Source organism: Eleutherodactylus coqui, chromosome 12 (genome assembly GCF_035609145.1).
Source record: "Eleutherodactylus coqui strain aEleCoq1 chromosome 12, aEleCoq1.hap1, whole genome shotgun sequence".
Taxonomy (NCBI): Eukaryota; Metazoa; Chordata; class Amphibia; order Anura; family Eleutherodactylidae; genus Eleutherodactylus; species Eleutherodactylus coqui.
The window spans coordinates 87966231-88028350 of NC_089848.1; the positions used below are offsets into that span (position 1 = coordinate 87966231).

General features: G+C 45.2%; 1 protein-coding gene across 1 annotated transcript; it reads left to right on the forward strand.

Moving 5' to 3' along the window:
- Positions 1-24098: 24098 nt before the first annotated feature.
- LOC136586974 (serum paraoxonase/arylesterase 2-like) lies at positions 24099-60745 on the forward strand. The gene is made up of 9 exons (XM_066585345.1): positions 24099-24254; positions 35678-35748; positions 37609-37664; positions 40249-40417; positions 48576-48702; positions 54489-54689; positions 56186-56267; positions 56707-56835; positions 57899-60745. The coding sequence occupies exons 1-9, from the start codon at positions 24181-24183 to the stop codon at positions 58055-58057; spliced, it is 1068 nt and encodes a 355-aa protein (XP_066441442.1). The 5' UTR covers positions 24099-24180; the 3' UTR covers positions 58058-60745.
- Positions 60746-62120: the final 1375 nt, after the last annotated feature.

A 62120-nucleotide genomic window follows, 5' to 3' on the forward strand; every position in this document is an offset into this window, starting at 1 on the left:
CCGGATGTGAAAACAAATGGGTGTACCTCTACGCGGTGATCCACTAGATCCGGACGGTCGCGTAGGAAAAGATGAATAAAGAGTACCTCTGCACTAGGCCTTGAAAGTGGCACCTGCTTCTTGCTCACCCTCTCTTTTCTTCAATTGGAGCTCACTCCTTTCTCATCACTGGAACATACACTCTCAGGGAACCTCTCTTCTTCCTCCATTCTTTACCACATGAGGTTTGAAGGTACCCCCATGTGGCTGGCACTCTCACAGGAACCCAGAAGAACAGAACTCCTTTCCTGCTCTCACACACTCCTATTTATATTCTCACACCACGTGATGAGACAAATCTATGCATTGCAAGCATCTCCCAGGCTCATGTAAACACTTAACTCCTCATTTGCTGCAGTTGTGCAATCCACATAACAGAATAACTAGACACTTTTGCACAGCGCACCTACAAAAGACATGACATGTATGATATTTATGGAGGGGGTCAGGAATAGATGTACTAGGCCACTACAGTTCCCCCCCCTACTTAAAAATAAGCCGACCCTGGTGCCTCCAAAACAGAGTGCAAGATCCGGAGTCAGACTATCTTTAGTGTGTAACTTCCATTTCACACCTTCACGGTGTGTGCAAGGCGAAACCTATAAACACAACTCCTACTCACCGGTTACCTATATATAGGATAAACCCATTCCCGGTATACGGAGACTAACGGTGAATGTTGCTTTCTGAGTCTAGCTTTTTGATTATGACAGAGTGTAAGAAATATGACTTGCAAGCACATTTAAAGTTTTCTACTGGGCTGAACAGAATTCAGGAACACTAGTATAGCCACTTTCTTGAGGGTCTGTAGCTGTCACTGTTATGAAGGGAATCACATATAAATGTGGCAGTTACATTGCAGCCATGTTTGTGCAGCATAAATCTCTCTCCTGTCCTGGCAGGTTGTTGCAATGTATCAGTGCAGTTAACATACAATTGTAGCAAACCCACTGTACAGGTTTTGGATAGACAAACCATGAACAATTAATTTGCAAAGTCAAATGAAAGGTTAAAGCATTCAGTATGATGCAACGGTTATGTTTCTTATATGTGTATTTGCAGATTGCAAAGTTGAAGAATGGCACGTGAGAAGCAGAAATCCCCTTTCTACGTCTCTCTAAATCCTGTTGGAATGCTGCTAGGACTGAAGTAAGGAAAGTATACTCGAAGTCGCCTCCTTCTGCTACGATAGGGACAGATCATCCAGGAAATCATCTACCATCGTTTGCCAATTGTGCACACAAAAACACGCTCCTATTAGAAACATTGGTTCCCTATGGTGTGTTCAAATGTTCGTGATTTACAGGCGTGCAAACGCACGTACCTGCAAAACATAGGACATGCGTGCACCATAGGTCCGTGGTGCCCATCAATATTTCTCAGAGGGGAGACCCCTTATCACTGAACACTGTGAAAGCACTGTCACAGTGATCAGTGTCCTGAGGACTTCCCGCGGGGAGTAAAGAATCCCCTGCTACAGCTGTCACAGGTGTGGTAGCTGTAGCAAAGGATTTCTTCATCTCTGCGGGGAGTAAAGAATCCCCTGCAACAGCTGTCACAGCTGTGACAGCTGTGGCAGAGGATCGCGAATTCGCGATGTTCTCCAATTGCTTTCAATAGGACCGGCACTTCTGCAGGGCTGTATCTGTTTGTCTACGCACTCAGCCAATCACAGGCAGCTCTCAGCCATTCATTAAATGACAGCTAAGTGCTGCCTGTGATTGGTCACAGCACTCAGCCAATCACAGGCAGTGCTTTGGTTGTCAGGTTCTTCTGCTAGGATCTGTTTTACTACAGGGTTCCAGGAGCACAGACGAGGGATAATTAAGCTGGCTGGGTGTAGAGTTCCTCCTGCCAGCCAATCCCTATTGGTCTGTTGTATATATACATACACCAGCCCCTCTGAAGGAGGAAGCTGGTATCCCTTCACTCTAGGGTCTGTTGGTCCTGCATGCCTGTATATGTGTTGTGTGTGAACAGTGTCTCGTCCAGTGTCTGTGTAGGTGGCCAGACATCAGGTGTGGACAGTCCTGTTCTGTATGGCATGCTAGCCCTAGTGTGTTGGTGTGTGAACTGTGTCCTGTGCTGCTGGCTCATGTATCATCTCTAGGCTAGTGTGGCTGCCTTTATTGACGGGATCGCTCTGCTTGCAGGTGGGGCTCTGGTTCATATTGTCTTGTAAGAGTAGGGGCCGCGAGACACAAGGAACCTTGGAGCTGGGCTCACGGCTTAGGTTCATTGGCCAATGCACAAACTAATTCCTCATATGTATTACAGCAATTCCATCTACGTAGGCATGTGGGGATGTTCGGTGAGTGTGTTGGCCGTTTCTCTGTTCCATAGTTGAGTACTTGGAATTTGGAGCTCTTCTGTGCTGGGTGTATTGCTACTTGCAGATAAGTTGCTGCTGGTGCCTTTTCAGTTATACAGTATATCTGTTTTCATTTCTGTATTTATTTGCTGTTCGGTTCATCTCTCTGGGGGCCTCTATAGGGACATTCAGGACCCAGGATGAAGACCGTGGGGCCGCCTCTATTGAGGCGATTACTCCGCTTCTAGGCAGGGACCCTTCACCCTCCTGCTAGGTTAGGGCCAGGCTTCCTTCTCCCTGGAGTGGTGCTACTATTCAGCATAGCATGGTGTGTGTCTATTTCCAGCATTGTGTACATTCTCTGACGCCTCGCTGAGCATAGTACTTTTTGTGTCTCATGGTCTTTTCTTACTGGTTTACATACTCCTGTTGTGGTGCACACTGTTCTACAGTGCATAGTAGTATCAACTGCAGTAGTTGTGAACGTCACCCTGCATCCATGTTGAGCATGGTGCTTGTGTGCCGCATGGACGTGACATTGGTGATGCCATTTGGTTTAACAAACGCTCCTACAGTTTTTCAGTCCTTGATTAATGAGGTCCTCTATGAATTTATTGGCCGCTTTGTTGTGGTATATCTCTAAGATATAATTATCTTTTCATCAGATTTTGATTCACCTGTTTTTCATGTTCGTCAGGTCCTTCAAGCTTTGCACGATAATAATTTGTTCGGGAAAAAGGAAAAATGTGTTTTTTCCATACAGGAGATTACATTTCTGGGACACATTATTACCCCGAGAGGTTTCAAGATGGATCCGGAGACGGTCCGGGCGGTGCGGGACTGGGTATTACCAGAGAATGTGAAGGCACTTCAGAGGTTTCTGGGGTTCGCAAACTATTATCGAAAGGTTATCAAAGGATTTTTGGGGGTGGTCAATCCTTTGACGGATATGACAAGGAAGGTTTGTTTTCCTTCTAAATGGTCACCAAGGGCATTACAATCTTTTCATGCCTTGAAGAGATGTTTTGCGATGGCTCTGATTCTAGTGAATCAGACTCATCCAGACCGTTCGTGGTGGAAGTTGATGCCTTAGAAGTTGGCGTTGGGGCGGTGCTATCCCAGAGAACAAGTACGTTGCAAGAGCTTCGTCCTTGTGCTTTTTTTCATGTAAATTTTGTACTACTGAGAAAAATTATGACATTGGTAACAGAGAGCTGTGGCGATTAAGTGGGCATTTAAGGAGTAGCACCACCTCTTAGAAGGGGCTCAGCATAAGGTGAAGGTTTTGTATGGATCACAAAAACCTGATTTACCTTGAGTCAGCCAAGAAAATTAACCCGAAACAGCCATGGTAGTCACTATTTTTTTCGCGTTTCGACTTTCTTGTTACATATCGCCCTGGCAGTAGAAATTTTAAGGCCGATGCTCTTTCCAGGAGTTTTGTTCCAGTGATTTTGGACGAACCTCCTCCACCCATTTTTCAGAGGGGGTTGTGGTGTCCACGGTTTCACTAGATTTGGAGGAGCAGGTCTGTAAAGGACAGGATTTAGCTCTGTCGAGCCTTCCAGGGGGAAAACTTTTTGTCCCAGTTCATTTGAGGTTGCAAGTGCTGTCTGAAGTACATAGTTCCTTGTTGGCTGGTCATCCGGGGATTAATAACACCTATAAGTTACTCACAAGACTTTTTTGGTGGCTGTCTTTGCGATGAGATGTACTCAGCTTTGTCTCGTCCTGTGAGGTTTGTGCTAGGACTAAGTTGACACGTAATTTCCCTGCCGGGAGGTTGAAGCATTGGCCAATACCTGTAAAACCTTGGACTCATTTGTCTATGGACTTCATAACGGATTTGCTGCTTTCAGAGGGCAATACTGTTATCTGGGTTGTAGTTGATCATTTTAGCAAGATGTGTCATTTTGTGCCTCTTCCCGGTCTTCCAAATGCTAAAACTCTGTTCAGATTGTTCATTCCTAGAGATGAGCGGGCATACTCGCTAAGGACAATTGTTCGAGCGAGCATTGTCCTTAGCGAGTATCTCCCCACTCCGAAGAAAAGGTTCGGCTGCCGGTGTGGGTGACAGGTGAGTTGCGGCGGTGAGCAGGGGGGAGTGGGGGGGAGAGAGGGAGAGAGAGATCTCCCCTCCGTTCCTCCCCGCTCTCCTCCGTAGCTCCCAGCCCGCCGCCGGCAGCCGAATCTTTTCTTCCGAGCGGGCAGGTACTCGCTAAGGGCAATGCTCGATCGAGTAATTGCCCTTAGCGAGTATGCTCGCTCATCTCTATTCATTACTCTTATCGTGAGATTGCACAGTTTACCAGCAAATATCGTCTCCAATCATGGGATCCAGTTTGCTTCCAGGTTCCAGCATTTTGTTTGCTCTTGGTTGTGTATTAAGCTCTTGTTTTCCTCTGCCTATTATCCAAAGGCTAATGGGCAAACTGAGAGATGTAACCAGAGTGTGGAACAATATTTGCGGTGTCATGCCTCAGAGAATCAGGAGGATTGGTCGGGGTTTTGCCTTAAGCTGAATTTGCACTTAACAATAGATCGTTGGAATCTACAGGGCCGTCACCTTTCTTTTGTAGTTATGGGTTCCATCTATGTTTTGGTCCCTTTTCTAAGGAGTTGTCGCAGGTACTACAGGAGAATGAGTTCTCCTCTAACATCGAGGCGGTGAGGAAGGATATTCAGAAGAATCTTCAAAGGACGGTTACAAATTTCAAGTGGATGGTGGATAATAGACATCCTGAGGGGATTAATTTCTTGGTGGGGTACTTGGTGTGGTTGTCAACTGAGAACATAAAAATCAAACAACAGTCTTTTAAGTTAGGTTCATGTTTTATTGGCCTTTTCAAAAGCATTGAAAAAATTAACCCTGTGTTTTTTCGTTTGGAGATTCCTAGTTCGATGAGAATAAATAATGTGTTTCATAAATCTCTGGTAAAGAAGTTGTTGATTCAGGAAGTGGTTCATCTCTGCCAGCCTCGGTTGTGGTTGATGGGGATATTCATTTTGAGATAAGTCGCATTGTGGATTCTTGTCTGGTTAGAAGAGCACTACAGTATTTAGTGCGTTGGCGTGGTTATGGTCCTAAGGAAAGGACATAGGTACCGGCGGCATATGTACGTGCGGACTGGCTTGTGAAAACACAGATTAAATCTAAATCGACCTGGTCCTAATGGTCCTGGGGCCCCTTCTGAAAAGGGAGGTACTGTGGTGGCGGTTCTAAGAATTGCTGCCTTGCTGATAAGTCTGGTACCGGTTTTGGATATGTTTCTACATTTTCTGGCTCAGTGGGTGTGGTATTAGGTGTGACATGCTTTATCGCACCTGTGGGTGATTACTAGGGCTATTTAGGCTGGCCTGATACTGGCTTGAACTGCGGTTGATTTTCAGTCTCCTGGATTGTTCAGTTACTTGCTGCATCTCAAGCTAAGTACTGCATTCGTTTTTATTTCTAGTTTTGGTTTTCTTGTGTTGTTTCTTTTCCCCACATAGGGTCAACTAGGGGCCAAGGCACGTGGTCAGGGCCGTCCTTATCAGTGCGATTGCCCTGCTTTCAGGTAGAGCCCTTCCCAGTGTTTGGATGTATAGGGAGAGTGTTAAGAAAAGAAAGATATAAAGGAAGGGATATATATAATATATATATTAAAAGTTAGTGAATGAAGATTCCAGGAAGAAGTATACAGAACAATGGAAGGTATTAAGAGAAGAAAGATATAAATAAAGGGTTATATATATTGAAGGTTAATGTATGAAGATTACAGGAAGAAGGATAGGGAAGGATGAACTTTTATACAAAAAAAGAAAGTAAAGTAAATAGTTTGACAACAGATGATTCCTCTCCTTGTCTGTCATACATGTGTATCTGTATTAGGCCTGTATGGATAAGCCCTAAACATCATTCTGTCGGTCTGGCTTATGTCTGTTTTCCGTCCTATGTCAAGTCCACCCGTCCACTGGTTGTTGGACGCCCAGTTCTTGTTTGTTTGTTCTACCAGTCCATTGGTGGGTCGATGTCTGAGTTTGTTCCTGATCCCTTCGTCCCTTGGTAGGACCCTAGGGCCTTGATTGTTTTTTTGCCAGTAATTTGTTTATGCTTGCTCCTGTGACTTGTTCTCTTTCTCTTGGTGTTTTGTGTATGCATTTGCACAGTATTTCTGTGCATCAGACCCCTGTGTTTTAGGTGCCCGTATCTCCAGAGGGCCCTCTTTAAGGGGCAGGTACTGTTAGGGCTTGCTGCGGGGATCTGTTATTCTACATGGTTTTCCAGCAGCACAACTCCACAGGTGGTGGTTTATTGAGATGACTGGGTATGGCTTGTTCCAGCTAGCCAATCCCCAAGATCTGTTGCTTATATATACACCAGCTCTTCTACTAGAGGCTGCTGGCCTTTTCTCTGCTTGCTCAGTGTATTCAGTATTGGCAGTGTCATACTCCTGCATGTCTGAGCATGTGGCTGGACATGAGGTGTCTGAGCATGTGGCTGGACATGAGGTGTCTGAGCATGTGGCTGGACATGAGGTGTCTGAGCATGTGGCTGGACATGAGGTGTCTGAGCATGTGGCTGGACATGAGGTGTCTGAGCATGTGGCTCTGGACATGAGGTGTCTGAGCATGTGGCTCTGGACATGAGGTGTCTGTGCATGTGGCTGGACATGGTGTATATGCAGCGTTCAGGATGTTTAGTGTGAACAGTGTCATGCTCCTGCGTGTCTGTGTGGCTCTCGGTACGTGTAGTGTGAACTGTGTCTTGCTGTGGATCCTTTATCATCTAGAACGAGGTAGCTCCCTAGGTTCCAGCACTGCATTGTCCCTATCAGGACGATCACTCAGCATTGCAGGCAGGTTTCCTGGGGTTAGTTGTCTCATTAGCATAGAGATCTGCAAGACAACTAGAACCCATGAAGTGGGCTCGCGGGCTTAAGTATCTTGGCCAAAATATGAACTAACACCTCATATTGTATCTATTCCATCTGTTTATACATGCAGGAATGCTTGATGTGTGTTTTGAGCGTTAATCAGCTGTATTTCTATCTTTCCGTAAGTATGAAATCAGTTCTTCTGTTCGATCTGGTTTTGCCAGTTTGTGAGGGTGAATCGCGTAACATTTATGTCTGTTTTTCAGTCATGTCTGTGAGTTTTGAGTCCAGTTTCACAATTTTGCAGTTCACGGTAAGACTCTGCAGAGTGTTCATGTCCCAGTTTGATGTTACAATAACCTTTTGCCTCCATTCAGTAATAATTCCTCTTATATACACTAATATAAAAATATTTACCTCTGTTGCTCTTCCTGCCCTCTACAATAAGCGCTGCTTTGGTCCCCTACTGACTTTTAGGTAGCACAATCACATGCAATAACTGTGGTCAGTAAGGCGCAGACTGCAGAGGCCACGAGAAGCAACAGAGGTTAGTATATTTTTTATGTTAGTGTATATAAGAGGCATTGTTACAGAATGGGACCATAAGTGGCATTATTACTGAATTGGGACAAAAGGGTATATTATTACTGAGCGGGGGGAATAAAGAAAGCATTATTACAGAGTGAGGGTGACGTTTACTGTGTGGAAATCACAAAAAGTGGCTAGAAAATTGAGGAGCCAAAAATTTATTTGTGTCAAATTCTGCATAGACAGGTTGTGGCTGGAAGAAGTAATCATGGCAGTTTGGGATGGATGGAATAGATAAGGGAAAGTGAACAACTTTAATCACAGACAATATCACTTGTGATCACTGGATATTATGGTACTGTAATCACTTACGCAGTCTGCAGAGTGCCTGTGTAGAGCTGTTACATACCCCTATATGGTAACTATATGAGAGTGATATTGGTCTTTCTATGTTTTTTTTTTTTCAGAAACAGTACAGTGGTATTAGCTGGTAAGGGTCTAGGCCCTAGACTCTAGGGGTATTATTTAGTTGTTAGTGTTATTATTGGTAATGTTCTCTGCAGTGGTTTTTATTAATTAACAGTATGTCAGTATTAGGCTATCACTGTGTGGTAGTAATATGTTATTATGGTGTAGCAGCATTATTTGGCCTTTATGTTGGTCTTGGCATAGTGGGATTTGTTCAGTAACATACAGTATAGAATAGTGACACCGTGGTTTTTTTTTACACGTCCCCCTCCTTCTGTACAACCACCTAGATGCTGTGGTCATTCTTGACTGCGGCATCTAGGGAGTTAAATGACCAAAGTTTTAGTTTTCTCTGACCCTGGCAATTACAGTCAGAACTTGGCTGTCAGCCAACACGGGGCTCCTGTAGTGATCATGCAGACACAGGACCCATGATGTAAATGTCTGTCATAGAGACTTAAAGCAAGTTAGTCTATGATGTTCATTTACGTCATGGAGGTTTATTGGGTTAAAAATAAGTGGCACCTTAATGTATATTAGTACCTCCAGTCCTAATTTGTTATGTACTTTGTAGAAAATTTGCTGTATCGAACTATGCATGCTGCATGGGCTTCTCCTCGCCTACTGCCAACATGGCTGCACTTTGGACCCAGCTCCAATGTAGGGCCACATTAATTTTCTTTTCCATGACCACTTTGGGTTCCCAATCTGCCCCTAAATGCAGTTTTACAAGAGTTATGTATTTCAAGCTTAATGTGAGTAGAGATGAGCGAGCACTCTCGGATAATGCAATTACTCGAGTGAGCATTGCTCTTCTTGAGTAACTGCATTCTCGTCCAAGCAGGCTCGGGGGGGCAGCGGGGGGAGAGTGAGAGAGATCTCTCTCCCCTCCGCTACCCCCTGCTCACCCCCGACGCCCCCTTGAGCCTGCTCGGATGAGAATGCGGTTACTCGAGAAGAGCGATGCTTGCTCGAGTAACTGCATTGTCCGAGCGTGCTCGCTCATCTTTAAATGTGAGGAAAAGGATGTTTCTGCATCAGAAATCCAAACACAGATTTTAGCTCATTGACCCGGCAAATTCCACATGTGGATCCACGCCAAAAGTTGCAGAAAATTCGGCGGCAAATTATGCTGTGCGAACATACCCACATGAGTTCCACCTAAAAAGTGTATCAAAAGCCATGTCTTTCTGAGTGTTTTCTTGCCCGGATCCACATCAATGGGTGAAATTTGCGTGCAGAATTCCAACACAGAAAATCAAGTTTCCACAAATTTCCATGTAAAGAAGGAATATGTTGCTTCTTGATGCAGAATTGTGATTTCCCACAGCAGAATTCCACATGCAGATTTCTCCCATTGACAGGGCCAATTCTGCACACGGATCTGTGGCTAAACCGGTGTCAGAGGGTGTGAAATTTGACCCTTTTCTATAGGTGAAATTCTCCATGGAAAATTCCACCACGATTCCGCCTTGTGAACATACCCTAAGTCAAAGGGTCACTATAGCCTGAAGCGCTTTGAGGTTGGTACTATTTTTTTGACTGTGTGTGCCTGAAATGTTCGCTGCATCATTGGTGAGTGTTAATTGATACTGTATGTACTGCTTCTATAGGGTTGTCCCATGAAATGAAGTTACCCTCTATCTCTCGTGTCGATGTGGGTCCGACCGCTGGGATCCCCACTGATCACATGTACAAGGATCTTGGTGGTCTCCGAATGAATGGAGCTGTGGTCACATATGCACACTACCGCTCCATTCATTTTAGTGGAACTGTTTAACGTAGCTCAGTGCTTGAACTGTTGTAAAACTACGACTCTCAACAGACCTTGCGCTTGTAGTTTCACAACACAGGCTTCAGACCAATGTTATAGTAAGGGTGGTTTCACAACTCCGCTCGGGGTTCAGCTTTCCTGCTCCATTCAGGGAGGAAGAAAAGAGAATTCCCGCAGCCAAATGGCTCTGCCGCTGGATGGAACCCTATTGACTATAATGGAGTGCGTCCGCTGTCCGCCTGCCCTTGGGACGGAATTAAAAGCGCTGTAGGCAGCGCTTTTTCTTCCAGTATTGTGAGCCAGATCTGCGACGGAACCTCCAACCGGATGTTCCAACACAGATGTGAGACCGGCCTAAGATCATTTTATAATACAGCTCATGATTGCATGACTGATATGTCTGCACATAGTACCGTACGTCACTCCTATTAAACAAGCAGCGCTGTTAGCTGAGCTACATCCTGGTTTCATGTCCTATGTTTATATTGTGTGAGTTATAGGTTTGTCTTGTAAAAGAAGGCTTTAAAGACCAAATATAGAGCTAACACCTGAAAGCCTTGCACTGTATATTTGCACTACATTCTACATCATACTAGGTGTTCCGGTGTCTCAGCCACACCCATTGTAAGCAGGTCCATAGAAGCCAGTAAGACCAATCACCATGCACAAGTATTGGTTGCAGTATGGGTCGTACCGAAGAGCTCAGTGTCTTGAGGATTTATCATTTGAACGAGTGAACGATGTCAGAGTTTATACAGACCGATACATCGTTGGCTCGTTCATATGATAAAATCGTTCTCATTCGCTGTTTAAGTGAAGAGCAATTAGTGAACGAGCCAATCATAGTAACATAGTTTATAAAGCCGAATGAAGACAATATCCATCTAGTCCAGCCTGTTTATCCTCCTGTGTTGTTGATCCAGAGGAAGGCAAAAAACCCCAAGAGAAGAAGCCAATTAGCCCTTTTGGGGGAAAAATTCCTTCCCGACTCCCTAATGGCAATCAGACTGTTCCCTGGATCAACCCCTAATAGTTCCTAACTGCCTGTATACTTGGATTAACAATTAACCTAAGATTTATATCCTGTTATATCCTTCCGCTCCAGAAAGACATCAAGTCCCCTTTTAAACTCCTCTATGGATTTTGCCATCACCACATCCTCAGGCAGAGAGTTCCACAGTCTAACTGCTCTTACAGTAAAGAACCCTCTTCTGTGTTGGTGATGAAACCTGCTTTCTTCTAGACGTAACAATGCATAAGGGAGGCGCTTCAGGGGGCACTTCGGAGCACTGGAGAAGTGATTGGAATGCAACCATTATAAGAATAGAAATAAATGGTAGGACTCACCCGGTGTAGAGTGAAAACCACTAGTTAGGAGCCCCACTTACACCTCCAAATCCAAGGGGGCTTATAAGATCACAGTGAATCTTACAGTAGTACTTGTCAATCCCTCTGGCGTATGGAGTCGGCTGCAGAGCTTCTGTGTCGAGCTGTCAGATTAGACCCACATGAAGAATGGAATGTAGATAAGATGAAAAATGCCCGCGCTCATCTCAACAGTCCACCAGGGTAGGATCCAATTTTATAATCTTATATTTATTCAATAGAACATGTACAACGCGTTTCACCGCTACGTGGCGCCTTTTTCAAGCACATATAAACAGTTAAACAACACTTCTTTATATAGAAATACACTTACATGCAGTAATGGCAAAGTACAGGTGGCATTTCCGGGGTCACCATGGCGGTATGACGCTGGTCTCACGTGACCGGACATGTCGCGGTGGCATGACGTCTGTATCACGTGACCGGGAACGCTGTAGTGAAGTCTGTATCACGTGATCTGGGATCACTATGACAGCGTGGCGTGTACAACACGTGATCCGCGTATCGTAACGATCTGACGTATAACTCACATGACAAGGCCTTTATTTGGTGCCGTGGTTACACGGGACGTCATGGTGTCATAACGTCCGTGTCATGTGACGTATTTACGCCAGTCTTTTTTCCCAGGGTAAATAATCCCAATTTTGATAGCCTCTCTGGGTATTCCAGTCCCATCATTCCATGTATTAGTTTAGTTGGCCTTCTTTGAACCCCCTCAAACACTGTGACATCTTTCCTGAGCACCGGTGTCCAGAACTGTACACAGTATTCCATGTGGGGCCTGACAAGTGCCTTATATAGTGGAAGGATAATGTTCTCGGCCCTCGCCCCTATACCACTTTTAATGCACCCCAAGACTTTATTTGCTTTTGCAGCAGCTGACTGGCATTGATTGCTCCAGTTTAGTCTATAATCCACTAGTACCCCCAGGTCTTTTTCCATCTCCCTTTTCCCTAGCAGTACCCCATTTAGTGTATATTGGTGACATCCGTTTCTCCTGCCCATATGCATACCCTTACATTTATCAACATTGAACTTCATTTGCCATTTTTCTGCCCAAGCCCCCAGCTTATCCAGGTCCGTTTGTAGCCGCACATTGTCCTCCGTTGCATTAATTATATTGTATAATTTTGTGCCATCTGCAAATATTGAAATTTTACTGTGCAGCCCCTCTATCAGGTCATGGATAAATATATTGAACAGAATGATGATTTCTATGCCTACATAAAATGAACGAAAAGCAAACGATTCATCGTTCGATCATTGACAGCGTTTACACTGAACAATTACTTTTCATTTTCGATCGGTTGAACAAATTTCTTGAAGGCTAATCGTTCCATGTAAAAGGGCCTTCAGTGGTGACCCTGTCATAGGATGCCACTGTAGCCACAACTCAGTAGACAACTGCTTTATTTCACCCTATCCAACTTTTTAGTACTTAAGCAAATGGTTGAGAAAGGTCCTAACAAACTGGAACATTGCACAAGGTGACATAAAGAGGTCGTCACCCAGTACATGTGTGGGCTCCTCATCGTTATTTGCTTTGTTTGCAGCTTTGGGAGACTTCCACCTATAACTTCGGTGCTGTTATATCTCAATGTTTGGCCACAAGTCAGTTTGTAACATCTCTGATCTCTCATACAAATACTATTACTGTGAGCGTCCAGAAGTAACAACGGCTCAGCCACAAAGTCGCCGACCACACAAACTTACAGCGCGGAGCTGCTGAGTACTGAAGAGTGTAGAGTATAAAAATCACCTATCCTCCATTGTATCATGCACTACAGACCTCCAAACTGCTTTGGGAAATGAAATCTGTACAGGAAATGTATGTTGGGAGCTTCATGGAGTGTGTTTCCATTGTAGAGCAGTTGAACGCAATACTGTAGCTCTGTGCACTCACTGTATGGAGGTATAATGTCTGCACTTTATGGCTAATTAGGTAGTATATAGTACTCGGCTGAGAACATACAGTATACTGTAGATCTATTTGCAGCGACCCAAACCTAGAAGGGGTTAGGCAGTGAGGGGAACTAACATGGTGGCCATGGTGGCTCTACTGTTCCTCCTGGCAAGGTGGTAAATGTGGTCTGGCAGGGTACTACACAGTGGTAAAATTTAGCAGCTCTTATTGCGTGCTACCTGCAGGATCGGGCAAGGTAAGATGGTGATGTGAGCGTATATGTATATATTGCCATATGTTTTTTATGCTTTTATACCTGTATGCAAGTTCTATTCAAAGTTAAAATGAGAAAAACTTATATGTCGCCTTACATCAGATATTCCAAAAGTTTGCAAGGCTGAGAGAGATGTGTCCAGAAATTCAGAGATAATACAGAGCCGAACATGAAAGCCGCGTGCTTGGCTGTTTTCCCAGAGGCGCCGTAGCAAGATAACGACTGTTCAACTACGTATATAACTTTCACTGTCTCAGGCCGGACATCCGGACTTTCCATATATGGTTATGCGGTGAATTTGAGCCAATGAGCCCATCACCCATTCCTAGTGATGAGACCAAAGGGTATAAGATCCCATGTAATCTGTAATAAAGCGCGCAGTCATGTCCCCGTGTGAGGAACTATACCAGACCTCTGTGTGTGGTGTCTCTTCTTTACCGCCTGCAGCGGGGCATTGGGGTGGGCCTGATTGGTGCTGTAGCAGAATTACCCTGACAATGGCGCCCGAAAGTGGGGCGGTAAAACCGGAGCCGTACAGCGCAGTCCACCCGGATCCACGCCACGGGGAAGCCGTCCTGCTGCAAACCGAGCCTGATCAACTCACAGAACTCCAGGTAAGACCAGCATATATTTATGTTGTGTTTTATGCTGAGAGTCTTGCAGCGGGAGGGACTATCTGTGGTTTGTGACCGGACGGGTTGGGTTAAGAGTTCTACACGGTAACTCGTAGGCTTCGGGTTTACTGTCACGGACCACTGACCGTGATATGCGCACCAATCGCTCACCCAGGAACTAGTGATTAGTCTATTTGTACTTTGAAGTCCGTAGTGTTTTAACAATAGTGAAGGTTGTTTGTTGTATCTGCAGAATTTTTTTTTCTCTTTCTTTTCATTTAGTCTCATAAGAGAAGGGACCCTCGGTTGTTTTTCCAGTATATAAGGGGCTAACAATTTGATTTAAGAGGGATGCATTTTGTGAGACAGGCTTCATAGGAGAAGGGACTCTCGGTTGTTTTGCCTTATATATGGGGCTAACGATTTGATTTCAGAGAGATGCATTCTGTGAGGCTGGTTCCATAGGAGAAGGGACCCTCGGTTGTTTTGCCGGTATATAAGGGGCTGACAATTTGGAATTAAGAGGGATGCATTCTATGGAGCGTGTTATTATTATCATTGTTGTTCTAATATGCGTAAGACCTTATTAAAGAAGACGGAGCCCTTTATGGGCCGCCGCCGTGCGGATGAATTGATGGAGGAGAGACAAGGGTCACAATTTGTAAAATGTAAGAAAACTTATGAAAATGTGTAACAAGGACCCGCACGATAGATTACAGTATGGTGACTGGGAGGAGGTCCTTAGGACCAAGAAGGGCACCTTGAAAGACCAAGGGTTGCTAGAAAGTGTTGAAGTGAGGAGGAGAAAGACAGTCAGAGAAAGTTAAGTATGTACACATTATTTGTTTAAAGGTGTATAATACTAGATAGATATAGATGTATATGTGTGTATATATGTATATACTGTATGTGCAAATGGTTAACTGAGCTTGCTTTTAGAGGAGAAGGATTGTTTACTTAAAGCTGCAGTCTGTGTAGCTTTTCAAGGTCAAGAAGATAACAGCGAGAGAGAATGCAATAATAACCCTGAAAAATATCTGCTTGCTTAAATGGAATGGAAGTTTGAAATGAATTTAATTAATTATACTGTCTTAGTAGGCAGGAAATATAGCAATTTCTAAGGTATATTCTTACTTATACAGGGGTTGAAAATGAAGAACATGTTGCAAGGTCCCAGCATATGTGTTAATTATGAGTTCAAATGCAGGGAATAGTTAAACTAAAACAACTCTATTCAGTCTGTGTGTCATATTCATAGAGAGATAACAGTTATTTTGCAAAGGTGGGGGCTTTCAGACTTCACTTTTCGTTCAGGGTCACAGACAGAGAAGGAAAGACAAGGGGGGCTGAAAGATACCCACGCATTCTAAAATATATCAGCGTTTAATATAGCATATAATAGTTTCAGTAAATAAGAAAGATAGAATGTCTCAGTCACTTAGCAAACTTTTTCACATAATTTGTCAAAAATAGCGCTCATTCACAATCTCATCTCAATAGAATCATGTACTTTATAACATTATAGCACTCACCTCAATGTTTTTCAACTGATGTATGTATGTTTGTCACACTTTTTTTTTGTCTGTGCATCTGTATGTACTGGTACACCTTCAATGGGGGGTGACGGGGCAGACTTGAGCACATGGATCGATGAGAGTTAATGCCCAGTGTTCAGGCTGTGGTGAATGTAAAATGTGTGATGCAGATATTGACTGGGAATAAAAGTCCCCCCCAATGCATAAGACTTTACTTGGTTGTGATGTGGACGTGCGGACTGTAAAGCTGAAATGAAGTTGTGAAAAAAGACGCAAGCAGCCAGTATTGAAGGGGTGGAGCTAGATGATGTAAAGGATGTAATGTTTCATCCCTCTTGTCCACAAGGGAGGGGGTGAGGATCTTGAGCAGCTAGTAAAAGTTTTTTTTTGTTTTTTTTTCCTCTCTCAAATTTGATAAGACATTGCAGGCAGGAACAGATTAATAATGAATTTGCTTAAAGGATCTCACATTTCAGATTTTAATAGGTGTTTGTAGATTATTCTGCCCTGATGTAACTCATGTCTCTGTTATTGGCGCTAACATCTTACAGGCCTTATCTGCATCCATCAAATCTTTTTCCAATGTTGGTACTAACTTGAACCCGGCTACTATTCTTCCAATTGAGTACCCTGGTTCAAAGGGGGGGAGGAGAAGGCATAAGTGATCTAGGTATTGCAAATCAGCCATTTTTAAATTTTTTGCAACAAGGTTCTGATCTTTTTGAAATAGAATATCAGCCTGATTGTCTAGCATTGATGCAACACGAAAATTTAAGTTTTAAAAAGTTACTGAAAGCCCTTGTTAATAATGCATATTTTGAGTTGTTTTTTATAGATGGTACCAGTGGTGATTGACGACTCCACACTGGACAGGCAGTGGTCACACAACAAGATGTCCTAAAAGCAGAATGCCTCCGCATGTCTCAGTACAAGAAGCGGAACTAAAAAGGCACTCACTGAGGCGTGTAGAGTGGTAGAAGGTAAGATGGCAAACATTTACACTGACTCCCGGTATGCATTTGGCATAGCTCATGATTACGGCCCAATATGGAAGGCCAGACAGTTTTTTACCTCAGCAGGACAGCCAATTGAGAATGATGCAGCGGTGCAGAGTCTCATGGAGGCCCTACTTCTACCTGACAAAGTAGAGAGCTCACACCAATTCCTACACCGGAGAAACAAGAGGCAACGCCATCACAGACCACACAGCAAAGGCAGCGGCCCTCAAGCCGTGGAAGAACAGAAGAAAAGAAGAATTTGACAATAACTTTGGACTTTGACTACACTTTGGACTTTGATAATAACTTTGGACTTTGATAAAAACTTTGGACTTTGATAAAAACTTTGGAGTTTGATATGCTAAAGACTTTACAGTTACAAGCCAGCAAGGAAGAAAAGGAAAAATGGACTAGAAAGGGACGGCGTATGGCGAACAGTCAACAGAACTTGCCTACCACGGTCCCTGTGCCCCATGATGGCCCAGCTGATGCACGGAAAGACGCACCTCTCAAAGCAGCAATGATGTCGACGCTTGAACGAGGATGAGTGGCTCCTCGGTTTTCTGTAGCTGCTGCATCATTTGTCCAATTTTGCATGATCTTTGCCATAAAGCAACAGGGCATTAGTAAAATTTGCCACATCCCACTTGCCTAGACCACTCTACCCATTTCAGGGATTGCAAATTGGCTACACTCAGCTCCTACTTGTTGGGAAGTATGAATATGTGCTTGTTGTTTTTGATGTCTTTTCAGGTTGGAGACCTACCCTGTTACCAAAGTAAATAAGCAGGTAACCGCACAGAAGCTCATGAATGAGGTAATCTGCAGATATGGGGCACCGGAAGTGATTGAGTCAAACAAAGGTACACACTTCACAGGTGAAATAATGCAATACATCATGTCTGCTTTGGGTATATTTCAGGCTTTTCACACACCCTACCATCCGCGGAGTAGTGGGAAAGTAGATACAAAAGACAATAGAGGAAATGGGTAAATCTTGAATTGAGTGTCTCCCATTAGTTTTTCTTTTTCTCCGGAGGATACATGTCACAGTAGCTGAGTTTGGGGAATGATTTTCTTGTTAATTTTGTCATAGGCCTCTCCAAGGAATTGTTAGTAATCCATTCTGTAGTCTCTGCTTTTCTCCCAGGTCCTACAGATGAGTGTCACAATCTGAAACCAGGTGACAGGGTCTATGTGAAAAAGTTTGAGAGAGAAACCCGGTTTAAAGGTCCTTACCAGATGTTGTTCACCACCCCAACTGCAGTCAAGCTCGAAGGAAAGCCCACTGGGATCCACACCTCGCACTGCAAGAACTCATGGTCCTGCATATCCTTTACATGCTATAATGTGGTACAATTCCTCTAACACACACCTTTTGACTACTATACACTAGCCCCCTGTTTCAGGGATCAGAACAAGGTAATACAATCAAATGTGCAATATGAAGAGTACACTAAGGGTGAGAATCCAACACCGCATTGTACTAAGAGAGAAGTTGACGCTCCAGGTGGTAACTTTGATCCACATGTATACATAGATGCAATAGGAGTGCCAAGGGGGGTGCCAGATGAATTTAATTCTAGAGATCATGTTTAAGCAGGATTTGGGTCCTTATTTGCTATTGTCACTGTTAATAATAATGTAGATTGGATGAATTATATCTATTACAATCAGCAGAGGTTTGTAAACTACACCAGAGATGCTTTGCAAGGGTTAGCTGACCAGTTAGGGCCCACGGCATCCATGGCGTTCCAAAATAGAGTGGCCCTGGATATGATTTTAGCAGAAAGAGGTGGGGTATGTAATTTCCTGTATGTGTATTATCCCTTTGATCAAAAAGAGTATGAGTAAGGGACTGCATAATGTGACACCAACATTTCCCTTGTTTGAAAAAGATGAAGAGCCAGTTCCGATAATGCCAACCACGTACGTTACCAGAAGAATGGAGAAATGTACTAGTACTGCGCCTGTCCCGATCTCCTAAGATGGATTGTCAGTGGAATTCCCATTTGCCTAGGGTTAGTGCAGAAGACCTTAGGTTCGAGCGAGGGCGCACCCTGTGGGGTGTTAACTTGTACAGATAGAGGGTATGGATGCCCGGAAATGAGCCCAGGGAATCCATGGCCTCCTTCTGAGGTGAGGTAGGGATCCCCCCTCCTAGGAGTAGGGACTTACGGGCAGTGGAGAAAACCTGACGCAAGGGAGAGGCGACCGAGGAAGAGTGCAAGGTCTGGTGCTTGATCTCCATATAAGTTTTTAGGGGGGTTTGTGAGGGTATATGTATATATTGCCATATGTTTTTTATGCTTTTATACCTGTATGCAAGTTCTATTCAAAGTTAAAATGAGAAAAACTTATATGTCGCCTTACATCAGATATTCCAAAAGTTTGCAAGGCTGAGAGAGATGTGTCCAGAAATTCAGAGATAATACAGAGCCGAACATGAAGGCCGCGTGCTTGGCTGTTTTCCCAGAGGCGCCGTAGCAAGATAACGACTGTTCAACTACGTATATAACTTTCACTGTCTCAGGCCGGACATCCGGACTTTACATATATGGTTATGCGGTGAATTTGAGCCAATGAGGCCATCACCCATTCCTAGTGATGAGACCAAAGGGTATAAGATCCCATGTAATCTGTAATAAAGCACGCAGTCATGTCCCCGTGTGAGGAACTATACCAGACCTCCGTGTGTGGTGTCTCTTCTTTACCGCCGGCAGCGGGGCATTGGGGTGGGCCTGATTGGTGCTGTACGCAGAATTACCCTGACAGTGATACACCAGTCGGGTACGGTAAGATGTTGTTTTATTGTGATGCCACTCCGTACATGGGTATGGAACCGTTTTGAACCAAGAAATATATATATAGAAAAGTGGAGAATTAAATTAAAATGGTGGTACTAGTCCTTGCCTCTGGAGCGTGTAGTCTGGTACCTCAGTGTAGATGGTCGGAAGTTACTTCGGGAAGTAGAATTTAGCTTGTAAAACACTTTATTGGCAGGGGGAGAGAGAGTTCTTTACTTGGCAGCAGTTACACAACTTTTATTACATTTCCTTGAGGTAGATGAAGACAACTTGACCTGAGAGGTAAGGGCTGAATTTCCCCTTTCTTGACCTCCTGACTTAACACTCCAGCTTTACTTCTCTAGGTGGGATCACAAAGAACTGACTGTTTCTGACTTGCTTGTCTGTACTAGCTTCTTGCTGCAGTTTTCTCCTGGCCAAACTCCTTTCCTTCTCTCTCTTTATCTCTCTCCACTGCTAACTCTTTAGAACAACTTGTCTATGGTTACTCACACTTTGATGTTTCACTTTCCATCACCCTGGCTTTCTCCTTGTTCCTCCCTGGTCTCTGTCAAGCTTGAGCCTAGCTCTGCACTTGGAAGACTAACTTAGCTCTGCCCACTCCTCTCTTTCATACTGACACACTAGCTCAACCTGTAATGGGGATCTAAGCTGCCAATCTCAGGCTGCCATCTATACTTTCTAAGGATGGCTAACCACTCCCCTGGCTGTTGCTAGGTGACCTGTACACACCAGCGGGTGGAGAATATTACCAGAACATAACTCAGTGGAGAAATATAAACAATAACATAACTTTTCACACTTATCATATATCACATTAGGACCTGATTTTATCACTATAGTTAACACAGATAGTGGTGAAGTACCCAACTCTGGGGTACTACAGTTCCCCCTTACTTAAAAGAAAGACATCCTCGGTGCGCTCCGTACCAGCAGAATTGAAATAAAAATAGTGGTACACTACAGTGTTCTTAACCCATTGGTCACCTCCTAACATCCCCAGTAAAGTTTTAGTTCAATTAAAGGGGCGTAGTAGAGTAAAATCACTTACGAGTACAAGTCTAGCGAGGGCATGATTTAACCCACCACACTCCTCCCTTTACTGTTCGGATAAAAAAAGCCCACTCTGGTATGAACTTCAAAGCCTCACCTCTGGCGACAGTTTTTAGAAATGCTAGTGTGCAAAGAATTAAAGGCATGGCCAGTACCTCTTTGAACATACTGCTGAGCCAGGTACAACCTGGGAACATCAGCATATGTTATGGGCCCTTACATGATACATCTCTGAACAGACTAGACAACAGAGATAGCACACCGAAGGATAGAAAGGGGTGTCTTTAAGAAAAAACTCCTGGTGGAAGGAGTGGAAGTATCACACGTCTCTTCCTGATCCATGGAGACTGAAAAATGTAAGGAGCAGAAGCATCAAACGTCTCTTCCTGACTATAGACATGGATAAGTTCAACATCTCAGACCGAATGGGATGGTACATAAGGACCGAGACCTTTGGAACTGTACAGACACTGAAAGGCATTCTTATGAGCTAATGGAGTGTCGCTTTTGGGAATTATTTTATTAACACAGTTCTGTATGACCAAATCACTTACAACTTGACTTCTTCTTTCTTACCCCTGCAATGACACTTGAACAAAACATTACAAATATGATAAACCTTCTCCTTACCCCTCCAGCACATTTCTTAAACCTAATAAACATTATTATGCAGTCTTTAGCAACAATTATTTGTAAAGTTCTCACAATAGTCAATCTCATAAGTCCTGGAGGAAACGATGCTGGACAATGATAGAGAATATAGCTATAAATTCAAAAGTGCACGTCTTTCTTTGGTATCACCCCTGGTACAGTCTTGGGGCACATCGACCATAATAAATAACCTACATCTGGGCTGACTCCATCATACCAGGGTCCACAAAAAAATAGCTCGGCATACAAGAGTCTTTGAAGTTGCATGGGGACTACGGATTTAATGACGTTGTGAATAGAGATGAGCGAGCACACTCGGTAAGGTCAGTTACTCGAGCGAGCCTTGCTCATCTCGAGTAACTGTCTTCTCCTCAGAGCGTGCTTGGGGGGGGCAGCGGGGGGGAGAGAGAGATCTCTCTCACTCCCCCCCCCCTCCCGCCAACCCCCACTGCCCCCCCAAGCACACTCAGAGGAGAAGGCAGTTACTCGAGTAACTGACCTTACCGAGCGTGCTCGCTCATCTCTAGTTGTGAACTGAAAAATGGTTTGGGAGTTTTCTCCTGGCCAAACTCTTTTCCTTCTCTCTCTCTCCACTTCTAACTCTTCAGAACAACTTGTCCTTGGTTGCTCACACTTTGATGTTCCACTTCCAAATGCACTGGCTTTCTCCTTGTTCCTCCCTGACCTCTCTCAAGCTTGAGTTTAGCTCTGTACTTCAAAGACTGACTTAGCTCTGCCCACTACTTTTTTTTATACTGCCACAATAACTTAACCTGTAACGAGGATCTAGGCTGCCATCTACTCTTTGCTAAGCCTGGCTAACCACTTCTTTGACTGCTTCTAGGCGACCTGTACTCACCAGGGGCTGGAGAATAAAAATAAAAGAAAGAAATCTTGTTATTTGTATAGCCCCAACTTATTCCGCAGCACTTTTGCTGGGACTTTTGCATGTCGGTAAAATGAGTACCCAAGCTGGTACTCATTTTACCCACCTCAGAAGAATGGAAGTTTGAGTCTACCTTGAGCCGGCTTCCTTAACCATGCAGGGATTGAACCCACAACTATCAGGTCGTGAGCAAGAGCTTAGGACTGCAATCTGCTGCCTTAACACTCTGCACCACACAAGGGTCAGATAATATTATGAAGAACAATAACATCAGAACTTTTCACACTTTTCATACTCCACATTAAGACGTAATTATAGCACTATAGTGAACACAGAAAGTGCTGGAATACCCAACTCTGGGGTACTACATCTTCATAGCCAGCCTTCATTCTGTGTGACTCGTGTGGTCGCACAGGTTGTTGGCCACCAGTTAGCTTGTAGGGGGCCACCAGGCAGATGTAGGCAGAAGGTTGACCTTCTGGAAGTTTCTCCCATCTGCACACAGGATCTTTGGAGCTCAGTCAGAGAGACCATTGGGTTCCTGGTCACCTCTCTCACCAAGGCCAACCAGTTGTCAATCCCTTCTGTATGAAATAGTACTACTTGTATTACGTATACCGACTCGTCAGTCTTCTATTGCTACTCCACATATCAGTACGGGGTCCACTCAACTAATTTCACTCTTGGTGAAAGGGTCTATTTTTCACCAATAGTGGAAACACACGCACCAACAACTGGTTGGGGAAATTAATATTCTGAGCTATTTCAACAGCCTTTAGAGGAGTGTCTGAAGAGAGAAATCCTTCCAATCTCTTTTCCATCTAGATTAGTTCTTATTTGTTTGGGCCCTGTACCCTTGGATGCCTGATACGGGATAGGATACACAACAGTCTATCATATGAGAGAAATGAAGTCATAAATATTATTGGTGGCCACATGCTTTATTTTAGTTTTATATGAATAAAAGTAATATTTTAGGTTCATAACTGCGACTTATTTTCTCTTTACGTTTATTCTTCTTTTTTTCCTTCTCCAGTGAAGAAAGAGAAAACATGATGGCTCAGTTGTTAAACCAATGCTTTGGTGTAACAACCGGAAGGTAACCACATTCATTAAAGACATGCACGCACACACCTACATCTTTGTTTAAGGGAAAGCTGATTTTTGCTAAAAATTGAGTTGGGATGATCCAATCCAACTTTATCACCAGGCCAATCACTACTATATAGTAAACAGGGACTTAAGGCTCATTTGGATGGGACGAATGTCGGGCAAACGTATATCCCTGCACATACACTCTCCTGTGCTGCTGCACGGGAGCTAGTATCACTGGCTCACAGTGCGGAGGCTACAGGAGATTTCTCTCCTCGCACTCCTCTGCCCCTCTCCATTGACTTAACATCTTACTGAATGGCTGCTATTTACACTGAGCGATCAGTGTTCTGCTCATCGTCCATTGCTTATGCTACATAAACGATGGATAATGAGCTGAACAATCATCGTTCAGTGTAAATAGCTGCAGTTCAGTACTGAACAGCCACTATGTTAAGTCAATGGAAAGTGGTGGGGGAATACGAGGAGAGAAATCTCCAGCAGCCTCCCCACCCCCTGCTGGCCGCTCTGTGAGCGAGCCAGCGATACTAGCTCCCGTACAGCAACAAGGACACACAGGGACGAGTGTTGACCATTATTTGCCCGACATTCGTCCCGTCTAAATGGACCATTAGAATTTACATGTTTCTTCTTCCATAGATAAGCACTTGTGAGTTCCTATTTTTCCAGTTATCAGTGTAGTATTGTATATGACGTCTGACTTCGTAAAGCGCTGCGTAATATGCTGGTGCTATATATATAAAGATTATTATTGCAATTATTTTACATCTCCAGTTTACAAGAAAACTTCAGGCAGTTGATAGTAATGTATAGTAATGTATGCACATCGTTGGAGAATTCCCCCTAGGCAGGCAGCATTCCTGCCATGCGCTGATCACACACAGGCGGAGCACTCACAGCAGCTCCCACTACATCTGTTTGTTATCAGGGATCTTTGCTTCTTCTTATCTGTTACAGGTGGACCTTACAGTGAGCTCTACAAACATGGGGACTCTACTCAAACTGACCATTATTGGGGTGCTCCTGGCTGTTCTGGGGGAGAGACTGGTGCAGTTCATGTAAGTAGTTACTTTGTATGAACTTGTAGCTGATTCCCACGGTACTAGAGGGGAAGGATACTCCTATTATGATACATTGGTTATTTTATGTTGCTCCTTAATATTTATTTACCAGATTTGTCACAATATAACAAAACCATCCGTGTCTGTAGGATCAGCAGTCCCAACATGCTATTGTGCAAGCAGAGTGGGATCTTGTAGTGCCCCTTATATAATGTAGTAGGAGGGGGAGGGGGAGGGGGGGGGGAGGGGGGCTTTGTTGCATCTATTAGTATTTCCTGTTGTAGATTAAGACCCTTCTATTCTGAGCTTTATTTGTATTTATTACACGTGTGCTGCTTAGTGACCCCATAGAGCAGCGTCTCCCACCTGCAGCTCTCACCTTAGTGACCCCATAGAGCAGCGTCTCCCACCTGCAGCTCTCACCTTAGTGACCCCATAGGGCCGCGTCTCCCACCTGCAGCTCTCACCTTAGTGACCCCATAGGGCCGCGTCTCCCACCTGCAGCTCTTCACCTTAGTGACCCCATAGGGCAGCGTCTCCCACCTGCAGCTCTTCACCTTAATGACCCCATAGGGCAGCGTCTCCCACCTGCAGCTCTTCACCTTAGTGACCCCACAGGGCAGCGTCTCCCACCTGCAGCTCTTCACCTTAGTGACCCCACAGGGCAGCGTCTCCCACCTGCAGCTCTTCACCTTAGTGACCCCATAGGGCAGCGTCTCCCACCTGCTGCTCTTCACCTTAGTGACCCCATAGGGCAGCGTCTCCCACCTGCAGCTCTTCACCTTAGTGACCCCATAGGGCAGCGTCTCCCACCTGCAGCTCTTCACCTTTGTGACCCCATAGGGCAGCGTCTCCCACCTGCAGCTCTTCACCTTAGTGACCCCATAGGGCAGCGTCTCCCACCTGCAGCTCTCACCTTAGTGACCCCATAGGGCAGCGTCTCCCACCTGCAGCTCTCACCTTAGTGACCCCATAGGGCAGCGTCTCCCACCTGCAGCTCTCACCTTAGTGACTCCATAGGGCAGCGTCTCCCACCTGCAGCTCTCACCTTAGTGACTCCATAGGGCAGCGTCTCCCACCTGCAGCTCTCACCTTAGTGACCCCCATAGGGCAGCGTCTCTCACCTGCATCTCTCACCTTAGTGACCCCCATAGGGCAGCGTCTCACACCTGCAGCTCTCACCTTAGTGACCCCATAGAGCAGCATCTCACACCTACAGCTCTCACCTTAGTGACCCCATAGGGCAGCGTCTTCTACCTGCAGCTCTTCACCTGTTCTAAGACTCCGAATCCCAGGATGCTGCTGTTATGTCTCTCCTTACGTTGTATTCTCAGAGGCAAGAAACTTGTGCAACTTCATGATTCATATCACATTGGATGGAACTCGCACAAATTTTGCGCCCTTGTAAATACAGCCTGAGGGATTTTCAATGGGTTTATACACTTAGGTGACTTTTGTTTCAGATCTAAAAAATGAGAAGTTGCAGCACGTCCTATTTTTGGGGACTAGTCTTATTAAAGCATTGCCAATTATTTTCTATGGGTGCATAAAGAAAATTGCATCTCATCTGCATGCCATATAATTTGCATGCCAGCACAATGTGGGTTTTTGTCTTTTCATTTTACCTATTAGAACAGCATGCGTTTCCTTTTTTTAATGTGTATGAAATGCGCATGTAAAAAAATCGCATGTATGGCCATGCATTGTTAAAGCCAAGACGCATCGCAATCGCTGAAATAGAAAGTGCAATATGCTGCAGGTCAGATTTTTCGTGGACCTATATTGTACTTGTCTGTGTACATACAGCCTTATGGCTTATTCAGACGTCCGTATATCGGCCGTGTTTTCACGCCCGGACAGTATACGCTGTCCCTCTCTGCAGGGGGAGGAGGCGGGACGGGCTGGGAGCAGTGCACTGAGCTCCCGCCCCTCACCACTGTTTGCAGTGGGAGGCCTGGAACGGGAGTGGACCTAAATTCCACTCCCTCCTGCCCCCTCCCATTGCAAATAGTGGTGAGGGGCGGGAGCTCAGTGCACTGCTCCCGGCCCACCTCCTCCCCCTGCAGAGAGGGATAGCATATATAAGACGGGCTTGAAAACCTGACTGATGTACGCACGTCTGAATAAGCCCTTAGGATGGATTCACACGAGCATATATCAGCCGTGTTTCCACGCCCAGCCGATACATGCTGCCGCTCTGATCCATTGTCTTACAACGCACAAATCTTGCGCCAGTTTCTAGGCCATGTGAAACCGGCCTATGTTTGGATTTGATGGAAGTTGTAGTTTCAGTACAGCTAGAAAGCCACATGTTGCGTAGCAGTATCCTCTGTGTATATACTCCTGAAAACTACAAGTCCCAGCTTGCCGTGAACAGCTTGTAACTGCGTATCCAATAAATTGAGGCAGATTTATTAGTCTGCAAGAATTGTCGTAAGTTGTGCCAAAATTCTGGTGCAAATTATTTTGGACAAGTTGTTGGCGTGTCAGAGAAGGGTGCGCCATGCCCAACAGTGTGCCAGTGTCTCCAAAAGGGGGCGTGGTTTTGACATGCACCAGATATATTAACCCCTTAACGACCAGCCCATAGTGTTTTTACGTCCTCCCGAAGTGGGCTTTATTCTCTGAGGACGTAAAAACGTGTCCTGCAGAGAATAAACCCCCTCGGGCTCTGGACGTGACAGCTCCATGCTGGCGGTGTCCGCAGGTAGCCGACAGCAGCATGGAGCTGTCATCCCGGGCTGCACGGACCCCCCCCCCCCCCCTCCCCAGCAGTGCAAAAAAGTAAATAAAAGTGCAAAAAAAGTTAAAGATTCAGCTGCCCTGATGGATCGGATCCATCAGGGCACCTGAAAATACTCACCGAGGTCCACTGCACTGCTCCCCGCTGTCCTGATGCTCCAGGCCCCGAAGCCGGCGTTCTGCGCATGCGCGCCAGGTGGCATTACGTCAGCCGCCTGCGCAGAAGGCCTGGCGGCCCGGGAATTTTAAAATCTCCTGGCTCCCGGCTCCTGTAGGTAGCCGGGAGGCAGGAGATGGCAGCGGGGACCGCGGTGAGCGGTCCCCGGTACAGCGATCACCGTTATCCAATGGATAACGGCGATCACAGAAAGGGGAAGAAAAGTGTGGAAAAAAAGAAAAGTTTCACCTCCCCTCATGGATCGGATCCATGAGGGAAGGTGAAAATACTCACCCCGCTTCCTTCATGTCCTCCGGCTGGTCTCCGGACCCCCGCTGGCTTCTGCGCATGTGCCGATGTGGTGCGCCTGCGCAGAAGGCCGGCGAGCCCGGCAAATTCAAAATCTCCCTGCACCCGGCTGTCACAGATAGCCGAGTGCAGGGAGATATGACTGGGAACCGCTGTATGCGGTTTCCAGTGATATGATCACCGTTATCTATCGGATAACGGTGATCATAAAAAGTTAAAAAGTTTTAAAAAAAAGTTTAAAAAAGTTTAAAAAGTGAAAGTTTCATCCCCCCCTTACGGATTGTATCTGTAAGGAGGGATGAAATTACGTACCCAAGGTCCCGGATTTGTTCCCTGGTGGGATGTTGATCCGTGGACCTTACCCCAGCTTTAGCGCATGCGTCCGTCAGCATGATGGCGAACGCATGCGCAAAAGTGAAAGATTGCCCAAGAAATTTAAAATCTCCCTGCTGCTGGCTACCAAAGGTAGCCAAGAGCCTGGAGATGTCACGGGGAGCCGCGGTATGTGGTTACTGGTCACGTGATCACCGTTATCCAATGCATAATGGCGATCACGTAAAAGTTCTTTAAAAAGTGGAAGTTTCATCTCCCCTCACAGATGCGATCGGTTGGGGGAGATGAAACATCTTCTCGGAGGCTTCCGCATTTGAATCCAGATGCGATTATCCTCCATGGAGCCTTCCGGCTGCTGCGCATGCGCCCGCCGGCAAAATGCCGGACACATTCGCAGGAGCCAGGGAGCCCAGGAGATTTTAAATCTCCTTGCTCCCAGCGACCAACGGTCGCTGAGTGCTTGGAGCAGTGACCGGTGGCCTCGCTGAGCGGTCCCCGGTCACATGATAAAGTAGCGATCTAACATTAGGCCGGTCACACATGACCAGAGAGGAATTACGGGTTCTGCATGCGCTTGATCAGCGGTAATCCACGGATCAATCGCATGCATTGGATTACACAATCCCCCCCAATTAGCGGGTCGGAATTACGGCATCCACACGCAGAAAACAGAACACAGCATGTTATATTTTACCGCGACCTAGAGCCCATTGTACTCTATGACCGCGGATATACTCGCAGCCCATATGCAAACACATTGTGTACGGACTGCGGGTTACCCGGGTCATCTCTAAGCGACGGCGCGGGAAATATAAACAAAAAACGGTGTACTGCACATGACCGTCTGTGCGAGTAGGCAGTTATGCGCAGTACATGGCCGTATGCAGGGTCACAGCCAGGCTCAGAGCTGGAATCCGCTGCGGGCCTCCACAAGCGGATTCTGCATACGGCCGTGAGAGCCCGGCGTTATTTAGATCGCTACCTGTAATCCGTAATTTACAAGAAGCCCCGGGAACGCTCGCCTTCATGCAGTTCCAGGAGCAGCTTGTTAAGACCGCCGCAGCGGTTTGACCATAAATTGGCTCCCCATAATAGATGGTAGAGGTGTGATCTCAGCATCGGTTCTTTTCTGCATATTTGGTGGGACTGTGCGTTGGTTGTGTCCTTCTGGCAGAAGGTGGAGGAGATTATGAGAAGGCTAGCTTCTGTGGAGCTGACTATCACTCCTGAAATGGTGTTTCTCTGGTGGACATCTGTGCATTTCCACGCATTGAAAATTGAGTTATTGGCTTTTCCTATTGACGCTGCCAAGACTCTGATTCCACGCCTTTTGGCTTCAAAAATCATCTCAGACTCTAGGGCAATGGAAAGATAAAGTTGACTTTGTACAATCTCGAGAAGCTCACTAGCTGGTTGAAGGGCACGCATGAAAAGTTCTTGCTTATTTGGAATCCCTGGCGGTTGTTGCGGAAAGATCCTTGATTGAATAAGCAGTGTTGTGTGATGTGAGTCAAGACTCTCCCTGGCAGCATGTATGTATTTATGTATGTATGTTCTAGTTGTATTCTGTTTTTTATTTGGCAGTTTCTGGTATCGCTGTAGGAGAAATTATGTATGTCAATGAGGTGGTTCCATCACCCCCTAATAGAAGGGGTATAATATTATTGCAGGTTATCAGTAAAGTATATTCTCGTGGGGGTTATTGAGACCCTAGAACAGTGGTGGCAAACCTATGGCACGCTTACCAGAGGCGGAGAGCCCTCCCTGCTGGCACGCGTCGACATCAGCCGCTCACCACTATAGTGAATACCGGCAAGGGCCGTGGCTCCCCTGCCAGCATTCACTCAGCAGCACTGATCCCGGCACACACTGTGACATCAGTGTGCAGTCGGGATCCTCCTCCCTCCTCCCTTGATGACTCCTACTTGGTTCCACGAGAACAGGGGGAGGAGGCGTCCAGGAGCACACTAATGTCAGTGTGCATCTGCAAACAGTGTTACTGGAGGGCGCGCCGGACAGAGGAGGAGTGGTGCTTTCATGAGGAGGAGGGTATAAGTAAGTGGGTCTCAGGGGTGAAGGGGGAATCAGAAGCCGCTGTGGGGTGTCACTATTGCTGCTGTGGGGGTGTCACTATTGCTACTGTGGGCCGCTGTGGGGGTGTCACTATTGCTACTGTGGGCCGCTGTGGGGGGGTTACTATTGCCACTGGGGGCCGCTGTGGGGGGGTCACTGATACTGGGGGACGCTGTTTGTGTGTGAGGGAGGGGGGGACTGTGATACTAGGGGCTGCTGTGGGGGGGCAGGCACTGTGATACTGGGGCGTGGGGAGGGGTCTCTGTGATACTGGGGGGTGGTGGTGTCACTGTGATGCTGGGGTCACTGATACTGGGGCGTTGGGGGATGGGGTAACTGTGATACTGGGGGCTGCTGGGGGGGGAACAGGGCTGCTGGGGGTGGGACGCACTGATACTGGGGGCTGCTGGGGGGTCACTGTGATGCTGGGGGGGTAACTGATACAGGGGGCTGCTGGGGGGTAACTGATACAGGGGGCTGCTGGGGGGCACTGTGATACTGGGGGCTGTTGAGGGGGCACTGTGATGCTGGGGAGGCGAGGGTGACTGTGATACTGGGGGCCGCTGGGAGGGGGGGTTCACTGTGATACTAGGTGCCACTGGGGGGGGGGTCGCTGGCGCCACTGGTGGGGGTCGCTATTATTGCTGGGGTATGCTTTCATGTGGCAAAAATGTGCAGGGCTGTTTCAAAATAGACAGGGTGCAGATTTTGACCACTTTTTGGAATGCGGAAATGCTGCAGAATTTGCAACTGAAGTTTCTGCTGAGGACATACGACAGTATTTCTGCGTCCAAAAAGCAGTCAATATGCACGCTGTTAAAACTGTCCCTGTCCTTTTTAGAATGATGGGGGTAAAATAGTATGTCGTGATAAGCCCCGCCCCCTGATGTGTTGGCACTTTGCAGTAAATAAGTGGGTTTTGGGTTGCGGTTTGGGCACTTGGTCTCTAAAAGGTTCACTATCATTGCCCTAGATCTCTAGATGTCGATACTGTGAAGTATCTGTATAATATTTGAAAAAGTCAATAAATGTTGATTCAAGAAAAAAAAGAAGACCCCCAGATCCTGGGGTCACGTTCCTCCTACTTGAGCTAATTTAGATTACCTTCTATACATATGCCAGTTGTAGCTGGTCTGATCACTCGCCAATCTACTTGAAACTTGCTTTAGGCCCTTCCCATAATACGAACAAGATCTGGCAAAACAATATAACTCTACTTAAATCTCCCATTTATCAATCACTAATTAATGAAGCTATAAATGAATATTTTAACCTAAACTCAAACCCAAAAATTAGCAACTTTACTCTCTGGAATGCACATAAAGCAGTTATTAGAGGAACTTTGATTTAAGCTTGGTGCACAACGAAATAGAAACAAAAGAAAACACACAGATTAACTTACATAAAATACAAAAGAAAGAACAAGAGTTGCAGAACTCCTTGGCCAGCAATTATCAGTCTGATTTGATGGCGCAAAGACAAAATTTGAGAACAAACCTTCTCACCATAGGTAATAAAGTACAGAATCTAGACAAACCAATTTCTCTTCCAGAAGTATCCAAAGTTATTAATGGTCTAAAAAATGTTAAATCCCCAGGGCCGGACAGGTTTTCGAATGAATATTATAAACTGTTTTCTCCCATCCTTTCTCCATACCTGGTATCTTCATGTAATGACGCAGTGACAGGAGGGAACCTACCAGCTGAAATGCTTCAAGCGTGCATTGTTACTTTACCTAAACCAGGTAAAGCGACTACTACCCTGGTTAATTTTGGACCAATATCTCTTCTTTAGGCCACCTGCAGACGGCGGGTCGGATCCGGCGACGAGGATTTTCGCCGTGGGACCCGGCCCCAGCGCCTGCAGGGAGGAGCGCGTACTTACCCGCGCCCGGCGGCCCCGGCTCTTTCATGTGCCGGCTGCCGGGCAGCCAGCGCATGCGCAGACCGGAGCCGGCGGCCGGGTGAGGGACATTTCTGTGCGCAGCTCTGCGAGCCCCGCACAGAAGTAGGACATGCTGCGCGAGATTTCTCGCGGCCAAACCGCGGCCGTCTGCATAGTAGTGCGTATTGTAATGCACTCCTATGCAGGCTTTTAGTGGTGGAAATCCCACGGGACTTCCGCCCATGTGCAGGTGGCCTAACTCAGATACTAAAATCTACTCAAAAATTTTAGCCACAAGAATTATGTAAGTTCTTCCAGAAATAGTACAAAAAGATCAAGTGAGTTTTACTAAAGGAAGAAAATCTGTGGATGGTACGAGGGGGGCATTGAATCTGCTGTCATCTCTGGGGTCAAGTCGAGCACTTTCTCTCTTCCTTGCCCTGGATGCAGAGAAGGGGCTCAATGGACTTCACTGGGGGTTTGCATTTGCTACCCTTGAGCAATTTGGAAAACGAGATGCGTTCCTGTAAGCGGTTCGAGCCTTATACCCCTCACCGTCTGCTAGCATGCTCATGGATAGGGCTTTATCCACTCCTTTTGATATTACAAATGGTACTCGCCTCTTTCCCTATTGTTCATAATGATTATGGAACCTCTGGCAGAATTAACTAGAATAACCTCAGAGAGTAACCCCTTTAGTGGCAGGTTTAGGTAGTCTTCAGCACATTTCAACACTTTTTTTAAAAATATTATTTTCTGGGCATGCCACTAAAAGGGTTAAGGGAGTCCCATTTGGATTTAGACAACAGAGGGCAATCTGACACACAAAAAGGAACTTATCCCTGTAAGGTAGGGAGCTGCAAGACCTGCTCACATACGCTGACTGTGGACAGGATATGGAACCCCAACACACAGCAGGGCTAGAAGATCCCAGGGACATTCACATGTTCCACGTCCAATGTTGTGTACCTGATCTGGTGCAGTAAATGACCTATTGGGGGGCTTTATATCAGGGAAACAGGACAAAAACTGAGAGCCAGGATGAGCTCTCATCATCACTCAATTAGAGAGGGAAAGGCTGAACTACCTGTGGCAAAACATTTTTGTGGTCAGGGACACAGCATAGAGCAGATGAGAGTTATTATACTGAAGGGCAATTTCAAGTTGCAGTGTCACAGAAGAATTTTGGAGTACAAATTTATGGTCATGTTTGATACCCTCAAGAATGGAATGAACCTCAGCTGGGGTTCTTGCATAAGTGAAAAATATGAAAAGTCTGAAGGAGGTGGAGAAAGATGTCCTCTTCCCAATCATAATTTTTTTTTCTTCTTTCTGTAAAACTTCCTAAAAATTCAGATCTTGACTTGTAGTAATGTTGCCATCCAATAGGTAGTGCTGTATCTCCTTCCATATGCAGGTTGAAGGAGAGATAAGACACATCATAAAACTGTCCTGAGCTCAGTGGACTGATTTACGATTTCTCAGCTCAGTTTGTCTGTTTTGAGTGCAAAATAGTCTCAAATTTCCTCCACAGAGGAGGAAACCCAGAGCAGCAAATTTATTTAGATCAAGAGGAGTATGTTCCCCTTTCCTCTGCATCTGTATTTTAGAATTATGTGCCATCCAAACTAATTTCATTCGTTAGCCTGATAAAGGGGGCGAGATATTCCCAAAAGCTTGCTTTAATGTCATGTATTTTTGTTTAGCCATTAAAAGGTATCATATCTACAAGATTACTTGGTTTCTCTTACTGAGAACAATCACATTTTGTCACTATAATGTGCTGCCCCCAGTGAGCACAGCAGAAAGTACCCTACAGGTTCCCTTCAAGTGAAAATCGCCTGTTATGTATACAGCTCCAATGCGGACCTATATATCTGTTATTGCGGGTTTTGTTTCAGTCTTGCTGTTTTTCCTCCCCTCCTGCTTCACCTCTATTCAGTCAGCAATGCTCATTCCTATGTAAAGGCACAGGATCGATCATCACTGGGACGACCTGCCAGGCATCTGCGCCCTACAGGTTATCATGTATAAAAGGGCCCTCAGGGAATATGCCAACAGAATGTTTCAACATGTTTTCACTAGTAGGTTTAACATCCCGACTAAACAGGACAAATATATCTATTTCCACAGCTAGAATATAAGGGCCAAAGTACAGAATATGAACTTAAAACAAAAACTGGGGTGCAGAATAAAAACATTCTACATCTCGGTTCTGAGCCTGTGGGAGGAGCAAGAGCAGGAGGAAAGAGCATAGAGTAAGGCTGTAAAAAGACATCTGTCCGTCCATTTCAGCCTATATATCCACCCCCTCCCCCCCTCAATATTGATTCAGGGGAGGGCAAAAAAATGCAATAAAGTAGAAGCCAATTTTCCCAACTTTAGGAGAAAAAATTCCTTCCCGACTCCAATCTGGCAATCAGAATAATCCCCGGATCACCGACCCTTCTTAAGTAATCAGTGATATAACCTGTAATGTCATAAATCTCAAGAAAGGTGTTCAGGCCCCTCTTGTACTCTTATCGAATTTGCCATCCCCACGTCCTCTGGTAGAGAGTTCCATAGTCTTACTGCTTTTAAAGTAAAGAACCCTCTTCTATGTGCAGAAAGCTTGTTTACTCTAAATATAGAGGGCGCCCCCTTGTTACAGTCCTGGGTAGTAATAGATTGCGTAAATAGGAGCCGCTCACTCTTTGAGCGTTTTCTGTTAAGGGAGGTGGGTGGCCAAAACGACCCCGGCTGCTCCGACTCCATTCACTTGAATGACTATGGCTCCTATGTAGAGCACAGGAGCGATAGTAGAGCAGTAGTCCATGGGACAGATGTTGGGCGCTTATGTACCCGACAGTCGTTCCGTGTAGATTCACCTTAAACAGCCATCACTAATTGATTTATTCTCAAGCAAACATTTTATAACAGTACCTAAAAGATGGCCTCCTGGTGCAAACTAATAGATAGAACAGCACCTGCTAAAATCCCTGCCCTGGATTCACATCAGCGGACTTTGAGGAATATACCCTCCTCATAGTATTATGGCACATCTCTAGAATATGGCAATATTTTGTGATGGGTGGGATCTGAACTCTGGGACTTCACTGATCCTGAGAACAAAGAGCCCGAGCCCCTTCATACTAGGGATTGGAGTGGGTCCCTAGCAGTCAGACCCCACTGATCAAAAACTGATATGCCATAACATTACTAGATGGGAACACCCCTTTAGCGATATGATTTGTGTTGTATCTACATGGCATGTCCTTCTTGCCCATAGTGATCAGCTGACCAGAACCAATGAAAGCAGGTTAGCTGGTCATGTGATTGGTGCAATACCAGCCATCTCTCACCAGTGTCCTAATATCAAGAGATATAGATGTCTTTTTGGGGACTGATCCCCTGCAATCATGCAGCCATGATGTCATTTATAGTACACTGGAGCAGCTGTGAAATAGATACTTTAAAGGGGTTTCCGAGAAGTTTACAATTGATGTAGTTGATCCGCAGGGGTCCACCTCAGGACTCTTGCTGTTCAGCTGATCTTATGGACAGAGACAGAAGCCGATAACTCTGTCCATAGTGCAGCAGCCCGGTTTATTATTGCAGACACAGCTCCAACTGAATTAAATGGGAGCTACACAGGCAATACCAATCCAGGCAGCTACAGCAAGGACAGAGCTATCTGCTTCCAGATCTGTCCGTAATGGCAGCTGGCTCGATATCAGCTGATGGGTGGGGATCCTGAATGGTTAATTCCAACCAATCAAGTTATGATGACCTATTATGAGGACAGCTGATCAACCACTTGAAGGGGCAAGGCATACAAATGTAAAGCTGAATCTGAAGTATCTACAGGGACAAGAATTAACAAACATTGTAAAAGCTTAATTTATTTCCAAAGCATTTCTTTCTAATTATTTTCTTTTTATAGCCATCGAGCCAACTTCTTCAGGGAGATAGACCCTGTGGACCTTCCGAATTGTCAACTGTTGAAAGGGATCGGTATGTAAAATTCCCACTGACCTATGAAAATGAGCTGGACTTGGGAAATTAATGGTTAATAATATAAAGAGATTAACACTCATGTAGCAGAAATTAATAGACCTCTTCTAACTCTTTGGATTTGCATTGCTAATGGCAGCATGGGTTGCCTAAAGCCACACAGGTCTGAACAATCACTGCATTAGCCCCAACTCCTTAGCAGACTGCATTGGCTTGGGGCTTATAGCAAAAGTGTTGCCTCATGGTGGCAGCCATGTAAGATCCCGCACTAAGTAGAAAGATCAATGGATTTTCTTTTTACTTAAACTAACCTTAAAAACATTTGCTATATCGCTAAAATGAGCAGCCAGAAGCACTCATCCGACCACTGTGCCTGTGATCCCTGTGCCTGTGATCCCTGTGCCTGTTTTTCTCTGTCGCTGCTCGGAGTAGTACATGGGCTCTACACCACTTGCAATGCCAACCAAATGGGCACAGCTAAGTGCTTCTGCCCATTCCTTCTAGCAATCGATGGTTGACTCGGTACCCGGATCCTCAATCAAAAATTCTTATTTGTCACTATGTCAGAAGGTTTTATTAAAAGGTTAGCTATACTTTAAAAGCGTTTCCCCAAGATTGCAAGTCATCCCCTATTAACTGGTGTCTGACTAGTGGGGACTGCTGGGACCACCAACGATTATGAAAATGGGGGTCCTGTCTAGTCTTGAATGACAGGAGTGGCGGTTGAGCATGGGGCTGCTGGATGTAGCCTAGTACAAGTGCCCTGCAGTCTCTGGCAGTCCCGCTGAAATGAATGGGGCCACACCATGTATGGTCGACCGCTGCTTCATTCATTCTGAACCAATCGATAGCCTCGGCTTTGCTTTATATTCAACAAAAGTAACGTTGAGTAACTTTGAGATATATCTACCTTAGGCTTCATGTGCACGGAATCCGTGTGGGAAATCCCGCAAGGAATCCTTCAGCGACCCTGCGTACCTGTCAGAAATCATCTTCTGTACCGCGGATATCCCTGCGCCGTCGCCTAGGCGATGACACTTCTGCAATGCTCATTGCAGAAGTGCCGTGGCAGGGATGGCTTCCATTGACTTCAGTGGAAGCCATCCCTGCATATCCGCTCTAAAATAGAGAATGCTGCGATTTTATGTTCAGCACATAGCGGCCACAAATAAAATCCGCTTCTGTTGGTGGAGAGAGGAATCTACACACACATCAATGGGCACATTGAGCAGAGGATCGCCCGCACCTACTGACAAGCGTGAAATCTGCTGCTCAACTTGCCCCGTGTGCATGAGGCCTTATGGTTTTTGTTATCACTCATCTCTTCATTTGTATTCATTTTTAGGCCTCTTTACCACAAGTGTAATCACACTGTGATCTGATGCATTGGATTCCAATGCATCAGATCACATGGCTGTATTCCTGAGATGTAAAAGTGCCCGGCCTGCCAATATAGCGCCAGGCGTTTTTTTATCGGGTCCAAAAGATAGTCCTGGAACTATTTTTTGGGGGGCCAGAATACGTTGGCCGTGCATGGGCTCCTATGGGAGCCAATGACAGCGGCCGGAGAAGGGAGCGTGATTGCTAAACTCCCTCCCTCTGCTCTGCTACCCGCTGGCTCTTTGCAATGGGAGGGGGTGGGACAGGGGCAGAGATTGGCTCCGCCCCTCATTGTCCACAACCATCAATGGGAGGAGGTGGGATGAGGTGGTGCTTAGCTCTGCCCCCTCATTTCAAAGAATGACCAGGGAGGAGAGCAGAGGTGAGCCTGCGAGAGGAAGGGGAAAGGGGCGCCGGCATGGATACTATTTCCCTTTGTACATATTGCTGATGACTGTTACTCCCTGGTTACTTTTGCAGAATACGGCTCTGAAGATATAGAGATTCTGCCCAACGGTCTGGCCTTCATCAGCTCTGTAAGTATACAGGGTCTTCTCAGAAAAGTTATGGCAACCAATCAGTGGGAACAATCAGCTTATATGAAGTCCACAAAGAAGGGCAGCCATATTTGTGTCACCTTTCAATTAATTCGAGAACTGATGGTAAAACTTTAAAATGGCAATCAGTTGTGTTTCTTAGCAGCTCCTTCAAAAGTGACAACCAATGGGTTTTTTTTTTCCATGTAGGATTGACATATGTAGCATAGAGGTAGGGCACATGACTGTTATAGTACCTGTGGGAAAGGACGTGGCGCTAAACTCCATTCACTGCTTGCAGTGACTCTGTGATAGCAGCTGCCTAAAGTCACCACTATGGGACGCACGTTACTATATATCCGTATGCAATTAGCTCCACCTAGTGGTGGCTGAAGGCACTGAAAATTGTCATTTATCAAGCTAAAGGGGCTTTACCAAGATTAACTTTTATCACCTATCCATAGTATAGATGGTAAAAGTCTGATCCGAGTGGTGAGACCTCCACTGAAAGGCACTAGTCCTAAGAATGGGGGTCCTGAGTCCCCTCTCCTCCTAACGGGTCTCCCCTTCCCTGCAGTGGGAAGGTGGGTGGGTCTTAGTGGTGAGACCCCCCCAACCAATCATGTTGTATCACCTGTCCTGTGATAAACGGTAATCTAGGTACGACCCGTTTAATAAAAAAAAACAGAGCTCCCCTATACAGATACTTTATATTATGAAACTAATTTGTGTAGTGACATTAATTAAAGGTCAAATGATAATGAAGATTGTGGCAGCATATATGGTACAAATCAAATATTTTTCTTTATTCTTCCATGTCGATTAAAAGGCAACGTTTCAACCTCTAGCAGTCTTTGTCAAGTTTGTGGACACCTTCGGAGGACATTTTTTTTTAACTTACTCTTGCAATCAGATTTTATTATAAATGTTGCACTGTTTGGCTTTTGCAGCTGTTACATATATCACAATCTATAATAAGCTGCAGAATGCTGTTCACTAATCCATCTGTCAGTGATCTCATCTGGCGGCTCAGTCTCCAGCCCTTCTCTCTCCTCTGCTGAATGGACTTTTAAGCTGATTTATGACCAGATCAAAGTTTTTATTGTTTTGGTAATAAATCAGCTGATTGTTCAGGATAGAGGGCCTGGTGACGGAGTTGTCAGAGGAGCTCACTGACAGTTGTGCTGGTGAACATCAACATTTTGCAGCTTGCTCTATACACTGATATGTAGAAGCTGTAGAAGACAAACACCAACTCCCCTTTCTCTTCCTGCAACCTCTCTATAAATGTTCATTAAACCTCCTCAGCGATGGCAGAACCACCAAAGCAGTAGCCACACGGCCCATGATTTCCAGGATGTCATGTGTGTTGTACCCAATGGCCGCTGGGAGATGCCACTTTGGCCTTCTAAGGGTCAATTGCACCAAAGGTTGATCTCGGATTAAAGAAGAGTTGATCTACGATCAAGTAGAAAAACGTTGCACTAATACGGTTTAACCCGTGATCTTAGTTCAAATCTAAGTGCAATTTGATCCCCCCATTTTGGTGGGTCAAACTAGTTGAAAGTTTAGCAGCTGAAATTGAAGATGGAAAACTCAGCTGATGGCCTGATGGGCTTTTCCTGGGTGGTGAAATTACACCCACGTTTAGTGTTGGTAGCGGTCAGGTTTTTACTATCACTCTGTATGGTAGTATGCTCACCTGACTATAGTCACCAATCACCGTGCACGATGCATTACTTCTAGGTTCAACCTTTGATCGCAGAGCAAGTGAATTTGGTTTTGCAAATCTTAGATCAAAAAGTGTTAATGTAATGCCTTTTCCTTAAACCAAGTTCAACAGCTGATCACAGCTTGGAACAACCGCATGGTTGGTGCGAGCGGCCCTAAGAGACACTACACATTCTTATGTATTCAAATGTACTACTGAGTTATACCATTTCTTATAGAGGTGTCATAATGTGCATCTATTGTTATGAATTTTCTGTATAAGGATTACATTAGTGGGATCAGTCCAGTAATCGAGACTGAATAGGTCCTGGCATGCACATTAACATAGAAAAGAATACATGGCCACCTATAGTGGGAAACTGAGGGTCATCAACTCTGAGACCTGCTTATACTTGGCAATAATGGGAGTCCCACCTGCTGGACCCCATTCAAGTGACTCTTCACGACCTGTCTGCTAAAAGTCAATCTTGGGATACTTCTTTAACTCATTTTGCGAAAACAGTACTAAGCAGCCACCCCCTTAATATAAGGAAGTTGCATGAGTGGTTGTTGATCAGTACCTTGCACCTGTGCGGTGGCTCCTACATTTAGCAGTTTGGCTGTCTGCATGTTGAGGGATGGGATGTTTTAGCTGCCCTCCTGTTAGTATATCAGTAAGTATTTGGTGGCTTTCTGTGGTATTTTTTTTTTTGTCTGTTTATATTTCCCTTTTTTGTGATTTTTTTTTTTTTTTTTTTTCTTTTTGATTGATGTTAGTGCAGGGACTTACAAGGTAACGAGGACCCTTGACGTGGGTTGTGAACTTGTTTAAAATATTCTATGGTGCATACTAATCCATTGCATGTTCTCCCAGGGTCTGAAATATCCTGGACTTGTGCGTTTTGCCCCTGAAAGGCCTGGAGAAATATTCCTCCTTGACTTGAATGATGAAAAAATTCATCCATTCTCTCTGCGAATCAGTAAAGGATTTGATTTGTCTACATTTAACCCTCATGGAATAAGCACATACATTGACGAGAAGGGTAAGAACCCTACAGATCACAAAAAAAATAGATTATACCTACCCGATAATCGGGTTCCCAGGAGTCTCCACAACAGCACCAATTGAGATTGCCTCCTCCTGATAGGACAGGAATATACTGAGAGGTTAAAAGCTCCCCCCCTTCCCCACTTTCCTCAGTGGATTCTAACGAATTGCCGGGGTAGGAGCTTAAAGGGGTTGTCTCGCGAAAGCAAGTGGGGTTAAGCACTTCTGTATGGCCATATTAATGCACTTTGTAATATACATCGTGCATTAAATATGAGCCATACAGAAGTTATTCACTTACCTTCCCTGTGCTGGTGTCCCCGTCTCCATGGCTCCGTCTAATTTTCAGCGTCTAATCTCCCAATTAGACGCGCTTGCACAGAATTATGATGTCTTGTGACCTATGAAAATGTGATACTACTTTTGGCATGAAGGCAGGGTCCGTTTTAAATACTAATTTGGTGTCCGAGATCTTCAGGAACGGGTGGCGAATGGACAGGGCCTGCAACTTGCTAACCCGCCTTGCGGAGGTGATGGCTACTAGAAAAATGGTCTTGATCGTAAGCATTTTTATTGGTAATGCTTCGATCGGCTTGAATGGTTCAGCTGTCATGGCCCTTAGGGCCCAATTAAGGTTCCAGTCTGGAAAAATGTTTATGGGCCTAGGTCATAGTCTAGCTGCTGCTGTTAGTAACCTGCTGACCCATCTGTTCTCCGCGAACTTTGTGTCACATATAGCGCTAAGGGCTGCAACTTGGACCCTCAGGGTACTTGGAGAGAGGCCCATCTCTAGACCCACCCCCTCCCCCCTGCAAGAACTCTAAGATCAAGGGGATATCCGGGATGGAATCCCGGGAATCCCTTCCCTGTCTCCATGAGGAAAATCTTCTCCAAACCTTCTGGTAGATAAGGTGGGTCGTCTTTTTCCTGCTGGACATTAACGTTTCGACCACTCTCTCTGAGAATCCCTTCCCCCTCAGAGAGGATTCCTCAAGAGCCATGCTGTCAAATGGAGTCTGTCTATGCCCGGGTGGTTCAGTGGCCTCTGTGATAGCACATCTGTCCAGGTAGGAAAGATGACTGGGTCCTAGACGCTCAACGTTGTCAGGAGACCGAACCAGCTTCTCTTGGGCCAGAAGGGGATCACCAGGATTAGTGTGCATACCTGGGTTCTGAAATGTTGCAAGACTCTGGGAATCAGCGGTATTGGAGGAAAGGCGTACGTCAGCCCCTCTCCCCAGTCCTGGCCTAGGGCGTCTATTGCTGTAGGATGATCTCCTGGCCAGAGGGAGAAGAAGTTGCTTACTTTGGCGTTCTCCCTGGTTGCGAACAGGTCCAAATGTGGGGTCCCCCACCGGTTGGTTAGGATTCTGAATGCTTCTTTGGAGAGAGACCATTCTCCTGGGTCTATTTGCCTCCTGCTGAGAAAATCCGCCTTTTGGTTTAGTGTCCCCTTCAAATGTGTTGCCGTGATCGAGAGGATCCGGCCCTCTGCCCAGCGGAAAATGTTTTGCGCAATGTTTTGCAGGGCGGGAGACCTTGTGCCCCCTTGGTGCCGAATATGGGCGACCGCGGTGGTATTGTCCGACAGTATCCTTATATGCTGGTTCTGTAGCGAGTTTCCTAACTGCTGTAGGACCCGCCATACGGCCTGTAGTTCCCTGTAGTTTGAGGATTGGTCTCTTATTCTTTGTGGCCATGGGCCCTGAAGGAACTGGTCCCCCACATGCGCTCCCCATCCACCAGGCGCTTGCGTCCGTTGTGATGTTTGTGTCTGGGTTCTGTACCCAGTGGACCCCTCTCTGCAGGTTCGCTGGGGATGTCCACCAACGCAGGGATGTTTTCACTGTGTTCGGGATGCACATTTTTGCCCCTAGAGAGGACAGTTTTTTTGTCCCAAATGGACAGGACTGAGGTTTGCAGAGCTCTGGTGTGGGCCTGGGCCCATGCTGCTACTGGAATGCATGACGTCAGGCTTCCCAGGAGAGACATGGCTTCCCGAATTGTGCATGATTGTCTCCATAGGAAGGTTTTGACCAGCCGTCTGATTTTTTTTTTTTTTTTTTGTATTTTTTCCTCGGGGCAGGCAGGAGCATTGAGATTCTGAGTTGAGTGTTATACCCAGATGTGTTTTCTCCTTGCTGGGGTCTAAGCTGGATTTTTTTCCAGTTTATGATCCATCCTAGGGACTGGAGAAGTTCTAGCACTATCTCCAGGTGTTTCGTTAGGAGTTCTCTGGACCCTGCTATTATCAAAATATCGTCCAGGTAGGGTATTATTAGGACCGATTTCTTCCTCAGGTAGGCGGCTACCTCTGCCATAATTTTGGTGAAAATTCTGGGTGCTGAGGAGATCCCGAAAGGCAGGCATCTGAACTGATGGTGCTCTATTCCTTCGCCCATATCCACTGCAAACCTTAGGTATTTCTGGGACCCCTCGTGGATCGGCACGTGGAAATAGGCGTCTTTTAGATCGATGGATGCCATGTAGGCCCCTCTGGGAATCAACTTTATTGTTGAGAAGATGGACTCCATTTTGAATTTCCTGTACCTGACGAAGGCGTTCAGAGGGTTCAGGTTCACTATCATCTGCTGTTTCCCGCAGGGTTTTCTTACTAGGAAGAGCCTGGAATAATGGCCCCGGGTTTCTTCGTTTCACGGTACGGGGGATATTGCATTTAGTTATTGTAGCTCCCGAACACTTCGTCTTAGTAGGTGTAATTGTTGCCCTGAGCCTCCCGTGGTGACGTATTTCCTTCTGGGGAAGGACACCAGTTCTATCCGTTATCCCTGCTGTAGGATCTTTGGCCCACTGATCCGCAAAGCTCCTCAGCCTTGCCCCTACGGGGATGGCGTCAGGGTCTCTGCTTTGGCTCCCCCTGGTGGGGGTTAAAGAGGAAATTCCTTCCTCTGCCCCCCTTGGAGTAACTCCAGCGGCCCGTCTTGCCCCTGCCTCGGTAGGTCTCAGGCTGTTGCGCTGGGGCCCGGAAGAAGGTCTTCCCTCTCTGTTGTTTTTCTTACGGAAATCCTCTCTTTCTGTCGGCCGCCTTCTCAAGGATCTTGTCTAAGTCCGGTCTGAACAGAAACTGACCGTAGAACGGAAGGGTGCATAGTTTGTTTTTAGAGGCTAGGTCGCCTGACCACGACTTCAGCCATAACACCCTTCTGGCCGAGTTAGACTGGGCTGTAGCTTTAGCTGAGAGTTTGACTGTCTCGGCCGCTGCGTCTGTTAAGAAGTTGGTTTCCATCCACAGGATGGGGAGAGAGTTTACGATCTGTTCCTTTGGTGTCTTATTTGTTAAATGCAGCTCCAGCTGTTCTAGCCATACCCCCAGAGTCCGCGCCATGCAAGTGGCTGCGATCTCTGGTCTGAGTATGTTTGCCGCTGCCTCCCATGATTTTTTTAGGAGGCCTTCAGCTTTGCGATGCATGGGATCTTTTAATTGTGCGGCGTCCTCGAAGGGCAGGGTCGTCCTCTTAGCCACTTTAGCCACTGGGACATTTACCTTGGGTACCTCCTCCCAGCTTGCGCAAATTTCCTCCTCGAATGGGTAACTTCTTTTTACCCCTCTAGCGGAGAAGGAACCTGCGTCGGGTTTCTTCCACTCTTTTTGGATAATTCTAGTAATATTTCTGTGGACAGGGAAGGTATGCCTACGCCTCTCCCCCAGTCCCCCGAATATCTCATCTTGCAGGGTGCGTGGTTCTCTGGGCTCTTCCATTTTTAGCGTAGCCCTGACCGACTTAATCAGTTCTGTTAAGTCGTCCAGGTGGAATAGGTATTTTTTGTAGTCCTCATCGTCTGAGGACTCCTCGGCCGCCGGTTTCTCTTGTTCCGACCCGATTGAACTCTCGGAGTCGGAAGGCTCCTCGGGAATATACGCCTTTTTCTGGCGCTTAGCCCCTGCTGGCGGCGCTATCTGCGACGTTAGGGCTGATCGAACCAGCTTCCTAACGTTCTTCCCGAATCCCACCTATTCCTCTTTGACTAGCCTAGCTACGCATGCCTTGCATAGAGGCCTCTGGTACGTAGCTGGCAGTCTTGTCCCGCACTCCACGCATTTTTTGAGTTTTGTTCTGGGCGGAACGTCTTTTTTATCCCCCTGACAAAAGAGAGCATTTTGCGGGTAAATATGCAATTTTCCACACACAGTACATTGGATTTTTGCATTTGTGTTTTTGCCGCATTGGCTACTTACAGCCGCTGTGGCTGAGGTTTCAGCTGTTTCTGGTGCTGGAGCACTCATTACTATACCGGTGCTGCAGACACCTTGCGACCTGTAGTGCTGGTCCACCTTCTGGCTTCTCTCAGGTTCCTTATTTTGAATTTTCACGCTCCTGCGCTAAGCCCCGCCCCCTCTGTGCACCTCCTGATGCAAGCGCAATGACGTCATCGCGCTGGACACGTGACGCGACGCCCTGCCCCCCGCCGTCAAGAGGCTTCCTGGAGCGCCGCGCTCTGTCTATACGAGGAGGAGGAGGGGGACCGAGGCTCCCGCTTTGTACCCCCCATGGGCCGCCACGGGATGAACCTGGCCCGGGGGCTACCACCCCATGTGGCGTCCCAGGAGTCGTCTGGCTGAAAGGGAGGACAGGCTGACCCACTGCCCTCCGATCCGCTCGTAAGTAGGCCTCCGGCTAATTTTCTCCACCAGCCCCTCTCAGAGATCCTGCCTCCTGGCAGGACAGGAAGACACTGAGGAAAGTGGGGAAGGGGGGGGGGGGGAGCTTTTAACCTCTCAGTATGTTCCTGTCCAGACAGGAGGAGGCAATCTCAATTGGTGCTGTCGTGGAGACGACTGGGGAAAATGCTCTTGCAATTGGGGTATTTTAGAGTCATGTGTCATCTATGTATTCCTAATAGGGTAGTTACATGGTGGTTTCTCACACAGACTGAAGGTCTATATGGAAAAGAACTGCTTCATGTTGCTGTTCGATGCCTTTTGTGCCCCATTCATACAGATGTAATTTGTATTCAGCCATATGAACGCAGCCTTATATTGATATATTTCTGTTTATCCCTAACTGACTTTACTTTTAGCAGGTTTTATTTACATTACCTCCTGCTCATGACCAGTGGTCAGCAAATCACATGGTCACATGTCCGGGGACACAACGTATTCTTCGTATCTATATCGATACACAGAAGCAGAAGAAACACTGAACCAAAAGTTGACATTCTTTCCTACAGTATGTAGATAAATTTAATCTATTGTTCCCAGTTATCAGACCTTTTTCTGGAGGATATCTATATACAGGATATGTGTAACTTCTAGCAGCTGTACATAAATAATATACAGGAGATACCCAGGTTATACCACTATATACAGGATATGTATGAATTTATACCAGCTGTACATATATAATTATATACCAGAGACAGCCAAGTTATACCAGCATGCTCCAGATCACTATATACAGTGATCTGGAGGATGCTGGTATAACTTGGGTACCTCCTGTGCAGTGACCCAAACCTAGGAGGGTTAAGTAGTAGGGGAAAATAAGATGGTGATCATCGTAGCTCTACTGCTCCTCCTGAAAGTTGGGAATGAGGTATTGACAAGGTACTACTACAGTGGTAAAATTGGAAGTTCTTAGTGCGTGCTGCCCGCGGAGTTAAGCAGGGTAAGCTAGTGATGCCCAGGTGTGGAGCTAACTGCGGAGTCGGGTAGGAGAAGATGTTTTGTCGTGATGCCAGTTCGTATACGGGTGGAGAGCCGTTCCGAACAAAATGATAAAATACAAAAGTTGAGAATTAAACAATAATGGAGGTAGTAGTCCTTGCCGATAGAGCATGTAGTGTGGTACCTTAGTGCAGATGTTGTAGTTGGTGAGAAGGGACTCCAGTAAGCAGGCTTAGATGGTTAAACACTTTAACACTTTATTGGCGGGGAAAGAGAGAGATCCTTACGTTGCAGCAGTAACACAACTTGAATTACACTCACTTTAGGTAGATGAGGACAACTTTACTTAAACTTAAAAGACTAGGGTTGACTTTTCCCTTCTGATTCTCCTGACTTTACACTGCAGCTTTGCCTCTCTGGCAGGGCATATAAAGGGTTAACTTGTTTCTTGCTTGGCTATTTTGTGCTAGCTTCTGACTAAATTTCTCCCTTTTCTCTCTTCTGCTAACTCTCCATAACAACTTGTCTTTGGTTACTCAGACTTTTGATTGATGTTCTTTCCTTCCCACCATACTGGCTTTCTCTTTGCTCCTCCCCAGCCACTCTCAAGCGCATGCTTAGCGCTGTACTTGGAAGACTGAGTTATCTCCGCCCACTCTCTCCTTTTGTACTGTCCTTAACCCAGCCTATCTAGGGGTCCTTACTAAGCACAGGCTCTCTATACCCGGGTAAACACTCCCCTGACTATTGCTAGGTGACCGGTACTCACCAGGGGCTGGAAAAAATTGCCACAACACTTAATTCATTGAGAAATAACAGCAGAATATCAAAACTCTTCCCACTTATCATACATTACATTAAACCTGATTCAACACTGATCAGCGCAGAAGTAATGGAGTACCCAACTCTGGGGTACTACACCTGGATTTAATTATATATGTACAGCTGCTGTAAGTTATACATGTATAGCTGGTATAAGGTATACTGTATAAGTATATACTGTGCATAGCTGGTTACACCAAATGGTCCACTCCCTTCGTTCGCTATTAGCCACCGCCAGCCAGACCAATCACACAGCCGGCATTGCACTGATGGACTGCAGTTGGGACAAATCAGAACTGCAGTCTTTCAGTGGAAGAGAGGATCGCATGCCGGGGGAAGTCTGTAGCGTGGAATTGGCCGCCGGCTACCCCAGGTAGCAGTCCATGCCCTCCCCAAATGCCACCCAGTGCCGGCTTGCAGTGGTAAAGCAGTATGTAGTGGGGGTCCAGTAAGATCCCCTGGCTAAAGGCGAGGGTTGCAATTGCGACCCCCTAATGGTTTACCAGTGAATGATGGTAGTCTGTGATGTCTGTATGAAAGTGTTCTTGCGAAAAGGGCATATATATGTTTAACAAAATATTTATTGGTTTTATAATGTTCCAAAATATATCAGTCAAGAATCACAATATTACAGTCATGTGTAAAGTCCAGCGGCAAGTAGATTGAACAGATAAATGAGTGACATTGCCAGATGTAATTTCTAATAAACATACAAAATAAAATAAAAGTAAAGTGCCAATTTTCACTTCTTCATTAACTGCAACTCCTGATCAGATAAATCAGTATAAACATTAGAGAACCATAAATGAGAGTAACGAGCGGGGGAACACAAGAGGAACACATAAGGAAAAAACGAAAGGGAAGAGAGGAATGAGGCTATAATATGATTTATTATGTGGGTGAACCTGAAAAGGAAAAATAAAAATGAATGTGTTCTATTAACCTGGCTGGAACCATGCTCATCCAAAATCTGTTGGGGCCTGGAAGGGCCAAAGCTCTGCCTCTTGGGTTCCATAGGCGCATAGTCTGTGAATAATGGTACCAGGACGGCCACGTTTTTATCGTACAACCCTTCCCGATCCATAAGAATAGCTGCCAGCTTCTCATTGACCATGATCCAAGATTATTTAGTTTTCACAAAGTCAATACTAACTGAGGTTTTCCCCCAGGAGTGGGCGATTGTGATCTGTGCAGCTAGGAAGCAATAGGATATCCATTTGTGGGTGTGTTTGGGGATGTTAGGGATTCGTTTACCCAGTAGAGCTTCCCATGGAGATTTTTGTAGTGACAGGTTTCTAATGGAAAATATTGAAGTATATACCTGGATCCAGAACCTACGAGGCCTAGGGCAATTCCACCAAATGTGTAGGAAGGAACCCCTCACCTCCACATCCTCTGAAGCATAAGCCTGACATCCCAGGGAACATACTGGCCAGTCGTCTCGGAACCATATACCATCCATTTATATATTTGTATGTATATGTAATTTTATTATAACTGTCTAAGAATATCTTAAGTACATCTTCAGTGTGAGGACCCTATATACCGTAGCCCATATCTCTGTTTCCTGGATATCTAGGACCAGGAGCAGAGAGGGCAAATTGGAACTAGCTGAGCTTCAACCTGAATTTTCAGCTTTAGCAGGAGGTGCACTTTAATATTCTAGTGGTTTATGAGGTGTCTTCTTCTTCTTCTTCTCTCTTTTCAGATGACTCGGTCTATCTCTTTGTGGTGAATCATCCACATTACAAGTCTACTGTTGAATTATTCAAGTTTGCAGAGGAGGAAAATGTTCTTGTGCACCTGAAAACCATTCAACACACAGCGCTGTTCAAGTATGGGGAAAAAATTATGTAGTTTTCTGGTTTAGGAAGCCCATGTTCAAGTATTGTACACATACTCTGTTAGTGAAAGAGGATCTACCATTCTGCATTCTTATCTATTAGCCGGAGTAGAGAATAGTTACAAAGAACATCTCTCTGCAGGACCCTGCTCATCAATATGTTACATTGATTTCAATGTGTAATGCTTCATTTTCCCTGTTGGAGTGCTGTAGAGGAATCAGTCACTTATTGCCAGGCTCCCTCCTTATATTGCTGATTAGGACAATGGGACTCCCAGTGATGAGGTTTTTTCTTTCTCTTTTGGTAACCGTTTTTTTTTTTTTTTTTTTAAACAAGGCTTTATCCAAAGTGGAGAACCCCCTTTAATTTAATATTTTGATAGAATAGCGTAAACCAGCAAATGTGGGAACTGTTGTACAAGTTAATGTTCCTACACCCAGGACACCTACTTCTGGTAGACCTAATCTGTCCTTATGATATATGGATGACTAGTCATCTGAATGGCGTAATATAATACATTTTGCCTGCAGCACATGTTGTAGTCGAAATGCCTGTTTGACTACAGTAGTCGCCAGCAAAATCATCTGTTTGCTGGGGGCTCTACTAGAAACTCTTGTCCAATAGATCTTCTGGAAAATGGCAATGAAATAAGTTCATTATTGCATTATTTTCCCCACTATACAAATATAGAACAGCAGAGTGAAAGCTCAAAGGATCAGCTATAGCACAGCTTTGTTTGACACTTAAGGTCCTCAGAATGTTCTTCGCTCTACAAGTTGGCCATGTAAAAACTGCCAAAGTTCACCCAACGGATAACATAGCAACATAGTATGTAAGGCCGAATGAAGACAATGTCCATCTAGTCCAGCCTGTTATCCTCCTGTGCTGTTGATCCAGAGGAAGGCAAAAAAAAACCAGAGGCAGGAGCCAATTAGCCCATTTGGGGAAAAAATTCCTTCCCGACTCCCTAATGGCAATCAGACTAATCCCTGGATCAACCCCTAATAGTTTCTACCTGCCTATATACCAAGATTAACAATTGACCTAAGATTTATATCCTGTAATATCCTTCCCCTCCAGAAAGACATCTAGTCCCCTTTTAAACTCTCAGTAGATTTTGCCATCACCACATCCTCAGGCAGAGAGTTCCACAGTCTCACTGCTCTTACAGTAAAGAACCCCTTTGCGTGTTGGTGATGGAACCTGCTTTCCTCTAGATGTAGCTGATGCCCTCTTGTTACCATCGCAGTCCTGGGTATAAACAGATCATGGAGAGATCCTTTTATTGTCCCTTCATGTATTTATACATATTTATTTGATAACCCCATAGCTGTCTTTTTTTCCAGGGTAAACCCAATTTGGATAACCTCTCTGGGTATTCCAGTCCCTTCATTCCATGTATTAGTTTAGTTGCCCTTCTTTGAGCCCCCTCAAGCACTGTAACATCTTTCCTGAGCACCGGTGTCCAGAACTGTACGCAGTATTCCATGTGTGGCCTGTCAAGTGCCTTATATAGTGGGAGGATAATGTTCTCATCCCTCGCCCCTATAGCTCTTTTAATGCATCCCAAGACTTTATAACTTTTGCAGCAGCTGACTGGCATTGGTTACTCCAGTTTAGTCTCTAATCCACTAGTACCCCCAGGTCTTTTTCCATATAACTTTTCCCTAGCGGTACCCCATTTGGTGTATATTGGTGACATCCGTTTCTCCTGCCCATGTGTATTACCTTACATTTATCAACATTTGAACTTCATTTGCCATTTTTCTGCCCAATCCCCCAGCTTATCTAGGTCCGTTTGTAGCCGTATACTGTCCTCCGTTGCATTGATTATATTGTATAATTTTGTGTCCTCTGCAAATATTGATATTTTACTGTGCAGTCCCTCTATCAGGTCGTTGATAAATATATTGAACAGAATGGGGCCTAATACTAAACCCTGTGGCACCCCACTAGTGACTGTGGCCCAATCAGAGTATGAACCATTTATTACCACCTTCTGCTTTCTATCTCTGAGCCAATTCTTCACCCAACTACACACGCTTTCACCCAATCCGAGCTGTCTCATTTTATATATCAATCTATAATGCAGCACGGTGTCAAATGCTTTAGAGAAGTCCAGATACATGAGATCAATAGACTCTCCCGGGTCTAGCCTAGAGCTTACTTCATCGTAGAAGCTGATCAGATTTGTCTGACACGATCGACCCTTCATGAATCCATGCTGGTGAGGAGTTATTCTGTTGTTCTCCTTGAAGTAATCTTTGATGGCGTCTCTCAGAAACCCCTCGAATATTTTTCCAGTTACTGAAGTGAGACTTACCGGCCTGTAGTTACCAGGCTCACTTTTGAACACCTTTTTGTAAATTGGAACCACCTTTGCAATGCGCCAATCCAGTGGTACAACTCCGGTCTTGATAGCTAGGCCGCTATATCTAATATTTATGGATACTATTTCATCACTTAGTTCCCTTAGTACCCTTGGGTGTATTTCATCTGGGCCTGGCGATTTATCGATTTTTAATCTTCTTTAACCGGTTCCACACTTCCTCCTGCGTTAGGTATGAGATTTTGTGAGGGGTTCATTTTGGTCCCCTGCATCTCATTTGGCAATTTCTTTTCGTTCGTGAATACACTTGAAAAGAAACCATTTAATAGGTTTACCTTTTCTCCATCATCTTCAATGATTTCTCCTACATTATTTGTTATGGGACCAGTGCTCTCAGTGCAAATCCTTTTAGTTTCAGGTTGGTTTTGCTCTCTTTGGCAATTAGTCTTTCCGCCTCCTCCTTGGCAGTTTTGATCTTATCTTTGCATATTTAGTTTTTTTCCCTGTATGATTTTAGTGCTTCTTCGCTGCCTTCTTGCTTTAGTAGTTTGAACGCTTTCTTTTTTTCATTTATTGCTTCTCTTACCGTCTTGTTGAACCACATTGGTTTCCTTTTACTTTAGTTCTTTTATTTTTAAAGGGAATGAACTGCTCACATGAAGTGATTCGAATCCTTTTAAACTTTTCCCATTTGTTGTCTGTACTGATATTTTTGAGGATGTTGTCCCAATTAATGTTGCTGATAGTAGTTCTAAGCTGATCAAATTTTGCTTTTACTAAAGTTCAGTTTATTTGTCGCTCTCTGAAAAGGCTTCTTATTGAAGATTATATGGTGCTCACTGTTCCCCAAGTGCCCCTCAACCTGTACCCCCTTTATTCGGTCCGGTTTGTTAGTTAGTACTAAGTCCAGAGTGGCCCTCCCTCTCGTTGGCTCCCGCACAAGTAGGGTAATTGATCTCAAGAACTTATCACCCCTATGAGATTTGCAGGTTTCGTTCTCCCATGTTATATCTGGATAATTAAAGTCCTCCATGATAATTACTTCGTTCTGGTTTGACACTTCTTCTATCTGCCTTAGTAGTAAGGTTTCAGTTTCTTCTGTTGCTTTTGGTGGTCTATAGAAAACTCCTATCAGGATTTTGTTATTTTTTTTCTCCCTATATTTCCACCCACAGAGATTTCACGTGTTCATCTCCTGCATCTATATCTTCCCGTAGCCTCGGCAATAAGTACGATTTAATGTACAGACATACCCCTCCCCCTTTCTGGTTTCCACGGCCTCTTCTGAAGAGGTTGTAATCCTGTAAATTCACCGCCCAATCGCACTTCTCATCAAGCCATGTTTCTGTTATTCTGACTATATCGTAATTTTCATCAGTCATTCGTGCTTCAAGCTCACCCACTTTACCGATCAGACTTCTTGCATTTGTAGTCATACTTTTTATACAGTTTTCTTTTTGTTCTTTAAAATCTTTTTGTTACTAATGGTACTATTGGCTTATCTGACAGTTCTAACTATACTAACCCCCTCCTCCAGCTCTACCCCTGTTCCCATTGCTTAGACCCAGGTCGCTAGCTACACTGACTACCCCCTTATTTCTCTCCCCCCCCCCCCCCCAAGTCCCTAGTTTAAACACTCCTCCAGCCTTCTAGCCATCTTTTCCCCCAGCACAGCTGCACCCTCCCTATTGAGATGCATCCCGTCCCTATGGTAGAGCCTGTAGCCGACAGCAAAGTCAGCCCAGTTCTCTAGGAACCCAAATCCCTCCTTCTTACACCAACTCCAGAGCCACTTGTTTACCTCCCTAAGATCCTGCTGCCTTTCTAGTGTGGCTTTAGGTGCAAGTAGTATTTCCGAGAAAACTACTCTGGAGGTTCTTGCCTTAAGCTTGGACCCAAAGACCCTGAAATTATTTTTGAGGGCCCTCCATTGACCTCTAATTTGTTCATTGCTGCCAACGTGCACCATGACCGCTGGATCCTCACCAGCCCCTCCCAGTAATCTGTCAATCTGATCCGCTATGGGTCGAACTCGAGCGCCAGGAAGACAACACATCGTTTGACGATCCCGGTCTTTATGGCAGATTGCCGTATCTGTCCCCCTAATAATTGAGTCCCCCACCACCAGGACCTGTCTAGCCTGCACTGTGCTCCCCGTCCCCATCTCACTGGAACAGTCATCTCCCTGGCATTTAGAGGGCATGTCGTGCTGCAGCAGTGCTGGCTCTGTAATGGCATCCCCTTCATCTGCCAACTTGGCAAACATGTTGGGTTGTGCTAGTTCAGGACTAGCCTCCCTGGTTCTCTTCCCTCTACCCCTCCTTCTTTCTGTCACCCAGCTTACTGCCTGCTCCCCCTGCTCTTCCATACTAGCATCTGCCCCCCCCCCCCTCTACCCCAGCGAGTGCCTGCTCAGTGAGCACCAAACTCCTTTCTATGATGTCAATGGCTCTCAGTGTTGCCAGTTGGGCATTTAGATCCAGGACTTGGGCTTCTAAATGTGCGACATGCACGCATCTTGCGCAACCGTATGCACCCTAGATTGGCTGATCAAGGACTGCATACATTGAACAAGTAGCACACTGGATGGCATTGCCAGGCATGGAGCTCATCCTAATGGGGATCTACAATTAAATTACGGAAGTAGTGAAGATAGACTTACTCACACGCCACCACCTATGCGCAAGCGCTCACACCTTTTTTTTTTTTTTTAGTTTTTTTATCTAATGCTCACACTCACTCAGTCCCCTAATCCTGCTGCACTTACACCTTGTACACAGACACTTATAAACTCACACTCTAATAACTCTAATACCCCGTCCCTTAGTCACAGATACACACCTAGACCCACAGGCAGACACACCCTAAAACACACAGATTATACTTATCAGCTCTGTCGGCAGCTCCTCCACAGCTCCTGCAGTCTCACCGACAGGACCTCTCTCCTGACGGCCGCGCTCTGTCCTCCTGCCGCTGCGGGACCCGCTTCTGCCCGCTGATCAGCCGCTTCCTTGGACTCCTGGCGGCTTGCTCACTCGCTCCTGCTCCTGGCGCCCGATACCTGGCGTCTGACCCATTATCTCAGCTCATTGGCTGATTGGTGACTTTCAGCAAGCATGAAAATGCTCGCTGATTGTCTGGACATCTCCCCATGTGAATGGGAAAATGTACAGCCAGCCTATGGAGATAACCGATTGTAAATATGATCATTCGTCCCTATAAACCGATTCTCAGCCCATGTGAAAAAAAATTAACAGTGCCAATCGACACCTCATTAGATCGGTCAAGAATTCCGCTGATGTGAAACGACCCTTAGCAGCGCTCACCATGTATTACAATGGTATCCGGGTATTTACCCTGGACTGCACTTATTTATAGGAACGTGTGGAGGAATGAAGAAGCTTCAGACTGATACATTTTTTAGTAATGTTTCTTTTTTGTCTTCCAGTGTCAATGATATTGTTGCCGTTGGACTTGAGAGCTTTTATGCCACGAATGATTATTACTTCACGGACTTCATCATGAGATTTTTCGAGATGTTCTTTGGATTAAAATGGACAAATGTGGTGTATTACAGTCCAGGAGCGGTCAGACAAGTTGCCACTGGATTTCACAACGCCAATGGGATTGCCATGTCAAACGACAAAAGGTATCTACCCTTCAGTATTACAGATCTGCCATTTGTTTCATGCAATACTTTGTCTGCAATAAAAAGGGACAATGTTACCTGCAGGCATATATCGATATTCCACAACACTCGATTCACAACCTGATTGGTTGTTTGGGTGGGCTGATTCACAACCTGATTGGTTGTTTTGGGTGGGCTGATTCACAACCTGATTGGTTGTTTTGGGTGGGCTGATTCACAACCTGATTGGTTGTTTTGGGTGGGCTGATTCACAACCTGACTGGTTGTTTTGGGTGGGCTGATTCACAACGTGACTGGTTGTTTTGGGTGGGCTGATTCACAACCTGACTGGTTGTTTTGGGTGGGCTGATTCACAACCTGACTGGTTGTTTTAGGTGGGCTGATTCACAACCTGATTGGTTGTTTTGGGTGGGCTGATTCACAACCTGACTGGTTGTTTTGGGTGGGCTGATTCACAACCTGACTGGTTGTTTGGGTTGAATCAAGCAGAAGTGTTGTGGAATATAAATATATGCATATTAGGCTCGCCCATGTGTAGGTAGCCTTAGAGACAACACCTTGTAGGCAACATCCTAGTGATACCAGATGGAGCTACATGATGTTAATATTGAGCTGCTGGTGATTTTCTGCAGCTGAATCTGCACCAAAATTCATGTTAAAATCAGGAATGTGGAATTACATGCAGACTGTAGTGCAGATCTGCAACAAAATCCTCTGTGTGAATGTACCCTAACAATCAAAAGAGAGAACCAAACTGTCTAGGTACACAGGGGACCACCACCAATTGGGGAATGGGGAGAGAGGTCCGCAGGCAACCACTATGATTTTTTGGGGGGGGGCACTTCAACCTTGTCAGGGGCACAAAGGAGCTTATTACTATGGTGCTGAAAGTTGGTATTACTGTGTGAGGGCGCAAATAGGAGCACTATTATTGTGGGGCACAAAAGGTCAATTTATATTGTGTATGATCACAAAGGGTGGAAGTTCTCACTTTTGTGGGGGCAGAAATGAGGGCACTCTTCTGCTGTGAGGCACAGAGGAGGCATTATCTTGTAGTGGGAACAATGGGGGAATTATTAGTTTATAGACAACTGAGCTGAGCCGTTGTTTTACAATAGTTGTCTTTTTACATATACCAACATTGACTGTATATGTTTTTAGGGCCTCTGCCATGAAATGAGATGAAGTTGCACTGGGAGGGGGGGACAGGTTGGACTTTTTCACCAGCGCTCATGAATCTCTAGCTTATGCCCCTGCACAGGTCCTAATGTTGTGAAGGGGACCCAGTGCAAGATATAGCCTGGACAACTGTAGCACCTAGAGTGATGTTGCGTCTCCCTGCATCTGATGTCCGATCAGACATGGAGAGTATCTCACTTCTATATCTGTAGTTTGATGAGTCTCAGTTTGGAGGGGGAAGCAGCAGGTACATGATGCCTGCAGATATCTTAAAGAGTCCCACAAACCAGATAACAGTAGCATTTGTCTCCTTGCAGGTACATCTACGTCGTTGATATCACTGGTCACACCATTAACATTTTTGAAAAGCATGCTGACTGGTCACTGACTCCAGTGAAGGTAATACTTAGTACACCGCCTGTTATATATCTCTGATTCCACCTGCAATAGATGTTATGGATATAGCAGATGCCGATCTCCAAGTCGAACGCTTCTGTCTCTGTAGGCGCCACACCAGTCATGTGTCACCATTGGCCCCTGGAAAGTTCATTTGCTTATCTACATACTTTCTCTCTTCATCCAGAGCACAGGCCATTCTGAGACCCTTCACCTTACTGATAAACAGCCTTAAAGTTTTGACTCTTTCTAGTAGTAAAATGTTGGATAGAAATGCCTGATGTAGAATATCTACTGCACACCCTCAATCTGTCCTCCTATGAGAACATTAGAAATGACATCTACGGCACTACCCCATGCGTTATACCTACTTGTCCTGGATGGGTGCCATTATGTATGAATGGAGCAATTCTCCTTATACTGTCTGTGATATCTATACCAGGTGGTGCAGTTGGAGACACTTATTGATAACCTGTCCGTGGACCCACTTACAGGAGATATCTGGACTGCAGCTCATCCAAATTTCTTTAAGCTGTTCGCTTACAACACTGAAGATCTTCCTGGATCAGAGGTCAGTGTAGAAACTATAGGCGTATGATATCTGGGATCTTCAGCAATCAGCTCTGATCTGTGGGATTTGGCAATAAGTATTCAATTTCCCTGCAGTGCCATCACAGGGAAAATGAAGTGTTTTTCAATACATTGTATGTATCCGAAATTGGTTTCTATAATGACTAGAACTTGTCCCTCAAAATACAGGGTGTTATACAGCTAAACTGACGAAAAATAAAGTTATGACTGCTGGAACACAATAGGGGAAATTATTTACTGGCTCTTAAAATTATTTGCGTTGCTAAGACGTTAAAAATGGACTTAAGACGACAGAGTTCTGCTTAAAATATTTTTACACGAGGCATAAAGTCAAAATCTACGACAAAGTGACATTGAGGAGGGTTTTTCCAATTTTAAAGTGATTGTTGGAGAGTTAAACTAAAATTAGTAGACCCCCTTCCACTCCTTTGCACACAGTGACTTCACCACAATAGGATCTCCAGGGATCCGTAGGCAACATAAGCAGACATTACTCAATTCTCCTTTATTCCATGCATCATAATTGTGGAGCCATGATGAAAAACTTGAGTCCGTCATAGATGACCTGAAGAATCCTTGGACCCCGAGGTGTAACTATAATGGGTGCAAAAGAGGTGGTCACACCTAGACTCTGGAGCTTTAGGGAACCCATGAGGTCTTCTTCCTCTGCTTCTCATCTTCCCCATTGAAGGAGACCAATACTATGAATGAAGCATTACAGATAGGGGGGTGCTGTTACAGACTACATTGGACCAGCAGCTTCAAATTACGCCTCTACTTGGAGCCTACACATGAGAAACTTCTTTAGTATTTTCACCTCCTTATAGTTTTGTAGGAAGTTATTGAGAAATGTTTCCGACCAGTGACTTCCAATGATTAGAGGATCTACAGCTCTCAACACACCCTGCAGGGAGTTGTAGCTTTCCAACATCTGAAGGCCATTGGTTAAAATCATAAATTACGTTTCTTCTTAGATACATAATGTAATGTTCTCCTGATTTACCATGTTCTCTACTTTTGAACCACTTTTTTGTCTATTGCAGGTTATCCGCATACAGAACATTCACTCGGACAATCCCATCGTGACCACAGTATATGCCAACAATGGCTCCGTCCTACAAGCGTCAAGCTGTGCGGCCGTGTATGACAACACACTTCTTGTGGGTACAGCATTTCACAAAGCTCTGTACTGTCAGTTGTAACAAAGGACTTGGACACCAGAATGCTGCTCCGGAGGCTGAAGAACCATGTTTGATCAGAAAACACGTAATTTGTGTAATTGGCATGAATATTTACCATGATGCCACTCTTGCCAAGAACCTTTTTTTTAAATGCACCAAAGACTGGCAGCTATCTTTTCTATGGCATGAAGAGGGCACATACAATACTTGATTCCCATACTGGTTGGCAGCACTCAGTGTCTAGAGTGGTGTGAAGATGGAACATTGCTACCAGCGGCCAATGGCATCATGTGACTGGTGGTCACATTTCTTACAGAAACCTCATCTGTCCATGGGTTGCTCCTGGTATTACGGGTCAGCTCCATTGAAGTGAATGGGGCTGGGCTGCAATACCTCATGCAACCTGTGAACAGTTGTAGTGGTGGTTTCTGGAAGAAGGTCATATTTTTCTAATCTGGACAACGCCTTACAGTAGGACTTCCTAACAAATCAAATCCAATTTTGATCATAGTTGAGGCTAATCAGGTTAGTGTAAACAAGTACTGATGTAGCATGAATGAAATTTGTCATCTAATACAGGGCATCATCATTTACCCTGCAGCTTTCAAGCACCTTGAAGGGGTGATAATACCATGGGTTAAACAGTGTGGACAGACAGAGTTCTCATACTTTATACTATGTCTGTCAAATGTTGGAGAATTCCTTTAACCCCTTCAGTGGAATGCCCGGAAATTTTCCGGGATTAGCTTCACTGCCCATAGTGATAGAGCCCGGAAGATTTCCGGCCTATGTTTCACTATTGGACCGTGCAGAACACAATGCCATAACCTGTGGCATTGTGTTCTGCACACACACCGCCTGCACAGTCCCACAGAGAACCAGTGCAGGACTTAAAAAAAAGAAGTGGGAAGATATAACCAATCTGCCGGCAACTTCTTTTTTTTTTTTTTAAATTCCTGCACTGTTTACATGTTGCCACGGAGACCATCGGCTTGTCAGAAGCTGGACAATGGTCCCTGTGGCAGGCAGAACTGGTGATCGGCTGTCAAATGATAGCCGGGCACCAGCTCTTAAAGCGGAGAATAGAGAAAACCTCCGATCTCCGCTGTTAAACCCTTTGCATGCCACAGTCTGTGCATGTAAAGGGCTGACAGAGGTTGGGGACTCCCTCTGTCACCATTGCACCCCCCTTCCTCACAATGTGATCAGGGGGTCCTGATGGATCTCTGTTGAACCCGGAGGCTTGAATATAGCCTCTGGGTCTACCAGCTAAATTAGGCTATGACGCTCAGGCTCTGTCTGAGTGTCATAGCCTGTCTAATACCCTGCTATGCCTCAGCATAGCAGAGTATTAGAAGAATAAAAAAAAGTATTATGCAAGTCCCCTAAAGGGACAAAATAAATAAAAAAATTAAAGTAGAAAAAAATGTAAATTCTAAAAAAATAAAACCGCCAAAACCCCACCTTTTACTTTTACTTTGTAAAAAATGAAAAACAAAATTACACATGTGGCATCCCTGCGTTCGTAGTGACCCAGAGAGGGAAATTAGTACACTATTTCATCTGTAGGGTGCATAACGTGGGAAAAAAAATTAAAATGTGGCAAATATAGCTAATTTAGCCTATCTCGCCATACAAAAAACGGAATACAAAGTGATCACAATGCTGCACGGATCAACAAATGGTACTAATAAAAGTACAACTGATCCCGCAAAATAAAAACCCTTAGACAGCTTCGTTGATAAAAAAAAAATCTAGGGGGTCTTTAAAAAAAAAAAAAAATTTTTTATCGCTGCATTCAAAGTGAGAAAAAGTAACGAAAAAGGCAAAAACTATTACAATTTGGTATTGGCATGATCGTACTGCTATACAGCTGCACTTTCAGGCTATATTCACATAGGCGAAAGCCATCTTGATCAGTAAAAAAAAAAGCAATTTCACAGCGAATCCATATGCATTTTTGCATTAATGAGTGTCATCTGGGTGTAATTTGTTTTTTCATGTAAAAAAAAACCCAAAGGTGGCCCATTTAGAGCTCCCATTGAAGTCAGTGCAAGTGTGAAGAGAAGGGGAAAAAAAATTGTTCAAGCGTGCCATGGGTGTTTTTTGGTTTGTGAAAACCAGCAGTCCTTGAATAAAATTGAACATGTGAATGACTGCATTCACTATAATGGGTCCAGACTTGGACTGAACTCTGACATTAAACTTGGCCATGTGATGCCCAAAGTTTAAATGAGCTGAAACTAAACTATGTGTGCGGGGTGGGGTTGGGGTGGGGTTTAAATATTGGTAAAGTCATCTCAGTGCTGTGACAAATAAGCCAAGCTCCCTACTGAAAGATCCAAATTGAAGCCTGTCTGTGTACCTTTACACACAGCAGTACTGTCCATACATACATGAGGATTTTGTCTGCATTCTCTGTTTCCTGCAATAGCCCCCACTGCACCCCACCACACCGGGTAATTTTACAGCTCTGATACTGACCTTTATTTTATTTTTTTCTACGGATTGTCTTAAGCAGGTTTTCTAGATGGGTTATTTTTGATAACTTTCTGGCTTTTTATATCTTGTATTATGTATCTTTTCAAACGAGTAATTTTTTTTATTTTCTTAGCTTTATATTGTTAACTGAAACCAAAGAAATTACTTGTAACACTGTGGAGAATTGGGTTGTAAATAAAGATGAGCGAACGTGTCCGTTACGGACACATCCGCACCCGGACACCGGCTTTGCCGAACACTGCAGTGTTCGCGCGTAAAGGTCCGGGTGCCGCCGGGGGGCGGGGAGATGCGCGGCGGCGCGGGCGGCAGTAGCGGGGAACAGGGGGGAGCCCTCTCTCTCTCCCTCTCCCCCCCACTCCCCGCCGCACCCCCCCGCGCTGCCACGGTGGCCCCCGAACTTTTTCGCCCGAACACTGAAGTGTTCGCAAAGTTCGGTGTTCGGGCGAAAAAGGGGCGGGGCCGAACGTGTTCGCTCATCTCTAGTTGTAAAATAAACTTTGATTGAATTTCTGAACATCCTGTTTGTCCCATCTTAAACTCTTAAACTCTGCGAACCGAGGTGTCTTAGAACAAAGGTGACTCTAGGCTCGCCAACTTCGACTTTAGCATCAAATATCGAGCTGGCAAAACTAACACCAAAGCTGACGCTCTCTTAAGGTTACCAGAAGATCATTGAGAAGAAATAGAGGTGCTCGACTTCGTAGTTCGTCAGGCCCAACAAACTTGTTTCATTTCTGATAATTCAGCTAATAACTCTCAAGATTCCCTTTTATACTCATCAAAAATGGCTCTTGCTGCAACAAGATAACATACTTTTGCAAGTCTCCAAAAAGTTATGCTATCTGGAATAATCCCCAAAGGGATTCTCTGCAAAACTTCAGATCCGGAATTACGTCGTCTCTGGAGACAAAGAGAGGCTGTTCCTCCAGAAAAATCTAATTTTACAGAACTCTACCAATCCTATCTGGCAATCACTTACGCCAAAAAAATTCCCTGTTGGAATGCGATTCAGGTCTTAGAAGCATATCCTAATCAATCTGGACACTTCTGTGTACACAACTGAAATTACTATTTGTCTTCAATTCTTTTGGATAGGAATGCGAGATAATATTGAAAAATGGTGTCAAGAATATTTTATTTGCAAAACAAGGTGACTCGTCAAAAGGGATGAGAAAGCTACTCTTCACCCCATCATTGCAAATAAACCTCTAGAACTGTTAGCTATAGATCATCTGAAAGTGACTTCTCAGCTAAAACTACTGTGCCATTGTGTGGAAGCATTTCATTCTTTGTTAAAGTTATCCAGAAAAGATGCTTTCTGACCGGGGATCCGCTTTTGAGTGACAGTTATTTCATGAACTTGTGATGTCTACAAGTGCCAAAAACGTAGAACTGCTGTTTATCGCCCCCAAGGGAATAGACTTGGAGAGAAAGCTAACCAAACCATTCTAGAGTTACTGTGAACTATTCTCCCTAAGCAAAGACCGAGTTGGTGTGACATGCTCCCAGAGCTCATCTATACCTAATAACTATACCACTCGTTGTTGCACTGGATATACTCCTTACTACCTAATGTTTGGAA

What these genes read in the sequence shown, in the direction of transcription:
- LOC136586974 (XM_066585345.1), top strand. Translation starts at nt 24,181, where the DNA reads ATGGGGACTCTACTCAAACTGACCATTATTGGGGTGCTCCTGGCTGTT. An exon ending in TCAACTGTTGAAAGGGATCG is followed by an intron (nt 35,749 to 37,608) that starts GTATGTAAAATT and finishes TTACTTTTGCAG; the next exon opens with AATACGGCTCTGAAGATATA. An exon ending in GGTCACTGACTCCAGTGAAG is followed by an intron (nt 56,268 to 56,706) that starts GTAATACTTAGT and finishes TATCTATACCAG; the next exon opens with GTGGTGCAGTTGGAGACACT.